The 72,089-nt window shown below is 38.2% G+C and overlaps 1 protein-coding gene across 1 annotated transcript; it reads right to left on the minus strand.

Moving 5' to 3' along the window:
- Positions 1-9,255: 9,255 nt before the first annotated feature.
- On the minus strand, positions 9,256-31,048 carry ltv1 (LTV1 ribosome biogenesis factor). Its single transcript, XM_041252819.1, has 11 exons — positions 30,813-31,048; positions 30,021-30,149; positions 29,728-29,919; positions 28,948-29,035; positions 28,380-28,521; positions 20,769-21,019; positions 20,316-20,445; positions 12,160-12,296; positions 11,790-11,842; positions 9,654-9,854; positions 9,256-9,401 (listed from the first exon to the last, which is right to left on the minus strand). Exons 1-11 carry the CDS (start codon positions 30,813-30,815, stop codon positions 9,288-9,290), a joined length of 1,440 nt encoding a protein of 479 aa, XP_041108753.1. The 5' UTR covers positions 30,816-31,048; the 3' UTR covers positions 9,256-9,287.
- Between the last annotated feature and the right edge of the window lie 41,041 nt (positions 31,049-72,089).

The following is a 72,089-nucleotide window of genomic DNA, read 5'->3' on the forward strand; positions in this document are numbered from 1 at the left end:
GCCATAACTTTGCACAATCACTTTTTAACACATATGGTACAGCTATGGCCAAAAATGTTGCATCACCCTATAGAATTAACTAACTAATTTTGCTTCATAGAGTCTAATGAAGCCTGCTGAATAATGTTACATTTAACATATTGAATTACATACTGTTTGTGGTTTTCCATTTACCTAACAAAAACCTGACAAAAATTTAAAAATCTGACATTTCAAAATCTAACATGAAATATTGTACTACTATTATGGCTTCCAGTAGACTTCATGATGTTAAATAAGTTATCTAAATTATGTTCATATCATTTTCTAGGTGATGCAAAATGTTTGGCCATAGCTGCATAGCTACCTCTACAAAAAGCAAATCTTATTAAGCTGAGGCATCCAGGGCTTATAAAATTATAAGCCTGACAAAATTACGTTTCTTTCCACAGTATAGATTAGACACACCTTCCCTGTTAAACATGGTTTACACAAACAAAAACATGTAATTTATCAGTCATCATAGATTGCTTTGTTCCTTCTTGATGAAGAGATGAAGGAAAGAGGCATTCCCTATGGATAGTTAATTCAGCCATCCACGATCTGAACGGGGTACCTGGAGCTCTACATCCCTGGGCAATGTTACACTCTTGTCTGCAGAGTTCTATGTCCTAAAAGCCTATAACTTCCATAAACTTGCAATAGGGTGCTATCTTTCTTTTATATTAGTGGAAAGTCATTGGTTTATATTATTAGGAATTTTTAAGGCAATTGGCATGTTCTTTATGATAGTGCGCAGAAGAACTCTACTGTTTTGATTTATTGCGACATCCTGAGAACGGGTTAAAGCAAAATGCTTTGTATATCACTCAAAGTTTGTTTCATTGCTGTGCTGTTCTTCTATAATTTGGTTAACATCTCCATTATTATTTAGCTGGCTATACCACAAACAAGCCAGTGCAGAGAAAAACTAGGGCAAAGGTTTACTAAGTACACCTTAGGTAAACAAAAAGAAAAAAAAAAACAATAACTAAAGTACATCTTTCACTCCAGCTTTGCAAGGCTTAGTTACTCACAAAGGTCCATTATGGTAATGCACGACATACAATTAGTCACTTCACCCGTCACTGCATTTCTTTCCCTGAAGGCAATGCCTTTGATACGATGGTCAGGTTCACTGATAAGGAGGTTTTGCGAAGGGGAGTAATTAAACCGTTCGCCCATCCAGATCATCATTAACGGACAAGCAGACCCAAACAAGGTCATCTGTCCATGACTTGTCCAACTTACTTGTCTAGTGTGATAAGGTAAAAATATTAGCTTTACATCCTGTTTTTTCCGACTGCATTAAATCAGCTGGACTCATATCCTGTCCACCATGTTGTCAAAAGATGCGTACAAAATAGATAGAAGTGCTACAACGGCCTCATTTTACGAGAAGGCACTAAACTTATGGTGTGAGATAATGTGTCGGTTAGGTTACCACTAACCCTGGTTCCCTTAAAAGAGAATGACAACCATTAGTGAATGGGAATAGCCCTCTCAGACTGTCATTCACTGAGCATATATAAAAAAGTTGCCTTATCAGGGCCCTGCTGTGAGGGGGAAGTCCCTCCCACCTACTGCTGAAGAAGGTATGTCATCACAGTAGCATATCACCATTTTCTTTCAAAAACAGAGGTCACCTGGGGACACAACCTCAAAGGGTAATGGTTGTCATTTTTTTTTCAGGGAACCAGGGTTATGGTAATAACCCAGCGTTCCCTTTCAATTCGAATGACAACCATTACCAAATGGGAAAGCTGTACCAAAGCTGTCGTGGCTCCAGATTACCGACAGAACAGCCCCCCCGGCGATAGCCTCAGAGCCTACATGACGCCTAAGGGCATGCCGCCTCCAACACTCTAGAGCCCAGAGAGGGTCTTGTTCGGTTTGTAACTTCAATGCGGTAAAAACACACAAATGTCTGATTACCTGTCCATGTAGCAGCATTGCATAACTCATCTAAGAAGGAGCCATGATGGAAAGCCCACGAAGTTGCCTGGCCCCTGGTAGAATGGGCCGTAATGTCCCCTGGTAACAGGGTGTCCGTCTGTTCATACGCCAAGCGTATCGCATCTGTCACACAGTGCGCTAGATCCACAGGGGGCAATGAGTGGACTCGGCTGTGGCAAAGAGGTCGACTCGTGCAGGTCGAAACCTCTCCCCAAATCTGTTTCACCACTTGAGGATGCAGCCTCCACTCTGAGCTGTCTGGAGCTCCTCTGGACAGGAGGTCTGCTGCCTTGTTGTCCACACCAAGGAGGTGAACTGCCCTGATGGAACGCAACTTTCTGTGCATCCAGGCTGTGCGCTGTGTGGTGAAGGCCCGGCGAGCGCAGGTTGCCTTGGTGGTTTATGTAGGCTACCAATGTGGTATTGTCCGTCCGGACCAGCACATGTTTGTGCGCTAATTGCTGGTGAAAATGTGATAACGCCATCCTCAATGCTTGCAGCTCTTGCGCATTTATGTGCACTTGCTGCTAATGTACCTTCCACTGACCTCTTACTCCTCTCCCATTCCAGACCACTCCCCAGCCCATGCTGGAGGCATCTGTAGTGACCACTTCCCTCCTGTGAATGCATCAGACTGCCTAAAAACCTGCAGGATTCTTACATGCTCTTTCTAGAGAGAGTGGACAGAGCCATACAACATGAAGAATAACTGCCCTCAGCACTACTGTTCAAATTTGTCCTCACCTCTCCAGCCTCAGGTACAGTTGTTGCTGTCTCCACCTCTCCAACCTCAGGTACAGTGGTTGCTGTTCCCATCTATCCATTCTCAGGGGCAGGGATTAACATATTTCACATTAGATTTGGCTTCAATAAATCTGTCTTTTAAAAAATACTTTACATACTTGGTGCGTGTCTCTTTCTTCTGTGCTATTTAGTGTCTCAAGTTGTGTTTTCACCACTACATTATGTGGCAGATGTGGTTGTTTGATTTTCCAGGTTGCCTTCTTCAAAACAATGGGAAAAACTAAAGTAACGGTAAGGTTTGGTTGCAAGAGTCAAAAAGGCTAGGAAATTGCCAGTTAAGAAAGCCACACAACCTTAACTCTGCAGCCTTTTATGTGTTTCCTGTCACACTTGACCTCACGTGACATCATCAATCACATCACTAAGCACATGACAAATTCCCCGAAGACTGGCCATACAGACATAACACTGGAAAATTATAGTCCTTGTGATTGGTAACATGTTCAGTAACTGCATTAGCCTTCCCACAATGTTTGCTGTCAATCTAATTATTTCATTAGTGTTCTAAGTAAAACCAATCAACTCAGAATACAGCAGTGTTATAGAATTAATTAGGGACCTTCCATGTATTACTGGTACTAATGTTAAACAATTGGCTTTCTTCTATTAAGTGCACTGTTACATGTGGCAAAATGAGTCACTGCATATTCTGCAGTATGTGTCTGTTTGCACTGTGATTAACCATTCTTCTTTCAAACTTTACAGATGACTATGAGTGCTTGCTAACACACTGTTGTGGTGGAAGCCAATTATGATATAAAAATGTTTAGGTACAATTGCAGATTTCTGCAGTTCACCATTGTGAAAATGTTTACCAAGTTGACACTGAGTTACCGAAACAAGGTGGATTTGTAATGCTCCCATGTAACATGCTTGAACGAGACATAAGCACTGCTCTCTGAATTTTCCAGTGCACTGTATCTACAGGATACCAGTATCCAGTATAGAACTGTCAATGGCATAGTGTTAACGCAACTGTAGGGTTTACATATTGCTTACATCCCTTTGTTGATAAGGCACTCTTTCCACAAAGTCCGTAACGAGTCATCCTACTAGCCTGTAAGTGTGATGTAGGAAGAATTGACTCAAGTACAGGAGATTCATGTTGCCTTGTTACAGCACAATTTCATTGTAACAGCACCATTGGTAACACCGGACATGCTGAACATGTTACCAATCACAAGGACTATGATTTCCCACTATTATGTCCGTATGGTCTGTCTTCGGAGAGAATTTCTCATGTGCTTTGTAATGTCATTGCTTATGTCATTGATGATGTCACATATAATGTCGAGTGTGACGGGAAACACACACATAATGCAGAGTTAAGGTTGCGTGGCTACATTAACTTGCAATTTCCAAACCTTAACGTTACTTTATTCCTAGTCAATAAGAATGCAGACACGATTTCAATCAATTAATCAACGTATTACTCGATGCATTTTACAGTACAGAAATAAGCAGATTTTATTTCAAACACAACAATCTCAAACACACACACACAAAAAAAATGGCAGTGCTATGTCTCAATATTTAATTTATATTCCAAAATATAATGTTTTTAACAGCACTGAAAAAAGATACTGACAAGCTGTGAAAATGTAAAATAGTAAATAGTACCACTTTGAAATGTACCTTTTTATGACTCCTGCCTGGACACCTGGCACTTCTTTTCTCGCACACTTGATAAAAATGCTCATTACGTGTTCTAATTTTGCAACTTTTCAGCAAACCTTTCGTTGACTCAAAGTACGTTGATTTGTGCAGCGTGTCAGTGACGTTGTAAATTATAATCGTTCATAACTGCAACCGTTACACGCAAATCAGACATACTGTCTTGCCGTCACAATTACTTGAACACATGGCTAAAGATTTTGGAAACTTCTGTGTCATTCCTCCACTTTTTGCTTCTGTGACATCTCCAACTAAGTTTTGGCTACTGATTTTACACAAACTAAAATAAATTGTTTAAACAAGCTCTCCTAATCAAAATTATGCGTGCTATTACACGTGTGTGAGGAAACAGATCATGTGTGCTATTTGATCAGCTAGTTTACTATCTCTGCGAGCTGTGATTGGCTTAATGGGACTGTCACTCATACAATGCAGACTGCACATGTTGAATACACGTGTTATATTAAAGAGGCGGGTTGTTTTAAAGAATTCCAAAACAATACAGTACATCAATGCAATTTTAGAAACTAATGGGTCGTATGTTTGACACCGCTGCTTTAGAGAGTAGTAATCTCATAATTTTAAAACAAAATTTCCTTCAGGAAGCCGAATGCGACGCTTATTTATATAACCTGCAATTTCCCAAAAAAAAAAAAAAGAGTCAGCTAACGCCTCCCAGTACTTAAGCCTCACAGGTAATTATAAATTAAATTTCCCCAGAGAGGACAGGTTTACAGGATGTGTGCTACTGATTGTACACATATAACACTATCACTCCGATCCATGGAAGAGAATGGAGGTTACGTCTCATCAATCAAGCAATATTTCTCGAGTAAGCAGAACAGAAAGAAAAATATGCCATTGCACTACATGACTTCTTGTATACGCGTTCACTAGACAGTCAGGTATAGGTTTTGTTTTGGTTATTTCGACGACACCGTACCTGCAGTTTTTACTGTCTTGGTCCAAACTCTAAATGTGCTAGATTGAACTTTCAGTGTGTTAATTTGACTTTGGCCAGTTTATCTACATTTTGTAAGCAATCCTAGCTAGCAACATGTTATTTATTACAGTAACGCAAAAGTGCCTTTAACAAGTGTAACTGCGTTTCAATAATACAGGGTGACCAGGTGGCTACTTGTTCACTTGGACAGGTTGAGACAGTTCATGTTTTACAGACTCCTGTCATCACAATACTTGGTAACTAAACAGCATTTTTTAATTGCATTGGGGTGATGGAAGCCTGTAAAGTCTAGAATGTTCCTAACTGTCCCGGTGAACTTGGAACCGCCCGCTCACCCTATACAATACATGCAAGTCAAGCAGATTGATATGATTGCAGATTAAAAGCACTTTTATAAGGCATTACTAGTGAGACCAAACCGTGACATGAAAGGTATACTGTAATAACATTAGTAATATTTCAATAATCCATCATGTATCTGCCTGTCACATCCACCCTAACCAGTTAACCATTCAGCAACGTCAGCCACTTGTACAGAGCTAATCCAAAATAGATACAGGAAAGCGAAAGAGTTGTGCTTACAAACTAAGTTTTTTTGTTTGTTTTTTCTTTTCTCCCCTTAAACCTTTGCATTTTGCTAATGTGTAAATTACCCAACACTAATGTATACTATGTCACCAATGTCGTTAGGGCAGGAGCCCTGCGTATGCAAGAGCTTGACCTGTTGTGTTGTCACTGTGGTCATCAAAAAATTTTTTTTTTTTTTTGGTCCGGGGTAGTAATCAAAAGATGACTACAAAGATATATGAAGTTGGCGAGTTTTTTTTCGAGATTTACGAATATACTGTAAATTTACAGTATAATCGTAAATCTCAAAAAACTACTCACTTCTAAATCTTTTGTAGCCATTTTTGTATTACTTTAGTATAAATACATGTTAATTTGGATTCATATGTTGTTTTTTTCTGGCTTTATGTGAACGAAAAGACACACATTTGCCCGTTTTCCCATTGGAAAGTGATATTTTGAAATATCACTGTCCTGGTCACAAAAGCAAAGTTTGTGGGGAATAGACATTTTCTATACTTTTGAGGCATAAGCAATTAGGAAATAACACTTACTACCCAGGAACAAAAATTGTGTTACATAGTGCTATCTGGTCTGCAATCCAATCAACAGGTAGTTGTATTCCAGCCAGGCGTCAGGTATCAAAATGTTCCATGTATTTACCTCAGGGCTGCTGCAAAACCAAGGCCAACTGGGCTAAATATACGGAAACTCGCCAACGTGTGTGCGTGTGCGTGTGCCAGAACCAGAACCAGGGTTGGCTACAGAAGAGTGAGTAAGCAGGTCGAAACCGCAGACAGTCGAGCTTGTTTATTATTGAATGAAGATTAGTATAGAGATTGTAGACCCCACCAAAGTTTGTTCACCTGCGGGGTGTATCAACATCAACCTCCATCTCAATCTCCTGCCTGTCATGCAGCAGCAAATGCATGCACCCACACAGGTACCCTGTCACAAGCATCAATACCCTGTATCTTACTAAACAAGGGATTTAGGGGAGCTCCAAAAAACAATAATTGTGTGAATATAGTAATTGTTACAGCTGTGTATAATGGTTTTTAAAACAGGATTAATTTATCTGACTTAACATTTTGGCCTTACTGTGGTCCCACCACAGTTGGATACACAACGGACTACTGTAGTAGTAAAATCAGTTTAAATTTACAGGGTTTTGCTATGAAACAACTAAACAGGCTTTTAAATCATCCAAGTACTTAATCATTTAAAAGCAGAATGAAGAATGAAAACGCATTTGAATAAGTGACTAGTCTTTCTTAATGTTAATACTATTATGAATAGTGATTGTAATAGTGTGCCTAGCATTAATACTTCCTTACATTAGAACTTAAAATGCTGCACCCTCGTTTGCATGCAGTTTCTATGTTCTGCATGTAGCAAACCCTGTAAATTAACCAATTTTCCTACAGTACTAACAAGTTTCTCAGTTGTAATCGAGATACACAAATGGCTTAACAGGGATCAATTTCATTAAAAGGAGAAAAAAAAAAGTTGTGGGGGGAAAAAACAAAAAACAGCAACTCCAAATATAATAAAAAATACAAATGTGAACCTTCTTGGCCAGACATTACTGCAAATGATAATTTGTTCTCAAATGTACTGAATGCTTAAATAAAGGGAATGATTGATTAGTATTTCAGGCAAGTGTTTATTAATCAAGCACACAAAAACACCATTACAAAAAAAAAAAAAAAAAAGTACTACATTGCAAAATAGTGTACCTTGTAGTGGATTTGTTAACATTGGGGAATTTTAAGAAAACATGCATTATATTATGCTGGACTGAAAATGCTAAATTCTCAGGCAGCATGCATTTGAGAGCAAAAACAGTGTGAGATTTTTAACTTGCATAAATAAGTTAAGCCCTGGCAAGCCTTGAGGTACCGTAAAAATTAAAGAGTTTACACTAATCTTTCAGAAATGGGAATTTTCACGGGGAACTACATAACACAGAAATTGTTACGTTTGCGATAACCTTGAAAAAAATACAGCCTTGTTAATGGCCTGCATCGGTGCAGCTCTCTTGGCAATAAGGATCATATTTTAAAAGCTGTCCTTTCATTTTTAATGAAACACTCCCTTCATCCCTTGTTGTCAACCTACTACCTGAAATTGGAAAAATAATCCATTTGCTTTTAGTTTTATTACAGTTGGCAAAAGCTGTCTTCCAAACTGCAGACAAAGCAAAATTAACTCAAATGATAATTTCCATTGTTCTGCCATAACTTGGCTGGTGCACGTTACTAGGAAAAAAAGAAAAAGGGTCCGTAACAATTCTGCCTCTTTTGAAGCAGAAATCCTTTTTGTATCAACGTGCCGAGCCAGTAAAATCTACTTACCATACAAGAATTTAAGGTCACACTTTGAGACCTGGCAACCTGATTTGAACCACCCCGATTCCCATATTCTGGCACTCAATAACTTTGCTAAACTGTACAAAATTGAAGAATGTTGATTCCAAATTTCATAAAAATAGGACGAGAGTTCATGATAACAAATGTAGAAAATGTGACACTGATACAGTACTCAAGTACAGACAGACAGGAGTCTTCATATACTTCCAAGATTCTTGGTTAGGGTGTCTTTCTACATATTTAATACAGAGACAAACGATGTATTGTTATAACCAAATATTTTTAAGTTTAACTGCTCTTAGTCAAAATTGTTCAAATATAATTTACTGTTTTTTTTTTTTTCTCTCATTTGAATTTGCTCTTATTTCTACTGAATTTATTGTATCTTATAACTGCTCTGTGATGTTTATAACTGTAATGTGAAACTTTGTAATAACTGTCAGGTCACCCTGGATAACATCTGCTAAGAAATAAACAATAATAAAAAAAAGCAAACTAAATCTATTCAGACCTTTGTAAAATCAATAGACATAGGCTACCATAATTTCTCATGTGTACCATAATTTCCAATGTTATTATAAATATCTACAACAAGAGTATTTATTTCCCTGGTTTCTTAAGTATTATTGGGGTATTATTGGGGTAGTTCAGTACACTATTAAATCACGACATGTCAAGCTTCCAAAAGATCAAATTAAGAGGTGCAGATTGACTTGTCTAGAATTCAAAATCTTCGAAACTGAACAAAAGATTTTCTCCAACAGTGAAATGAGGACACAATACTGTTATGATTTACATTACAGCCAACCAAACTGCAATTAGTTCAAGGTCATTTATAAAGTTATTTTTTCCTCCTTTGAATAACATCCACAATAAATATCTTCATACTGTGTGAATGGCAATATGTCAAAAGTATGCTTTATTGTTGAGGTTTATGACAGTTTTAGACCCCGGACATTTAATCTGAGGTTCATAATTTCTTTCTCTTGTCTTGCTTTCTCTTCTTTAAAGGCCACTTTATTTGCTTTCTTCTCTGATCTTCTTTCCTGATAAGACAAGGCGAGGGAATACGAAAAACATTAGGGAACACTGAAGTGAACATCCAGGTCAAGTTTATTATATCTTCCATTTCAAAAACATTAGGTGATGTTCTAAAGGGAATAGTTTTTGTCAGTATTTCACTATAAAGGGTTTTCAATATGTCTGATTTAATTTCAAAGCTGCCATTGCCCCACTCTCCCTTCAGTACAATAGAGAATGTGTAAATCATAATAAAATTGAATTTATGCAAAACATACCTTTCGTTCTTCCTTTATTGTCTGCTTTCTTGTTTTCCTTTCTTCCTTTGACTCGTCTTTGGCACGTTTCTGTGTAGAAACTCTGGGCAGGTCACTGCCATTGATCATCTGCATGCGCTCAACCTGTTTTGCAGTGAGTCCTTTTTCAGGCAAGACATTCAGCGGTATTCCGGTTTTACTTGATACTTTGATGGGCTTCAGCTGAAATATAAATCAGAACATTATATATATATATATATATATATATATATATAAATATGCATAAACATGCACTGAAACACAGAACAGATTGTGATAATTTCCCAGTTGAAAATGTATCAGATGAGAAGACCACAACGTATTATTTTAGTCAGCATTCTGTTCATTTTCTTAGGGCACATCAAGGTACGAAAGGGTTGCACACACTCATCTAAAGAGTTCATTCTATAGAACTGCGTAAAATGCTTAATATGGCCGTTTAGTCAAACATTGCAGTAAAAAAAAAAAAAATAAAAAAAAAAATAAAAACAGGTCACAGTATCTGGGCTATTGTTTGCTCTTAAATTGGCATTTTGAAACTCAAATTAATAATTTGATGAAGTTTTTAAAATAAGGCATTTTATATCGCAGCAAAACATGCATGACACATCAAGTTTAAAAGAAGGGTGTTGCACAGTTAATATTTTGCAGGTATCAGGAGATGACTGCATTATCATGGAACTGTGCATGTAATGCACCATCTGGTGGTCACTGAATGGATTCCACCAGTAAAAATAAATAAATAAAAAACACCAAGAATCCCATGCCATCAGTTAAAAATAAATGAGTTTTTTTGGTCATACTTTCAGAAATCCTGTTTGACTCAATTCCTTGGTCAAAGTGTTGTTACTGGCTGCACAGGATTTCAGTCAATAATGGAAGCATATGATCGGTTAATAAAAAGAAAAATAAACATTTAAGCGGTATGGCAATTTTCACTAAGGAATGACAACTTGAAAATAAGGCAACACCTGATAACATTTTGTAAAATGAAAATACATAAGAGGTATTTGCTTTAAAATGTGTTTCTTGCAAAACCACTTATTTGAGACCAATACGGGTAACGGAAGTGCACAACAGGCAAGATTCATGGAATTATTTTACTATCCAAATGTTAGTGTCTCCCTCTAGTTGGATCCATTTATGGGGAAAATATATTTCAATTTCAGAGCCTCCAGGAATGGAATGGCTTGCCTGGCACCTAGAATAGACTATTTATTAAACTTAATTCACTGATACAAGCAGCTTATAACAGACCATGATGACCCAATATGAACTAAGTTGGTAGTCCAAGATTTGTGCCAATAGGGGTCTATGAAACAAGCCGATGGCGCCTGCTTTTAATTGTTAACCCTTTGCGGTCCTATGTCAGACTAGGTCCAACATTGCAATTTTCCCTTTCCAGTCCGATGTCAGACCCTGTCCAACATCATCAAAAAGACGGAGAGCACAGGTCTCGTCTTCAGAAAAAAGCTGAGAAAACCGTTCAATGGCCGAGTGAGACCGACAGGAACTGAATGACACCGAAAGAAAAAAAAAACCCAACCACAATGCATTGCAGAGATAACACGGACATAAACGAAGGAGACAGCTGCTTCTGCATCCAGTGCTGAAAGAATATCATAGACATTTGCAGAACTTTTTCAGATGTTATAGTAATAAAATAATGACTTGGATCGAATTACTGAGGAGTTTGGTGAAAAAACAAGTGATCAGGAGAGGATTTATCAGTATGCACGTTTATAAAGAAGTACGTGAAAAATACAGCGAACAAGGGGTGGTGCTTGGCTGGAGATACAGTACTGTGTCCTTTTGTGATTCAATGCCTTTTAAACCTGTTTTATGCTGAAAAAAAAAAGTTAGTGCATGCAAAATAAACTGGACCCGACGTGCCTCACAAGCACTGAATAAATGGACTTCAGAAGGGTTAATAATAAATAAGTCAATTTGTAAATTACAAATTACTTTGTAAATTACTTTCACATGAATGATATGCTGCCCTCTATTTGTTATCCATCTGGGACTTTTTCTTGGTTAAAATAGATAAAGGGATTTTCCCCTGAGCTACTCAAACAACGCATAAGCAATACATTCTATAATTAAATCATATCGTTTTACCTTTGGTGGATCCTTTATGATTTTTGGGTGATTGTACAAATTTGAATATGTACCTAAAAAAAGAAAATAAAAAAAGGTTTAGACAAATAGTTATGACCACTTAGAAGTCTTTGCCAGGCAGCAGCTCCAAATCAACTTGAAGCTGCTCAAGTTCCATCTCGAACAGGAAAGTTTTGGTACTCAAGTTCAATTTATTAATCCTGGATAAAAAATTTAAAAAAAAAAAAAGACTCCAGAGATCAAAAATCTCATTTACAACTGCATGCTGGATTTGTGCACTGCTGTTTGGGAAGTCTTATAATGATATGTTGTATACATCTGAAAACATTATTGTTCTGTGTGATAAATCAACAAAAAGTGAGGAACTTACTCAATATGGAATCACAGTCCCACTTTTCTTTGGACTCTTCAATGACTAAAGTTTCCATCTCCTCTTTCTCATCTTCCTCATCCTCCTCATTTAATACCGGGAGCTCTTTTGGTCCAAGATCATCAGGTTTCTGGTACCTGGAAGAAACACATCCAGATGTATCCAGTTGTTCGTAGGTATATAGTTTTAAGTTTCTTTTCCAGTGGTAAGTTACAACTATCGATATGAACGACTAAACATAAATTGGATGTTAAATTTGAATCAGATGTCACCCCGAAGGAGAACACACCAGTATATCAAGAAAAGATATGCATGAATTTATACTTTTCCTTTACACTGCTTTATTAAGTTTGGTAAATGTATTAATGCACGGGAGACTTAGAAGCATCAGGCATAACAGTGTACGAAATAACTTTACAAAGGCACCTGAACATAGAACAATGTACGCACATAAGCCTCGCTGCAAACCACTTTTAAAAGAATTCATAAAACAGTCAAATTTATAAATAAATATGAACAGGAATCTGAAGCATTCAACAAAATTCTCTGGTTCAATGAGACTAAAATATAACTTGGACCAAAAATGGACCATGTTTGGAAAAATAAAGGGAAAGTCTTCAGTGAAGAAAACTTTGTACCTACAGTTAAACAAGGAGGTGGTTCGATCACTATTGGGGTGTTTTAGCAGTTCACAGACTGCATATATTCATGTGATTTGATGACTGAATGAATGCAGCCATGTATCAAAAAACATTCTACAAACTACAACAATAGTATCTGATCATTCACTAATTGGCAGTCAGTTTACCTTCAAACATAACAACCTAAATTATGCGGCTAACTCCAGAAGATCTGGAGACCATTTGCAATCACCAGATTTCAATCCAATACAAATGCTTTGAACGGTCCAAGAAAAAGGCCAATGAGAATTCTACTAGGTAACAATAACATAGGGTTCCATTTTAAGGCTCGTCCATTTGCCTGGGACAGTTAAAAATGCCTAAGGACAAGTGCTTCCAAAGAAGTCGGTGGTCTGTGCGTCAAGTGCTTCATAAATAAATTTCAACAATGTCTTGAATAATGAAGTTATACATATGTAAGAATGCTGATGCTTCCTGTATTGGTGTGTGCTGGTACCTATGCAGTGGTAGTAGCTAAAGATCATACAGACGCTGGCAACCAGTGAGAACGCCTCTTCTGCAATGTACACGTCTTCCCAATGAAATTGCAGTTTCAGTCAGTGACACGCTGTACTATTATGGGATGTAGAGCGTGTCCTGGAGGAAACTGTACATCTAGAGTTTTATTATTTTGTTGTGGGCTGAACTGTAATATTTCAGTATGCTTTACATTTATTTGGCTCTCTTAATTCCAATACGCCGCCCCGCCTCAGTAGGCTATGTGCAGCTCAAATCCATAGTTTATACAGATTAATAAAACACCATAATCTGTAATCTGCATTTTACTGTCCGTATCGCCCATTATTATTATTGAAAAGCTCAGGTCTTAAATGGGTTCTGTTACACTTTAAAGTTCAACATGAAGGTCAAAGATTTCATTTCCAATCCAAGCTCGACAAATTGCCATCCTGTTCCTGCTGGTCTCCCCATCAATCAAGCAAACGAGCAAGATCCTCTTGTTTCTTATGTTCAAACTTGGCATTGGTTAGAGCACACTGTTGGGGGTGTGACGGCTCATGGTAGCAAGTGCAATCTTATTTATAACTTTGTCTTGCTGCAAACTGTTAGCCATGTTAATGCTGTATCATAATATATTTTCAGTTTATGCTTAACCACTGTTTGTATTCTTGGGGATTTCCAATTTTGTTCATGCAGTTTATCATATGCGTTTCTTGGACCTTTGGTTCAGGTACTGCTAATAATAACTATGTATGCAGACATGTGATAGAGTATTAGCCTATAAGCTTTTACATTTTGAACTGCAGTTCTAACAAAATTCTACATAAGGATCTTGGGAAGAAATGATTTCAAATAGTTAACATGGTGCGTTTTTATTTTCAGTTTGTCTGTGTCTGACAAGTATGTTTGATGCGCATTACTATTTACCGTTTTGCCTTAGTCTTACTGAAGTTAGGGATGTCACTGTATACCAGTTCTACTGTAAACCATGTTACTGCCACGGTTTTGAAAACGCAACCATTTTTCTATACCATGATTACGGAGTTCACGGTATCTACGCGTTTTTGTATTCACTGTTTGTCCAACGGTGAGCCAAACTATCATTTTGGAGTTTTGTATGTTTGTTTCCCGTTAATTTTAGTTTATAAATGAGCAAGACAGTGGTGCAGCAACTGTTTTACCCAATAGCTGTGCGGGTGCTGGCATTTAGCATTTCAACCAATTGGCACTAAGCAATACTATGCAAGGGCGGGCGTTCATGGTTTCAACCTATTGTTGGTCGTATCAGCACCTGCTGTGAGAGACGACATTTACTGTATTATGCTTTCGCTAACTGTGATGTCGGACAGCAAACCTTAAAAATAAATCTTTAACTTATAGAATGCCACATTTAAAACAATCGAGAAAAAAAAAAATGTTACTATATTTTTGTAGCAGTAGTAGATGAGACTCCGGGGCTCTGGCAGCATGTGCAGAAACACTAGGATTACAGCATAAACTGCGGGTAAGATTTTGTGCAAACAGCAAATCCCTGCAAGAAAATAGTTTGAATACCAATTTGAATAAAGTATAATAATGCTTGTTTTTATTTATTTCACATCTTATTAACCCTGAGCGGTCCATTTATTCAGTGTTTGTCAGGCGCGTCAGGTCCAATTTATTTTGACACTCGCTGTTTATTTTACACACGCTGTTTAAAATATCCCCCCTAGAGTAATACAGGTTTTAAAAGCACTGAATCGCAAAAGTACACTCACTACTGCATCTCCAGCCCCACGCGTTTGCTGTATTTTTCAAATACCTCTTTATATAGCAGACTTTAATTCCTCTCCTGATCACTCGTTTTATCACCAAACTCCTCAATAATACAATCCAAGTCATTACTTTATTACTATAATATCTCATAAAGCTCTGCAAATGTCTGTGATATTCTTTGAGCGCTGGATGCAAAAGAAAAAACGACTAGAGACCTGTGCTTTACATCTTTTCCGACCTGGTCCGACACAGAACCGCAATGGGTTAATGAAGTGGTTTCATTTGCATGGTAGTTTCTATACTGTCATTTATAAATTCTGTGACGTGTATACGTTTTAATTGAAACTGTGTAATTTGTGCCACTGCTAAACAAAACAATTGACTTGCATGTTCAGTTTTGCCAAGATCATACCGTATTGCTACTGCATCATAAAGAAAATACAGCTGCATAAGGATTATACCTTTCGACCACAGAATATATTCTTAAAAATTGCGCAAGAGAAGTGGCTTATGAACAGTAACTACACAACTTTATTATTATGTATATTATTTAAGTAAGCTGCCACATGCCCTGGGAAAATAAAAATCAAATTCCTTTTTTATGTAGCATGTGTAAACGCTACTGTATTACTGTAGATATTTGCAACCTAGTTTTTATTTTGCCTCTTGAAAGTCAAGGCTGTTAGCACACACAGCGTGTTTACACCTTTTAAAAATTTTAATTTAGTGGTAACCAATTATATTTTTATTGTTTTCTCCCCAATTTAGTAATGTCCCATTATTTTTAGGCTCAGCCCACTGCTACCACTCCTGCGCTGACTCGGGAGGTGCAAAGACGAACACAAGCTGTCCTCCGAAGTGTGTGCCATCTACCGCCCTCTTCTTTACACACTGCAGACTCACCATGCATCCATCCAGAGCTACAGCGTCACAAGACAACACAGCCCTGGGCAGCTTACAGGCAAGCCCACAGGTGCCCGACCAGACCACAGGGGTCGCTGGTGCGCGGCGAGCAGAGGACACCCTGGCAGACCTAGCCTTCCTTCCTCCCGGGCGGCGCTCAGCCAATTTTAGCGCCGCCTCCCGAGAGCTCCCGTCCTCGATCGGCAAAGGAATAGCCTGTACTTGAACCAGCCACATCCAGACTATAGGGCGCATCCTGCACTCCACGCGGAGCGCCTTTATTGGATGCGCCACTTGGGAGCCCACGTTTTGTTTTTCTAACTTGTTTTTAGTGGAATCACTATAATCTTTACAAAGTAGAACATACAGTATGCATTGTGATTAAATACCCCCACAAGAGGAAATTTGAATTGTGAATTTTCTTTTATGCAGATCTAGACAATGCCTGACTGCCTAATAAACATTGCTGATTTAAAATGTAAATCTTCATATCTGCAACATGTCTGCCTTACTGTTCCGTTTAACTCAGATACTGTAATAAAGTAAGTATGCAGTTGTGTTGTTGTTAACAGTACACTGACTAGCAAACTTCCTTCTTGTTAAAATAACTTGCTGTAAATGCATGAACATATTTTTCTAATTTATTTCCATGTTCAATATTCTATTATGTATGTTAGGTGTGTGCACATTTATTAAAACAACCCCGTCTTTGTAATTTGATTTGTTTTACAATGTATAGCACCTTTTTAATTTGCAAATGGACATTTTAAAGCCAGACCAGTTATTAGTATGGTATAATTAAATACAGGCATTCTGCTGTAATATTTTGCTTTTCAAATTGATGGAAACTTTATTTCCTCAACAAGTTTTGTAGCAAAAATGTAACTAAAGCAATTTAACATTAAGATTAGTTTTAAAACTTTAAAAGTAGTTATTTTTGTGTTAAAAAGTGACTTGACCACAGTCTATTTCTATAAAATGACATTACACCGTGGTATATTTTTTGACGGTTACCACGCAGTCAATTTTATACCGTGACATCCCTAATTGCAGCATACTGATGTATGGTTTTCTATGCTGGTCTTTCTTATTTCTAGTAGTACATGTGTTTATCATGGTAACTATGTTGGATTTTATGTTTGCAATAAATGTTTGAAATGCAACACAAATAATTTGCACAAATCATGCTTCAAAACGCAGATTTATACAATGCAGATTTTAGTATTGAGCAACCTCTAATACCACCATTTAGTAAATCCACCCATCAGTGAATGAATGTGTGTGCAATTGTGTAATTATTATATATATAGTTCAGTAAATATGTGACAGGCTATTGATCAACCAGTGTTTTGGCAAATTCACTTTTGGCAGAATGATAATCTATCAAAATAAATACAAAAAATGAAAATCTGATGTGTATCTTTTAAAGCCCAAATACATTACACCGTGTAACAAATTCTTTTTTTTTTTTTTTTGGTTCCTGGGTAGTAAGTGTTATTTCCTAATTGCTTATGCCTCAAAAGTAAAGAAAATGGCTATTATTCCGGATAGATTCAGTGCTGAGTAAACTTGGAGTAACTTCTAGAACTTTCCAGTAATGTAAATAGTAGTATAAATACAGGGGCCTTAAGCCCACCAGTTCAGTTTAGTTCCAGCTGCCTAAGTGGATACATATCTGCATTTTTCTGAGATGGCATCAAGAGGCTGCAAGCATTCGGCAGGCGTATTTTGCTACGTCTGCGGCCAATTTATCAAGACAAGAGCGTGGAAGCATCTGCTAAGATGTGTGAGGCCTACAAGGCATATTTCGGCATGTCTGTGGGGGATCAAGAAAAACCCTGGGCACCTCATTTCACCTGCGAGCACTGCAAAAAAACTCTGGAAGGTAAGATGGACAATTGTTGCTCGGAATTTTATGTTATAAAATGTGTTAAAATTTTTAAAATTGTAAACGATTTTAATTTTAAAATGTTTTACAATTTTCAATGTTATTGAAAAAATATATCATATATGAAAAATGTTGCGAGAATCTCTTACACATTAGTCATGGGTGAAATAAATGTATTGTTGTAGGATGGTACAGAGGGGAAAAGAGAGCCATGAAGTTCGCTATCTCAAGAATTTGGCGGGAACCCACTGACCACTCAAGCAACTGCTACTTCTGCATGGTGGACCCTTCCAAACGTCAGACTGGCAAGAATGCACCTGCTATCACGTATCCGGACCTTCCTTTATCCATCGCCCCGGTGCCACACTGCCATGAGCTCCCCGTACCCACTCCTCCGGAGAGAGAGCAGCCGTCTTTAGAAGAGAGCAGCAAGTCAGAGAGCGAGGAAGACGTTGTAGATCCAGATGACAATTTCAGAGGTGGAGCTGAGGAGAGAAACCCATACTACCCCAACCAAAAAGACCTCAACGACTTGATTAGAGATCTTGGTCTCACCAAGTCCAATGCCGAGCTTTTGACGTCTAGGCTCAAGCAGTGGAACTTGTTGGATGAAAGTGTGCAAGTCGCAGATCAGAGGAAGCGTCACCAACCTTTTTCCAGCTTCTTCACCCGTCAAGATGGGCTCTGCTTCTGCCACAATGTGACCAGTCTGTTCGAGGCAATCGGAATCGCCTGTAACCAGAATGAGTGGCGCCTCTTCATTGACAGCTCATCCAGGAGCCTCAAAGCCGTGCTGCTCCATGATGATAACAAGTACCCGTCTCTTCCCCTGGCTCACTCGGTGCACCTCAAAGAGGATTACAACCGCATCAAGACCTTGCTGGACGCCTTGAAGTATGATGAGTATGGCTGGGAGGTCATAGGAGACTTCAAAATGGTGGCATTCCTGATGGGTCTCCAAGGCGGTTTTACCAAGTTTCCCTGCTATCTTTGCCTTTGGGACAGCAGGGACACCAAGGCGCACTACCACAGGCGGGACTGGCCACAGCGGACCGAGTTCTCTGTGGGGAGGAACAACGTCAAGTGGGAGCCACTGGTGGACCCCCGGAAGGTGCTGATGCCACCACTGCACATCAAATTGGGCCTTATGAAACAATTTGTCAGAGCTCTAGATAAGGAGTCGGCAGCCTTCAAGTACCTTCAAGACTTCTTCCCTAAGCTGTCTGAGGCAAAGGTCAAAGCCGGTGTCTTCGTCGGACCACAGATAAAGAAGATCCTGGAGTGCAATGAATTCCCCAAGAAGCTCACTAGTAAGGAGAAAGTGGCTTGGAACAGCTTTGTCGCAGTGGTTCGGGGCTTCCTGGGCAATCACAAGGCCGAAAACTATGTGGAGCTGGTTGAGACTCTGGTGAAGAACTACGGCACAATGGGCTGTAGGATGTCCCTCAAAATCCATATCCTTGATGCTCATCTTGATAAATTCAAGGAGAACATGGGAGCGTACTTGGAGGAGCAAGGCGAGCGCTTCCACCAGGATATACTGGACTTTGAACGCCGCTACCAAGGACAGTATAACGAGAACATGATGGGAGACTACATTTGGGGGCTGATTCATGAAAGTGATTTACAGTATAATTGTAAATCTCGAAAAACTACTCACTTCTAAATCTTTTGTAGTCATTTTTATATTACTTTAGTATAAAAATACATGTTAATTTGGATTCACATGTTGTTTTTTTCTGACTTTGTGAACGAAAAGACACAAATTCGCCTGTTTTCTCATTGGAAATAGGTAAATTTCAAAATATCAGTGTCCTGGTCACAAAAGCAAAGTTTGTGGGGAATACTAGCCATTTTCTATACTTTTGAGGCTTAAGTAATTAGGAAATAACACTTACTACCCAGGAACAAAAACTGTTACATAGTGTTATCATAGTGTCAAATTATAATTTCAGAATCGGTCTCTACCACTTATTGATATGGAATATCAGTTATCGGCCCCAGAAATCATAAATCACTGCATCCCTAATTAAAACTGACTGTCACCTTGATATTATTGTACATTTGCATATTCCACTTATATGTAACGTATTGACATGTGTATTTTTAGTTGTGGACAATCAGTTTTGTTTATGGACAATCAGTGATCTGCCTTGCACTTGTTTGTAGGACAATAAAAAAAATCCCTTAAACTCTAACCCTGCATTAGGAAGTAATGTCATTATTTTAAATTGTTTCCTTAAAACAGTTGTGAATTTCCTTTTTAGTTATTTTCCTCTTACACCATCCCTAAATTAAAAAAAAAAAAAAAAAAAAAAAAAAATGCATCCTGTCTATGGTTCTGCTGAAAGGATCAATGTGAAATTCTAGCATTTTTATTAAAGTCCTGCCTGCCAGTCCTGTCTGAAGAGCCCTGTAGAAAAAATAATTAACTGGACATTCCAAAATTAAAAGTAAAAAGCGTATCTTACTCCTTTGCTTTTTGCTTGAAGTAATCATCTATTACTTGGTGCAGCCGAGAACTGCCTGCATCTATGAAACCTTCCAACTCTGCATTATCCAAAGCACCAATTTCATCCTCATCAAATTGTTCAGTTAGAACTGTGGGGGGGGGGAGAGAGAAGCTTAGCCAAATCAATTAAACAAAACAGAAATGCAGCATTCATTTAAAAGGAGCAGTAACCCATTGTTTAAAAAAAAAAATGCTCACTTGCAAGAAACTGACAATATTTTTACAATTTGTCATTGACGATGATAGAAGTTATCAAAATGTTCATGAATAAATCTATTAAGCATATATTGGTTACACAAAGGTTTGCAAAACAGTTGTAGTGGAATAAACACATTGATGAAGTTTACTTGGAATTGACAAGTAATTTATATCGAATTATTATTTTCAGCTGTAAATTGAAATTTCTTTAGACTTACCTTGTCAAATCTGTCATCCAAGAGTGTCAGTTGTTCATTCCTTCTCATCACGGAGGAGGTGATCGAGTACTCTGTGAAACGACTTTTAGTCTCCTCATTCATGAACATAAATTCTTTCATCTTCCCGTCTCTACTATCAAACTGTGAGCCTTCGTCATCTGACAGAAGGTCATCTGAATTAGCATTTTCCCCTTCATCATCACTCAGCTCTTCATCTGTATCTTCCCACTCATCTTCAGCAGAGTCCCTATAATTTGAAAGTCAGAAATGACATACACTAATTACAGAAAAGGGTTGTGGTGTTTGTACCCATTACATTAATGTCATGTACAGATGACCATGTCTCTTTGTCTTTATGCAAGCATTTTGGAGTTCAGTCACCAAAAGTAAGCACAAGAAGATATACAGTTGCAGGCAAAAGTATTGGCACCCTCCGCTTATTATACAATAATTAAAAGGTAATAGATCAGGATATGCATTTAGAAACAAAAGTAAACACAATTTCTAGACAATCTATCAAAAAACAAACTTATTTAAAGTATTTATTCATGACAAAAGTATCAGCACTCCTGCTTTAGAATTTCGTGTATCCACATTTTGCTTTTATTACCACTTTGATGTTTATGATCATTCCTAGCCAGTATATTAAATCTTGTTTGTGAATTCTGAGCCCATTCTGTCTTGCATATTTCCTTTTAGCTCAGACAGATCAGCTGCACAATGTTTGGCTACATTTTTTTCCCACATCAGTCCAAAGCATGTTTATCGGATTGAGATCTAGTGGCTACGATGGTCATTCTACAACATTTACTTTAGTTTTCTTCAAGAATCCCAGATCTGACTTAGCCATATGCTTTGGGTTGTTGTCATGTTGAAAATAAACTGTCTGCCAACCAGGATACGAGCAGATTGTATCATTGTATGTTGTAGAATGTTTGGATAAATGGCTGCATTCATTCAAGCTTTAATCACATGAATGTCTCCAGTCCCTAAACTGCTAAAACACCCCAATATCATGATCAAACCATCTCCATGTTTAACTGTAGGTACAATGTTTTATTCACTGAAGGCTTTCCTTTTTTTCTCCAAATATACTATGGTCCATTTTAGGGGAAAAGTTCTATTTTAGTCTCATTGGACCACAGAATATTGCTGAATAATGCTTTGTATTCCTGTTCATATTTCATTGCATATTTGACAGTTTGTTTTATGAATGTACTTTAAAAGTGGTTTGCAGCGAGGTCTATGTGCACACAAAGATATTTTGTGCACGGTTATACCTGATGCTTCCAAATCTTTCTTTAATCTTTAGATGTTAATCTAGATTCGACTTTTTTCGGACAATTCTCGTATCTGCTGTACCTGTAATTTTCTTTGGACGTCCACTTCTTTCAAGTGTTTCAGTTGATTGTGTTCTGTGATTCTTCTTGATTAATGATTTTGGCACAGTCCTCGAAGAAACTAATGACAATACTCCGTACGGGCGTTAGAAGCATCGACTGCTGCAGCCGGTTTTGGTTTGAAGTTGTCTAAACTTTTAGGATGAAAAAAGACTAATAACTGGAAATAATTACTGTCTAATTAATGACACATTACCAAATGTTGGTATTTATATGCATGAAATAATCAAGACATTGTAAAAAAAATTGCATTACACTTTTCCACGTACTATGAAAACAGTATTTTATTTGTAATTTACTATGCTTTATATATATATAATATATATACATATATATATATATATATATATATAATATATATATATATATATACCTGATATTTGATAGTTAAACTACCTGAAATTGTGTTCTTTTCATATTAGTAGCTAATGTTCTCTAAATGCTTGTATTTAACATGTTATTTTCTTGAATTACCTTATAAAGGTATTTTTGTCTGCGACTACCATAAAAATATTGTCAACTGTAAATATTAAGTACTGAGAACTCAGTTATACATGTATTTTTGGTCTGCGACTACCATGTCAACTGTAAATATTAAGTACTGGAAACGTTTACATGTATTTTAAAGAGGCTGACTCCTGATCCCACAAACAATATTACAGGATGCTTAACCACCCAACTGCCCATTTATTTAGGCAATTTCCATTTGTAACTGTTTCCATACACTTTTTTTGCAAAAAACGTCATTCTTATGCCCCCAAAGAATCGGGGGTTTATTGTAGAAGTTTTTCAAAAGTTTTTTTAACTGTACATAGAAAAAAAAATTTTTTTAAAATAATAACACTATTACTATTTACCTTTATTTCATAAAGTATTTCATTATAATACAGATCACAACATATCACCCCCCCCCCCACCCCCCCCCCCCCCCCCCCCACCCCAGTGGCAGCATTACACAAGTATAAACAACATAATTGTTGTGCAATATCAGCATTATAATACTTGTGCAGGAATATCACTTTTTAGAAATTATTTTTTGTGATAAATTTCAAAGCAAACGCACTTCAAACCCTCATCAATATCAACATCTTTACCTAGCACATACACATCAGAAAACTTGCGCCGCAAATTTTCAAATCACATACAGTGCCTTCCCCAGTTTCAGGCACGAGTGTATAGCGCTGTTATATGAATTATTTGTGAAGAGTAGGTACAATAAATAAATAGGTTGTTTTGACCAGTACCAAACCTTGAGGCACCTTTAGCAAGAATAAGCTCTTTTAAATGATTAGGATATTTGTCAATCAGCCTTTGGCATAATTCTTTAGTGATGCTTGAGCATTCTTCAATTGTTCCAGTTCATGCAAATTGCAAGGACTTTTCTTGTGCACAGCCTTCTTCAACTCATACCAAAGATTGTCAAATTAGATTTAGATCGGGACTTTAACAAGGCCATTCCAGAACCTTGATTTTATTGTTCTTTAACCATTCTGAAGTAGATTTTGTTGTGTGTGCTTTGGATCGTTGTTATGTTGGAACGTCCAGTTGCACTTTAAACCAAGTTTTGTAGCGGGGGTTTCAGATGATTGCCCAATGTCTTTTGCTAAGCTATGGAATCTCGGTTTGTTATTAACCTTCCTCACAATTCTTCTACTTTAATCTTTCTTACAGACCAAGGGAGCGTTGTGACAGTACCATGAGTCTTGTACTTCTTGATAATAGAAACAATAGTTGAAATTGAGATAAAAAATAAATAAATACTTGGACATCTTCTCCAGCTCTATGTGCAATAAATTATTTTCTGCCCAAGTCTTCAGATAGCTCTTTACTTCTTGTAACATTTTTGTCCTCCTCCATAAAAGCAAAACTTTTGCTACAAAAGATTTTTCCTATAATTCTTTATTTGAGAAATGTTTAGAAGTTATAAATTTCGATTGGGGTGTGTAAACTTTGGACTACAACTGTGTGTATGTATACATGTATGTACAAGGTTGGCATGGGTACCCAAAAACCCAGGAAAATGTCAGTTTTTAAATTACCAGATGCTACCCGGTTCTCTTTTTACTACCCGGGTATTGATTTATTAATTTGAAAATTTCAAGAAAACTTAGAAAATATGACAAGCAGCTCAACTTACTGCTACCACCCCTGCGCTGACTCGGGAGCGGCGAAGACGAACACACGCTGTGCTCCGAAGCGTGTGCCATGAGTGGACCCCTTCTTTTCACACTGTAGAATCACCATGCAGTCACCTCAGAGCTACATCTTTGGAGGACAATGCAGCTCTGGGCAGCTTACAGGCACCCGCAGGCTCCAGGCCAGACTACAGGGGTCGCTGGTGCGTCCAGCATATAGTGCACAATCTGCACTCCACACGAAGAGCCTTTACCCGATGTGCCACTCGGGAGTCTGCACTATGCCTTTTCTTAATTGACAGGATGTCAATGTTTTACAGATAATAATAATAACTGCATCAACTATGCTTCTCAGGAACTAAATCGGAAAGACATAACATCCTGTTGGTTTATGTCAGTGATAATTCTGTGATCCATTAATAACCGTGTGGCTTCCGATACGGAATGCTTGATCTACAGTTATTGTGCAGATAGTTTCTTACCAAAAAGATGGCCTTTATTTAAAAGTAAATAAGCAAATAAAATAATATGGAGCACATTTAAGTGTGCTTCCTCCTTTGAAATTTTTCCTTGGCAGAGTTTGCAAATTCAATTTTCTCCTGCTTGGTAAAGAAATTCCACCCAATGCTTTGCTTGGATGCCACTGTTATGTATTCACAAGACAGAATTTAATGATCAGGAATGGCACTTTATCGTTACAGTACAACCAAAATAGACGCACATGTCTCTTCTGCAACTGCCGTCAAAACCCAGCTGGCTCAATTTATGGTAGCTTTTGCGACAGTCCATAACTTAACAGCGGTGCTGTACTACTGCATTGGTTTTAACACTGAACATAACAGCCATGTCAACAACAACAACAGAAACAGAATATGGCCAATATTTATATATATAAATCAATCTCCAAAAAAACAGATGCATCGATTCATAAATGTTATGAAAGGGTAAAAAACAAAATGGAGTAATACATGTGAAGCTGTGGATTACTGTGTAACATTGCTAGCAACGCTTTAAAAACTATTACGCACATTAAATTGATTACGTCAGTTTATGCATATAGCAGGTTAGAAACTCACGCTCGCCCACGTCAAATTAACTCTTTGGAGTCCATTTTTTCTGCGGCTGTCAGGCTGGTCCGGTTACATAATTTTTTGTGAACAAAATAAAATTTCAGACCATGTGCTGTTCAAATTGAAATAACGAGTCTATTTGCTTAAAACAAGTAACAAAGCAGTGCAAGTCCAAAGGGTACAAAGACAACAGTACCAAAATTTTGAAGAAAAAACTTCATATATATCAGGTAAACATTGAAAAAAAAAAAAAAACACAACAAAATGTCCAGCTCTTCAATTGCTCCTCTCTTGATAGTGCGCTGTACCTTCTATATATATATATATATATATATATATATATATATATAAAAATAAATAAATTAGGACACACACGCCACCTGTGTGGTTTTGTACAGTGCTGTGGCACAGCAACTATATACAGAAATGAAAGTCCTGATTCAGGAAATGCAGTGCTCTGACTGGCTTGTTTTACACAACATCATATACATCTGATTTTACATGTAGTTTTCAAATCTTTGTGACCACTGCCATCAAATTTCAGCAAAATGTTTGTACTGGAGAGATCAATCTCATCTGTGACAGTGCAGCAAGACCACAAAACCAACCTTCACACTGACTTAGTGTCAATCTTCATGATGTCTTATTTAAATCTTCTCGTTTCACTTTTTAATAAAAACATTTACAAAAGGCTAGTACATTTGTCAAAGAAAATGCAAAAAACAAACTCTAGATATAATTTAAATACCAATATTAAATTGAAATAGACAGTACTAAACACATAAAATCAAAGCAACTGTCTTTATAAATTACCTGCCACTCACAAAAGGAGGGAAGTCGGGGCTATACAGAGACTCCACATAAGTAAATACACAATAACGAGCTGCACACTGCTTGACTCAACATGAAGTGACCATTTAAACACATATTCAACAGCGTATCGATGGCCTATTCAAGAAGACCAATGTTTGTGTCTCGGGACTCAGCTGTGGCAACATCTTTATAATAATATCAACATATTTACCTAAAATAACATCACAATATTCACAACCTGGGTCCTCTAAACTACAGTCAGAATTACTTAACTATTGTTATAATTTGCATAAACTGGGTCTACTAAATTGCAGTTTACAAGCCACTTACTTCCATTAGCGGTTTATTTGGAAATTAATAAGCTGGGTTCGCTAAACTGTGGGCTACCAAGGGAATTTATTATTATTTGGCCGATATATACTTTTTTAAAATCAACATTATTACTTTGTCTCACCTTGTAAAAAAAAGTCGCTAATAATCCTTGAAGCCAATCAAACATGTTTAAAAGCTATAGTAGTATGGTAGCGCTGTAGTCTGCAACCACAGTAAAAGATTTTTGAAGAGCAGAGGCTAGATATCAACTAGCCTTTTAATGCAGGCATACAAGGGATGAAATAAAAAAAACAATTTGCGGCAAAGCAACGTGTAAGAGTCTAAATAAAATATTAGTATGATTTTAACCGAGGCCCGTGCCGAAGGTGGCTCATAGCTGGTTACGGCCTTCCTTAATTATGTGCTTGAGAACAAAGCATTTTCAGGCTTGAAAATGCCTAACATAGGTACTTATCTATCGGTACCTACAGCCAAAAGTCAGCACTGTTGTTGCTGGATTTGTAGCACTGTTGCAAAGAAAGATTATTTTGATGCTCGAGCAACTAATGACGGAGGTGCCTTATCTGAATAAAACAGTTTAAACCTAGAAACCAATTCCCTCACATTTTGTTGGAAAGGAACATCCAAAAATGTGAAATCTGACTCAAAATGGAAAATGACTGAAGAAACTTTCAAAAGTATCTTCCAGCTCTGAGATATGGTTTGTGTACACATTGGTAGGGAACTGCTCAGTTAAGTGCAGATTTTCACATGTACACAGCTGGGAAAAATGCCTAGTCTTTGCGTTTACATCATCTTTAAAAACACAACATAATTTTGCTTTGCTGAAAGCCAAACAGGCTTTAAGCTCTGCTATTTCTTTCTTTCTGGCACTGCTGTCCAACGGGTGCATGTCTTTGTATTCTGGATACTCTGTACTGTGATGCCACAACTGTACAAGTTGTGTTAGCGATGACTCGGACAAATTATACTTCACTTGCAACTGCAAAACAGTCATGTTCCAACTGTGGTAAAAATGTGTGCGTCTGCCTGGGTAAATTCAAGTATTTTTTGGGGTGCTGAGCACTCTTGTGTGAGCTCCATGCTTGATCCTGCAGCTGTCCTAGCACTTGAACCTGATTCCGGCCCCGCAGTTGATTCCAATGTTGCTCTTGTAGAAGAAATCTAATGGCCACGTTTATTTAGTTTCTCTAAACCTGTGTCAGTTTTACCTCTAATGTCACCAGACCCGTTTAATTTTGGTGTTTTAATCAGCCACTTATATTTAAATTTCTTTCAATAATACTCTGTACAATTTAAATCTGGCTACAAATCTCACAATCTTATGAGGTCTCATCAAATCACAAGGATGTATGGGCTCTTTAAAATATCTTTTGTGAAACTAAAGAATCTCGGTTACGTGATTAAAACAAAAATAAGATGACTGACCAGCTGTTCAAAACAAATGTTTTATATCACAGTAGTTTGTAAAGACTTTGCATTCCCCACCTAAAATATTAGTGCTGTCCATATATACAGTATATCCGAGTACAAGGACAGCTGCCGCAAGCACTATGGTCTGGCTTAGCAGGCACGTCTGAGGACCTGTGTACTAGAGCATGCTCTCTGTACAAAATTGAAATCCTGATAATTTTCAGGGGAGAGCTGCCTATTATATGTAGAGTAAATAATAATGGGACGAGAGTGCCCCCTAAAGGCCACATAGTAATATAACTAGCCCTTTCTCTCAATCCTCATTTTGTTATTGGTAATGAAACAGTCCTATAACTTCCGCACAACTCATTTCTATTTTTATATAGCATAATACTTATTATGTATAGTTCACGGTGGGTTGTGCTGGTAGAATTTACACTTACACAAAGTCATTGTTTCCATCTTTGCCAGCTGCTTCATTCGCCTTCATGATAAAGTCATCTTCAAGGATGTTATCTGGATCATCAAAGTTGAAATCCTCATCAAGAGCGGCAACAATATCAGGATCCATGTCCAGTCTTGGACCTTAAAGAATATAGATGAGAGATTATTAGATTTAATTTAAAACTGGACAAAATAAGAAACACTTAGTGATCATGAAAAAGTACAAATTCAACAAACTGAAACCAAAGTGAGAAAAATCTAAGCAAATTTGTAACAATCACTAATAATTAACTATGGATGCTGATTTTGTTGTTACAGGTTAAGGGAACAGTGACAATAATGAGGTGGTTTACTCTAGGAAAAACTTCACAATTTCGTATTCATCTTGTTCTGATTCATATCACCACCAGTAACTTTTCTGGGGAAAAAAAGTGGTAGATTTCAGTTTTCTGAAAATTGTATTTGGTTGGCCAGTGTTTGCAAAGCTATCTAAATAATTGTGGGTAATCAAGTTTTTTCCAGGACATGAACATAACACAGCACACATACAGATTCAAAAGACTTTACCTGATCTAGGAGCTGCTTTATTCAACATGCCAACCTCCTCTTCAAACTCTGAAGCAAATACCGAGGAAGGCAAATTGATAGAAGGAGCCTTTAAAAATAAATGGTACATGTTTAAAGTTGAAGATTGACATAACAAGTATTCGTAATAGAGGATTGCAAAAAGTATACTCTTAAATCTAAATGTGCTGCCAAAAAGTACTTTAATTAAAAGATTGATATGGAGCATATTAAATGAAAAAATATTCTAACCATACACATAAAAATCTTTGCACTGTGAACTGCTGCTAGTGTCACGTGAGCTGTTCAGTGTGTTGATATGTAAATAAATCCTGTTCACCTGCGGGACATATCAACTTCAACCTCCATCTCTATCTCCTGCCCGTCACTTAGCTGTGAATGCACGCACCCACATGGCAGACAACTACTCTGTCACAAGCATTAATACTCTATCTTTCTAAACAAGGGATTTAGAGGAGCTCCCTAATAAAAGCTGAATCTCAAAACAATAATTGTGTGAATAGTCATTGTTACAGCTTTTACATATCTATCCTTGCTCTGGTCCCACTGCATTGGGATACGTAACAGACTAGTGTATACCAAAACCTAAATATGGCTCGCTGAATATAGTTTAAATGTAATTTCTAAACTTTGCGCCATACTGGTACTGTCCAAGATATTTAAAATCTCATGCCTGCAAATAGGTAAGGCTTTAAAATCAGAACATTTATAAACATCAGTTGGTGCAGGTATTATCATAACTCGTCATTTGTGAAGCCTTACAGCGATTGTTTCAGATTCCTCTTCCACCTCTCCATACTGGGTAATCACAATCCGACTTTCTTTCTGAGGCACTGTGGACGATACAAGTTCAGCAGGACGAGAGGGTTCTTTGAGGTGTTGCAGGTAGTTATAGTCATCATCGTAGAACACACCAAAGTCCCTCTGTACTTCCTTTCTCTTTTCAGCCGCTGCCTTTATTTAAAAAAAAAAAAAAAAAGTTTTTTTTTTTTTGGTTTTTGGGGCAGGACAGAGCATCAAAAACCACATAATTAATTTGTTACAGGCCAGCTTACATTATTGACAGGTAAAAGAACATGCTGTGGGGCAGTTTCATCTGCTGCCAGGGGGTCTCTTTGACTTCTGTGAACCAGGTGAAACGTTACTGCTTTCTTCTTATCAATGAAAGGCTTCTTCTTCGGAGGCTTTTAGAATAAAACAATTATAATTTTAGTAAGTATATACATTGCCCTAAAGAAAATACAGCATTATTCTAAAATAGATATGCTATACACTGTCACACAACAGCATCCTACACGGTTTACGAACATTACACAATATTTAAATGTTCTATTACCTACGTCGGGTATTTATAGTTATTTTGTGGCAGCATCTAGATTTCCCTGCATTAGAAATATAACGTAATACACACTATTAATACTCAATTGACTGACTATCAATTCGTCTAGCATTATCATGTTCTTAAAGGTGTAGAGCAATCCTTGGCGTACACAGATAAAAAACATTAATCAAAGCACAAGCACACAAATCACCACTAAAACTTTTAAAAATTGAGACAAAACGCCATAGGCTTAAACTTTCGATTTATTCTTTTACCGGCACATTGTTATATACAATTTAACATATGCATTTAAATTACTTATTTTTAAAGATAAATGCGATCGTAGTAGAAGGAATTTGCATACAGGATCCAGCAAGCCTCAAGTCAGAAGCATTCGAATAAATGACCAAAATAACACGTTTAAACAAAATAAAAAAAGTTCATGCGTTTTCCAGCATTAACAACAGACAATATTAAAGACAATACTATTTGTATTTGTTCATGAAATATTCCTTATTCAACTTACCATGTCTCACGTGTTTTGTTTTTTGTAAAACGAGGCTTTAAAAGGAGCGCTAGTTATGTTGTTTAGGTGGATCGTATTTAAACGACAACTTAACAATACAGTTACAAAAATAAATATATATTAAACTTTTGCTTTAACTGTTATTGTTAATAATTGATAAGTTTAGTCTGTTACTGAAAACGAAAACAATGTTTATAGCGCTTGACCGATTCTTGCTACTCTCCACGTTGCCAACGCCATGTCAGAAAGAACCATCTAGCCGTCGGGGGGGGGGTTAACACTGCTACTTCAGTATTTTATTATTTTTTTAGCATTGATAAACTAATTTGGAAAAACATATTTTTCATACATTTTGTAGATTCATATATATATATGATATTAATATACATATAAATTCTTGATTAGCTATACAAAAGGAAATGTCAAAGCGTTACGTGGTGTATCCCACAAGGTATTTGGTTCCTTCCAACAGGCTAGAGTAGTTGAAAAGGAGCTCATTGATGAGTGGTTGAACTCAACAGGCACTGCGAAGAGGAAGTAGAATGAAGATTTAAAAAATAAATAAATAAATAAAAAAAAAACATGACAATCCATTAGTAGTTACAGCCATAACTCATGAAAATTATTATTATTATTATTATTATTATTATTATTATTATTATTATATTATTATTTATTTTGTATATGCAAAAAAAAAAACATTACAATGTGAAACAAACAAACATGAGGAATCCATTACCTCAAATACAATCATATCAACTACAATAGAAAGGCAATACCAGGGGTACCAGTACTAATTAGAAAATAAATCAAATAAACTTAAAGATATCACGTTTATTTTATTAAAATATTTTTTGTTTTTAAGCATCTTGACAGTGTTGATGTAATTCTCCACTTCTTTTTTAAATAAGGTAAAGTTTGTTTACATTTTAACTAATTAATTTTATGAATATGGTATCTCTTCAACATAATCAAACTATTAATTAATAATTAGCCATTCAGTCATTATCCAAAGTGACTTACAGAAACTATGGGGGTGAACTATGCATCAACAACTGCACAGTCCCTTACAATAGGACCTTGGTTTTACATCTCAAAGGACAGAGCACAAAGAGGCTAAGTGACTTGTTCAGGGTCACACAGTTAGTTAGTGGATGAGCACAGTTTAGAACTAGGAACCTCCTGGTAAGAAATCATTTTCTTTAACCACTGGACCACCAAGCCTATTAATCATATATGTAATATTAATCGCATATGTCATGTGCCTTTGAAAAAAAAAAAAAATCAACACCATCAAATCTCATTTTTACCAAACATTTTCAATAAATAATGCTGCATATCATTCCAAAAAAACACTTTCTGTAAACACATTGGTCAAATAGAAGAACAGTTTCTCTTTCAGTATTACAGAATACATAATTGTAATCATGTCAATTTTAACCCTCTTATAGGTTTTGGGTAAAGTAACAGTAGTCTCAAATTATTAGAGAATTCCAAAACCCAGATAAACCCTTGGGCTGAGATCAAAAGTTATTTGAAAATTTACGACCCCAAAGAACAATACTTTTTCAAGAAAAAAACCTTTGGATTCAACCCCACTAATATAAGTGTCTTTTTTTTTCTTTTGGAAACAAACAAAACAAGGCCTGTATATAATATATATTTTATTCTACAAAGCCCAGTGACAGATTCATAGTATCTATATAGATTTGTGTGCAGGAATAAAACAAACTTCTTCAATTTGTTATTTTATTATTATTATATTTGTGTTATTATCTATGGAAATTGTTGCACCTGTCTGGAGATATTTATAAACAAACTATATATATATATATATATATATATATATATATATATATATATATATATATATATATATATATATATATATATATATATATATATATATATATATATATATATATACACACACACACACACACACACACACTGGGCAGAGCCTAATTTTCACTGCAACAGCATCTCACTGGTAAAGACCCTCCAAAATGAGAAGCTCCCAGGTTGGCAGTCAAAGAAGTTTTATCACAGCTCCAGGCCTAAAAAAGCATAAAAGAGTAAAACCTTTGCAAATAAAAACAGTTAATCAATTTAAGGTGGTTTAAATAAGTTTAAATAACAGATGTACCTAAATTCTGGACATAATAGGAGGGTTAAACCTAGCCAAAACACTTTTTGTAAAGAAGATCCTATGAACATTATTTATTTATTTATTTATTTTTATTTATTTATTTATTTATTAGCAGACACCCTTGTCCAGGGCAACTGAAAATTGTTACAAAATATCACAGTACAAAATACCACCTTACAAAATATCACATTATAAAATATTACACTACTGAGTATTCAAACATTCTTCCAATCTAGTGTGGATGAGTGACTGATGGCCAAGGCAGACAACTGCAGAGAAAGATGACACAAATGCAGTAATTGCAGTTCAGCGCGATTGCACAATTATTCACAAACACAAATCAAAACAAGCACAAACAAAAACCTAACTCCACACAGGAGAACTACACTAAACTTGTTTAAATTAATCTCTAACTAAAACAGCTAAGCTGTTTCCCTGTACAAATAGTTCTTCTTCTTCTTCTTCTTCTTCTTCTTCTTCTTCTTCTTCTTCTTCTTCTTCTTCTTCTTCTTCTTCTTCTTCTTCCAACTCCCCACATACCACCTAAACTTAGACCTGAGATAATTAAACTTAATTGCAAACACTCAACAATTATTGAATTATCAGGTATTCTGAGACCTTCAGTCCTAGAAGCTGTTGGGAAATGTAGTTTTTTCTTTTGTGGCTATTCCCCTGGCCTACATTTTACACTGGAAACAGTGCTCTTTTCATGCTGAAACTTACATATTTGTTGCATGTGACTCTGTTACACTAGATAACCAAATAATGAATTCCAGTAAGAACTTGCAGAAGGAACTGTAGCACCACTACATACAGCTGTTATGTGCTTACTGTCACATTTATGATGCAGTATGTGTAAATCACCTAAATATATATTTTTGAATTTCATCATTAGGTAATTGACTCACCAACAAAATGTTATTATCATACCATCTTTGGAAAAAATAAGATCTATTTTTATATCTTACAGGATATCTTTGTTATTACAAAGTATTATATCCTTTTTTAAATAATGAGGTTTATTTCTCCAAAATTAAATACAATGTTGTCAAACTCTGCAGTTACAGACTGGGGCAGACCTAAAAAAAACGATGCATAAACTGAACAGAACACATCAATATAAACTGCTGCAGATTGTCCTTCTGTCTTTACAACCGAACACATCCATATAAACTTCTCCAGACAGTCCTTCTGTCATTACAACAGAACACATCCATATAAACCGCTCTAGATAGTCCTTCTGTCTGGGAGTAACTTACCCTCTAATTTTAACACTGAGAGAGTAAAATGTATTTTCATGGGCTAAAATGCAACATTACCTTGAATTCATGAGTAATTGGTAGCTTATTTTTTAATGGTAAAGACTAACACCCAACCACCAGTAACGGTGCCAACGTGCATCTATATCTACTATTGTGCTGACAATACCATTACTTAGTCCTTGAATCCCAGCACGTGAATGATTCTTGGTAGTAAATCTCCCTCCCAACCAGTGAGGGCACTAAGCACTCTTTTCCTTTGCTTTGGTTTGTCTTTTGAACTTGTAAAGACTGTGAGAGACCCCATGAGAAATAACAGTATTGTGTTTTGTTTGTTTCTTTGTAATTTGTCTTGTTTGTAAATTACTAGATGGATAACATGATTCCGGAGCTGTCTCCAAGAGCCAGTTCAAAGCCAGAACAGCACTGCACTACCATCACTAATAAACTGTATCACCCACCATGAGCACTACTGCAAGTATCCAGGACTGGTGACCGTGTTGGTATTATTGTGGTGCGGATATTTTGTGTTTATTGCATGGGACTGCAACCCATTGTTATTTACTCCCTGCAATACACATTGTTGTGTATTGCAGGGGTCCTGTTATTTGGTCACCAGACCTGGATATAATAAAATCTATTTTCCAACTAGAAATAACATTCTTGTCTGTTTAATCACGGACTGCATCACTCCTGCACCTGCATCCACTTAACCACTTGCCACACGTGGTGTCAGAAACGGGACTATGGACCACAGCTCATGCATTGGCAGAGCTGCTGGAGGTGGCGGAGGCAGAGTTCTCTCCTGCTGCTCTCCCCCTCTGGAAAACAGATGGGATGACACAGAGGAGAGAAGGAGGGAGGAGCGATACACCACGCTCATTGAGAGGGTAGGGTTGGCAATGACAACGCCAAACCCTACAGGAACACTGGCGATGTCAGCACCGAAGGCTTGGGAAATGAAAATATCAGTGGAGGATGACACAGAAGCGTACCTGATCGCATCTGATCGGCTAGCCACCACTGCGTCATGGCCACGGGAGTTCTGGGCGAGCCATCTGGGACCATGCCTGATCAGGGAGGCTCAGGCAGCCTAAAATCTATTTCCAATAGAACTAACATTCTGTCTGTTAATCACGGACTGTCATCCTCCTGCACCCTGCATCCACTTCCCACTGCACACGTGGTGTCAGAAACGGGACATTGGACCACATGCATTGGCAGAGCTCTGGAGGCGTTGGATAACGAAGGATTCAGAGGAGAGAAGGGGGAGGACGATACACCACGCTCATTGAGAGGGTAGGGTTCCACTGAAACGCAAACCCTACAGGCACTGGCGATGGCAGCCCCGAAGCTTGGGAAATGAAACAATATCAGTGGAGGATACCACAGACGCTTACCTGTCGCATCTCACTTCTAGCCACCACCAGACTATGAGGATACCAATGCTGCCAGCTATGACCTGGTTAAGCTGGCCATCCTCTGTCGCCTCAACATTACGGTAGAGACTCACTGGGTATGGTTCAGGGAGTACCGAAGGTCCCCGGAGACACGGCCTAGGGTGGACGCAGAACAGTTGTGTGACCACATCGTACACTGGCTGACCCCAGAGAAGAAAAACAACCTGCAAACGGGGGAGGCGGTGGTGGTGGAGCAATTCTGCCATGTGGTCGGCACCGATGCCTAAGCTTGGATAAAGCACGACAACCCAGACACCCTGGAGGAGGCCATGAAACTGGCCTAGGATTTTGAGGACTCCCTAGTCTCCTCCTAGACAGGGACACTGTTAATTCCCATCCTTCGGAGCAGCCGAGTACCTCCCCTCTCTCCTCCATAACCACCACCATCAGCCCCGGGACCCAGACCTCCAAGACCGCCGACCCCAATGGCCTCTTCTTGGAGAACAAGGTTGGCCTCCAGCTGGGGTAGAGGTGCTGCCCCTGCCCCGTTGCCATACCAGCAATGGGCTAGATATATAACCAATGCTCCCTCTGTCCCCCCAACTTGTTTTAGGTGCAACCAACCGGGACATCTGGCCAGGTCATGCCCCGCTGCAATGGAGTGTGACATGCCATAATTAGGCACCTGAAAAAGCGAGGGGAAAATGGTCGGGATGGGCCTTGTATGATTGATGTGATTTTAGGGAATGTGAAAACTCACGCATTAGTGAACATAGGGTGTGAGCAGACTTTAATTACAATAGCTCTCATGGGCAATGTGTTGTGGTGGCCACAAGGTGGCCATCTGCTGTTTTCATTGAGACACGGCAGCAAACACAACACTAAAAGTATACCCTATCGGTAGGACCGATAAAACATCACCTGGTAGTAGGGGTGGCGGAAAAGTTGCCACACCCAGTTATTCTGGGCCAAGACTGGCCAAAATTTAAAGAATTAATGCAAATAATGGCAGTCTCAGCCACACAAGTAAACGTGGCAGAAAAGAGGAAAAAGGAAAGAATTGGTAATGTGTTTCCTTTTCAAGCTGAAATGTTTTCTCCTATTTTCTGTCCTAGAAAAACAAATAAAGAGAGAAGGACCACAAAATGGGAGAGAGCATCACTAAGACAAGGCTGAGGTCTAGTGGAAGAGCACTCGGGTGGGAACAAACACTAATCAAAGGGAGTTGGAAGGCAGTGTGACCGTCAAGGTGAGGTTACTGGGCCATCTAGGGCAGATGCTAGTCAAGCGCTACTCATGTGTGAACATAGTGTGGGGCCAACATAATGACCCATAATTAGTGCATGCTTGGGGGCAGGTCCGGTCTATTGAAGGTAAGGATGTTGATGACAATGGGGCTCTAGTATTTCCGCACTTCAGTATCAAGGGGCAATTACTGTATAGGCTAAACCTAGCTGCAGGCAGAGGACAGCCTGTAACACAATTATTGGTTCCCCCGTCTTGTCGGACCGAGGTCATGAGGCTGGCGCATGATATCTCTTTTGTGGGGCACCTCGGAGCTGACAAGACAATGGAATGGATACTGGCTCAATTCTATTGGGTAGGACTTCCTACTGATGTGTCAAACTATGTAGCCACATGTCCAGACTCCCAGCGAGTAGCTCCGGGTCAAGTGCGCTCCACCCCTTTGGTTCCACTGCCGATTATTTCCACCCCCTTTTTATGCATTGCAATGGGCATAGTGGGCCCTTTGCTACCTTCTGATTCCGGGTATACTCATATATTAGTGGTGGTAGATTATGCAACGTGATACCCGGAGGCAGGTCCATTTAGGTCCACTAGTGCTGCTGCAATAGCCACAGAGTTAGTGCAGATTATAGATAGAGTAGGGATCCCCAAGGAGATTTTGACTAATCATGGAACCAACTTTTTGTCTAAAACATTACAGCAAGTGTTTAAATTATTAAAAATACGTCCCATCAGGACATCTGTTTATCATCCACTAATGGATAGTTTGATGGAGCAATTTAATCAGACCTTGAAGCAGATTCTGAGAGATTTTGTAACTTAAGAGAAAAAACATTGGGCATCTCTTCTTCCCTACCACCTTTTTGCAGTGAGTGATGTGCTGCAGAGTTTGACAGGGTTCTCTCCCTTGTATGGCTGATAGCCTCGCGGTATCCTCGATCTGTTGAGAGAAGGGTGGGAGAAGCACAAAGGCTCGTTTCAAAAAATGTAGTGAAGCATGTGCTCCTATTAAGAGATCACCTGGATTTTGTCAATTGTTTAGCCCAAGACAACCTCAAATTGCCTCAGCAACAAATGCGTGCACCCAGCTACTTTACGCAGACATTGTGATGGATCTTGCTGACGCAAATGCCTGCTTTATTGCCTTATACACAGAACTGTGTTTTGATAGTATTTCATCACAGCACTGCCATTTCAAACTAAACATCTTCCCGTTTGCAGCTGGCTTACCTGTAAAGTAGCTGCATACTCTTTTGTTTGTACAGTTTGTACTGTTCTTGGCTTCATATCCTCTTCATCATCATCGCTGAGTGATAAGTCAGTATCACTGTCGCTGGTATCGAAATCCTCCCATCCAACTTCACTCCTGTCGTCGCTTGCCACTTACTTTGCCATGTTTAGCTTTTGCTAAAAACTCTATAAACTATAACTAAACAAGTAAAACTAATAATAAAATTAAGAAAAAAAAACAAAAAACACTATAGATGTACTTTTAAAAGTTGAATGGTTTCCAGCTTTCTTCTAAATGCCCACAGGTAGATTGGAATCTCTACATGACACACAACTGGATACAAATGTTACCTGACCCTCCCCCGACTTTCATTGTACATTCCACAGTGCTAGTATTGCCTTTGAGAATGACACCTGAAATCCTAGACTGAGAAACTACTCATAGAATAGAATGGGAAACTTGACGTACGCACGTACGGCATGGTACTGTAAGTGGGTTTTCAATGGACGTAGGTGCATACATCATGGTGCTGAAGTGGTTAATTACTGTCTAGATTGATACTTTGTAGCAGTTCATAATTCTAATAGTCCTCAGATGGAAATGCTATACATAATGTTTAAACAGTTGGAGTATGGAAATGCAATGGAAACAAATTAATGCATTGTAAAATACTAATGATTAAATCTAGTGAGAGATTACATACATTGTTTTTGACATACATTCCTAACAAAACTACTTACCTTCAAATGTCATTTAAAAAAAAAAAAATCATATCAATAGCAAAATTGACTGAATGAACCTTTCTCTTCACTCCAGCAAATGATGCACAGCACAAAAGGCAGTGCACTAATTGACTAGTTTGGCACTGTAACAGGTTCATTGTTTTGTGTCACCAGATTTAATTAGCACTTTTTTCATTCAAAAACAAATGGAGGATGTGAAAAAAAGGGCATTCCATTGCTTATCAGTGCCCACTTTGGGATGGTAAAGGGTTTCCCAACCCTGGTCATGGGGACTAATTGTGTCTGCTGGTTTTCATTCCAACTGAGCTCTCAATTACTGAACTAGACCATTAAATGAACTTATAATGAGCTTAATTATACATTAAGTTACTTATAGATGTTATAGCTAACTTGAACATTATTAAAAAGGTCTAATTAAGCAAATCATCAGTTCAAGTAAGGGTTTAATTAAGTACCTGAGAAGTGGAATGAAAACCAGCAGACACAGTGGGTCACTAGGACCAAGATTGGGAAACTCTGTGATAGAGGACACAGGAAGTTTGTTGTTGTTATTTTTATTTATTTTATTGTTATTTAGCACATTCTTACCTCAAACCCAGCTGTCGGGAACACAAACTGCAAGACAGGTTGTTTATAATTAGACTTGCTACTCCCTGTAATTAACATTGTTAAACATTTCAGTTTCTTAATCACATCATGGATATCTGACAATAATGAATTAAGCTGAAATATTTTTCTAGCTGTACATTCCTTGGACAAAACTGATGGCTTTACTCTCACTAAAAGGAAAGTAAAGCTTAGCACTGTTTTTAAGCTTAGCAAAGGAATATGAAGGATTGTGATAGGATGATGGGTGATTCTTTGGGATAGCAGTGAACCCAGCCTACTGCAAGGATTGCAGCACTACTGCTACTTTACACAGATGACTTGGTGAATCCTCTCTGTGGATAACCAAGTCATCTGTGTAAGCAGTGGCGTACTGCTGATGGGGCCGCAAGATGCGATCCATCATAAGCTGGAAAGTGGCTGGAGCGCCATGCAACCCAAATGGCATGGTCCTAAATTGGTATAACCCAAAGGGAATCAAAAACACTGTCCTCTCTCTGGATACCCGGGTCAGGGGTATCTGCCAGTGAGCCTTCGCCTGAAGTCAATGTAAAACCAATTTGATCCATCTGGCTTATCTACTAAAACAACAGGACTGTTCCAGTCACTTTGGGACCCTTCTATTACCCCCAGTCTAAGCAGTTCATCAATTTCCATTTTTATTACCTGTCTTTTGCCTTCAGGTATACAGTATGGTTCCCGGCTCAATTTCAATGTGATGATGAGCTACTCGAGTCTGCCCCAGGATGGGAGAAAACACATCAGGAAATTCCGTCACCAGAGCCCGAGCCTGACATTTCTGTGTTGGTGTCGGATTCTCTTCAATCTGTACCGAGCCTTTTACCCCCAACACAGAAAGATCAGGTCCCAGGTCTGTGATGTAATCTGCTTGTGCTGCTAACAATGGCTCGTGTTGCAACCAGGGCTTCAAGAGGTTTATATGATAAATGTGCTTCTCTCTCCATTGCTCCAGCTGGCAGATCTCATAGTCCACCATCCCAATCCACTGTGTAACCTCAAAGGGTCCTTGCCACTTAGCCAGAAGTTTCGACTCTGAACTAGGTAATAATAGTTTGGTGCCGAGCCTGCTGCAAATTGTCATGCGTCTATTTTTCTACAGACTCAAAACATTTGCGCAGGTCCAACACATACTGGATGGTATTGGTCAAATTGTCCTGCTGTTCCTCCCACATCAATTTGACCAAATCAAGCACACCCCAGGGTCTCCGCCCATACAACAGCTCGAATGATGAAAATCCCATAGAAGCCTGGGGTACCTCTCTTATCGTACAGAGAAAGGGAGGACTCAGCTGGTCCCAGTAATGCACATTATTACTAATACATCTGCTCAACAAGCTCTTAAGGGTCTTATTAAAGTGCTCCACAACATCATCGGTTTGAAGATGAAACACTGTTGTCCTAATGGTCTTAATTCGCAAAAGCTTACATGTTCTGCAGATTAGTCAGGACATAAAGTTGGTGCTTTGGTCGGTCAGTATTTCCTTGGGGATCCCCACCCCAGAGAAAACCTTCGCAAGCTCATTGGCATCAGACTTAGCGGATGTAGATAGGAGGGGAATGGTCTCTGGATGACACGTAGCATAATCCAAAATGACCAATAGGTGTGTGTATCCCACCACACTCCTTTCTAGTGGTCCTACTATATCCACCCCAATACGCTCAGACAGAGCTTCCACTAGTGGCAACAGCACCAATGGAGCTTGTGGGACGGCTCTAGGGCATGAGCAAGCTACAACAAATCCTCCTGAAAGGCCTAAGGAATGAACAACTGGTGACGCACTTCCCCGGCCTGGGTAATTTTTCAACATGGTACAAAAGGTCTCGATTAATTTCAAAGTGAGGGTACATGGCGGTGCGTCTGGGCTCGACCACCCGACCACTAACCACAGATGCTTGGTCAGAGAGCCTGCCCAGCATGTTGTCACGCCCTTGCAAGAGTCGGAAATCATGGGAGCGAGCTAAAAAATCCCATGGCCCGTTTATTTTTTTGGAGTTTAACCCTTTGCGGTGCTATGTCGGACCAGGTCCGACATTACAATTTTCCCTTTCCAGTCCAATGTCGGACCCTGTCCGACATCATCAAAAAGACATAAAGCACAGGTCTCTAGTCATTTTTTCTCTGGAAAAAGCTGAGAAAACCTTTCAATGGCCGAATGAGACCAGTAGGAACCGAATGAAACCGAAAAGAAAAAAAAAGGACGTTTCTCACAGAGATAACATGGTCATAACAAAGGAGGTAGCCGCTTCTGCATCCAGGGTTCAAAGAATATCATAGACATTTGCAGAGCTTTTTGAGATGTTATAGTAATGAAATAATGACTTGGATCACATTATTCAGGAGTTTCGTGATAAAACGAGTGATCAGGAGAGGATTTATCAGTAAGCACGTCTATGAAGAGGTATGTGAAAAATACAGTGAACAAGGGATGGGGCTTGGCTGTAGATACAGTACTGAGTGTTTTATTGCGATTCAGTGCCTTTTGAACCTGTTTTACTCTGAAAAAAAATATTTTAAACAGCGTGTGTAAAATAAACAGCGCGTGTGAAAATAAATTGGACCTGACGTGCCTGATAGGAGCTGAATAAATGGACCGCAAAGGGTTAAATCTATGGCAATATAGGAATATCTCTCCAATTACTTCCTCCTTCTTAGCCACAAGGGAGGATGGGGCTGTCAGGGCAGTAACCAGTATGAACTGCCCACAGTCCCATCCCAGAACTACTGGCACTGGCAATCGAGGACACAATCCTACTTGTACTCCCGTCACCTGCTGGCCAATTGTTATATTTATACTAATCTTGGGATAAGAGTGTACATCCCCATGAACACATTTAATATTCACCCGCCCCAATATTTGTTTATGCCCTGGTGAGATTAGGCCCTCCTGTATTTAGGGACTGACCACACCCTGAATCCAAGAGAGCCTGGGTTTTTGTACCAACCACTGTCACAGGAATAACAAAACCTATCTGCTGAAGTGTCTAAGGTAATTGAACATGCTTACCTTGTCTGCTGAGTTCACAATCCCGAGTGATGTGGCCCAATATGTCCTATATATCCTATATGTCCCTATATGTCCAACACCGCAGTGGACTAGTTTCTCACCCTGGAGCCTCAGCAAGTGGTAGAAATACAGGAGCCATTAAAGAGGCTCAATGGTAAGGTGACCGCATGAGAACCTGGTCAAACACCGCTGTAGCCCATGGGTAACCCCACCCCGCCCCAGTTCCCGGGCCAAGAGCTTCCACCTCCACTCCCCATCCAGAAACCTGTGTACCCTTTCCCCCCAGTCCATTCACCCTGTCAGGGGCCAGTAGAGGGGAGTGATCCGGTAGTGCTTCTCCCAGGCAGCCTAGCTGGCGTAGATTCCGCTGCCTGGTACTGCTCTGCCAGTGCGACCGTCCAATCCAGAGTGGGAGGTGCCTGCCGCTGCACCCACAGCCGCAGTCCTGGAGCCAAGCACTCCAGAAATTGCTCGACCACGATGATCTCCACCAGCCTGGCTTTGGTGATCGTGTCCGTGTTCAGCCACCCCATGGCGTACTAATTCAAATGATGGGTGATGGTTCTGGGGTGCTCCTCCAGCGAGAAGCGCTCCTCCCAGAACTTTCGGCGGTATCCTGCCAGAGTGCCCTCACACAATTAAAGATGGCTGCTTTCAGCATGGAGTCATCCATCATCCGTTCACGCACCTCCCCTGTTATCTAGGGGAAGAGATAACTAGCCCATTGGGCTGGAGCCCAACTGGCAGAGGTTGCCAGGGCCTCAATCACAACCAGGTAAGCTTTGGGTCGATATTCTGCCGTAATTTTGGTTGGTCTCTGTAACCTGGATCTGGGCCCATCGGCCTAGCAGCCCCTTGCACCGCAGCAGTCAGGGACTAGCACAGGAGATCCATCATCTCTGCAAACTGGATTGCATCCATTTTTGCTCCTTGTCTCTGGTGCATTGCTTGAATTGGGCAGTGCCAGTGAATCCCACGTGTAGAATGGTGGTGGGTAATTCACTGACACACAGGAAACAGAAGGGTGTACTTGACACACTGCACAGGTGCCCAGTTTAATTTATTTATTTTTTTGTATTTGTGAGGATTTATTTTAGCATGCAGAGGGCGCTGTTGCCTGTGGCCTGAATACCAGAGATGGTAAACAGGTCCACAGGAATACCCACAGGTAAACAGATACTCTTTCACAAGTGCTCTGAAATAATAATAATAACAAAAGGCGAAATCAGAAAGAGAAAATAAAACACAGTAATCAAAAACTACAAAGAAAAGGTACTGCACTCAGCAGCGTTACCCCGACCATTGCTACCTGCATGGCCCGGGTCCCCATCCTACCCGTTACTGTTCCCTCAGCCTGCTGTCTATACACTTATGGGGTATGCCCAAGGTTTCCCCACTACCAATATTTTTGTTTTCTTCTCTTTGGATTTCTTTCGTTTTTGTCTTTCTTTTGGCCATTCTCAGTCCTGGAGAAGAGCTTCCGCTAGCTCGTTGCTTCTTAGAGGGGCAGACCTGAGGGAACAGCAGAACATTATTTTATAGGGCCAGCAATCCCCCCAAGGCCCTCTTCTCAGCCACTCAGAGAGAGGGAAAGCCCACACACCCTCTCTCCCACCTCTCATAGTCACTGCCATGACTGACAGACAGATATTGCGTACGTATATTGCGTAAGTGAAGTGCTGTCCTGGGTTTGTGCTGGCCTCTGGCGACAGCTCTGGAACGTGTTAGCCGTCTAGTGATTTACAAACACAGACGATTACTAACAGACACAAACAAACAAAGCACTCATAAATATTCTTAAAACACAGGTTTATTTCAGCAGTGGTTACTGCGTCTCACACGGACCTTCAAGATCAAGTTCACAAACCAAGTGAAGAAACAGATTACGATTCTCCGCCTCCCTTATATGCTAACACACATGACCCTTTGGTAAACGAATGCACAGTTGCCTTTACAGTCTGCAGCTGCTACATTGTTTCCCTTCCAGGTCGATACGTTCTTACAACAGAGTCTCACCTTTTTCCAGACTGACCGACTTCCCGACCCGGGGAAAGAACTGTCCAAAGAATTCTGCCCTTGTTTAGCGCCCTCACAGTCATGCCTTAAAAACTAAATTAGTTTACACATTGGTGGAAATTCTAGATTCCTTGTTGTTAAACTCAGAGTGTGCACACACTGAAATTAGACAAATAGTTTGTTAAATTATTAAATTTAGTGACAATTAATAATGGAGGATTTTGTAACAAAATACATAACAAAACATAGTGATAATTGTGAATTTATACAGAACTTGGAGCTAATGACACTACCCTTTCTGCTGTTTTGTTACAGGAAGTAAATACCAAGCTGCGTCCCATTGCTTACGCACCCAGACTGCTCACTCCGGTTGAATAAACTTTTGACCCATGTACCTGACACCTACAGGTTTTGCTCATATTACTGTACACACTGAACACACACCCATACACATGCAGAATGCAATTTTTATCAGAACGCATTTTTTCATGCAAAAACTCTACCCTACCATACACTGGCACCCCACATGATTGCACACAACTTCCACCTACACACCCACACTCTCCCTTCACAATTGCACCAGACACAAAGGCTACCTCAACTTATGTTGATGGATCACGCTTCTGGGCCCAAGGTCAACATCACACTGGGTTTGCTATACATTCCCAGGAACAAGACTCGCTATATCAATGCCCACCTTGCTATTCAGCACAACAGGCTGAAGTAGAAGCAGTCTTACAGACCCTGATCACCTATAGCAGCCCTGTAAACATACATTCTGATTCAGCATTTGTGGTTAACTCCCTCACTGAGTACCTATCTCCCTATTTGGAAACAGAGGGGATGGATTAAAGCAGATATGCACCCACACTACAGCACATATGCCAACTAGCAGACAGTCGGTCAGTAGTACTCATTAAAATCAAAGCTCACCAAAAACCCGGCTCATCAAAAGAAGCTGACGTTAATATCAGGGTTGATGTGCTGGCCAGAGAAGCTGCCTTATCTGGAACACCCTACTCTTCCCCAGCCTCCATTTATCCCAATGCGGCCCTACAGCAAAATGATCCCCTTTCCTTTGCACTCACACAACAGATGATACAACAATGTATTACAGCCCTTCCCAGAGCAACCGCACTTCCTCCCCCTTATTCTAACCACTCCACTTCCCTACACATACATGACTCCATTCTCTTCTACAATGGCTTGCTTGTTTTGCCTCAGGAGTTGCGCAAAGATATCTTGCATCACATGCACAACCAGGGGGGACACTTTGGTTATTCTAAAACTTTTGAAAGACTAAGCAATGTGGTATGGTGGTCCAATATGGACAAAGACATACAGGAATATTGCTTAGTATGCATACAGATGAACCCAGTCACCTACACAAGGAAAGGCCCAATTAAAACCATCAGAAGTTCCATAGACTAATTTACAAATTTATTACATAGGCCCACTACCTACCGCAAGAGGCAGATATAAACACCTCTTAGTGATAATTGACACATTCTCCTACTGGGTAGAAGCATTTCAAATTAAGGCCAAAGCCACAGCAAGGGTCTTATAAACCAAGGAAAAAAACCCAGACTCAAAGAGAAAGAAAAATATGACACAAGGGGAACTGGATAAATGGTATCACATTGATAAAAAGTATCAACAGAAGTTAACAACAAAAAATAAATACTACATTTTCTTTCCAGATCAATAAAGCCGACAACAGGGCATCCAGGGGGACGTCTCCTCATCCTCCTGCTCATCTACTATGTGACAACAGCAACATGTAGCTAGAACAATGGAACTTGGGAGGCATACCAGAGTGAAACAGGAAAAACGAATAACATTGGTAACAACATAACCTATTCAATGGACGCTGAATGTAGCACTATGCAATAACACCCAAGATTGTGTAAATACATTTGGGGGACATGAATGTCAATGTCATTTTGGATGGAAAATGAACAAAATGACATTGATATTGATGTAAAATGTGGCCCATGCCACCTAATGGAATAGTAATGGCACCTGCTCCATCTACCTACATTAATAATAAAAAATGGGAATTTGTAACAGTGGTGTTAAATGTATCAGAGCAAGTACTCAATTGATAGATGCTTGTAGAAATATTTCTGCTATAACTAAACCATATGAGGATATAATACAAAGAGAATGGGAAGAGGTAGCCCTGAGAGACACGCCCAGTAAATGGAAAAAGAGAAGTATATTTGGAGATCTGGGAGGAATGTTTGGTTCAGGGAATTCCATGTACAATGGGCATCAGATAGATGTGATAAAGGGATACATGAACAGTATAAAAACTAAATTGGGTAGTTTGTTACAGGAAAAGGCTAAATTAGCTAACCAAGTAAATGAAATTATAATTAAGCACATGCAAGCACAGATGGAATTAAACAGATGTTATGGAAGGACTATTTAAACTGTCCTGACAAAAAAAAAATTCTTGGCTGCTGCAGAACATATGAAAACGCTGATATAGGATTTTGCAACTGATTTAATAGCTAACAGGTTCCCTAGACATTTTTATTAAAAAAAGAAGACCTGGAAGATATTTGGAAATACTGTACAAAAGGTAACGAGAAATGTTAGGGAGTGATTTAGGAGTATGTACATGGTCTGATGTAAATTGGTACAATACTGACTTAGTGCAAACCCTATGGGACCAAAACAAAACATCAGTAAATTTACAAAAACAGGAATGTTTTTTGTGAGCAATTGGGGGGAAAAACTTTATTCCATGGCCACTAGAAACAAGACCCATTGGAGTGGCAACATAACATGTGTCCATGGAAGTAGAATTGAAGTGTCTATTGATAATACAACCATTTGTGGAAATTGTACACAAAATAATATCAAAGAAGGAATCAGTTCATGTAAAAAGCATGACAGTGTGAATTATCTGTTAAATTTGAACACATAGTCAAAAATGTTATAACCATTCCATTGAAATATAATAATATCAGTAAGAAATTAGCCTTTGTTATGTCATTCCTGTTTATCTACAGAGGGATGTATATGTAAATACTACTAACATCATTAACATGAGGATATTGCATAATGATACAATAATTAAAGTTCACAGAGGACACGGCACGATAATACATAACGAGACACAAGAATTAGAAGTTGAAAGCTTAGAGGCGTTTAATATGGGGATTACTGTAATTATGTGTCCAGGTGATAGATTAAAGTCATACCTGGGATGTGGGTGGAAGAATGTAAATGCTACTAATCAAACTAATTATGAATGTCTTTATTCAATCGAGCCAGTAAAACATGGATATAATTATATAAGCTTTACTGGAAATAATACTTACTGCTAATTATACAATGACTATTGGGGATAGACAGTTATATTACACAAAAGAAAAGATCAATTTGGATTTGCATGATAAATATGCAGAAAAATTGCAACCCGACCCCTTACCAGAATTGGCCGATATCAAAAGACTAATAGAAGAAGATCAGTTAATATTGCAACTAGTTAAGGTAAAAGAACAATAGAAAATGTTAATACAGCAAGTATGCAACTACCTCAACAGACCATACAATTAACTTGTGTCCACGAGTTAACTGGGCATTGCTATCCTTCACTGTGCTTAACCACTTGAGTTGAGCGTGGTTTATGACAAACTCAAATGAATGCCCCAGCCTGTATATCGTAAAGAGTGAGTAGCCCATTTGATGGCCAAACACCCCTGAGGTAGCATCTTTTTGCTGAGATACGGTATCAGGTGTTCTACTCCGTCTGCCTTTTGGGACAAGACTGCACCAAAATCCACGTCTGACGCATCGGTGTGGAGGATGAATCTCTTGGAGAAATCCGATGTGATAAGTGTGGGAGTTTACGCTTAACAGTATCAAATGCCCCCTGACACTCAGCTGACCATTTAATCAAATTTGGAGCACTCATTTTGGTGAGTTCAACTAAAGGGTTAACGACTGTGACATACTCGGGAATAAAGCGGTGGTAATAACCAGCTAATCCCAGCAGTGACCTCACCTGAGTCTTGGTTTTGGGGATCGCTGAGTCGACCAAAGCCTGGATTTTAGTGAAAACAGGTCTCATCCTTCCATTCACCATTAAAAATCCCAAATATTGAGTCTCTGTTTTGGCAAATGCGCATTTTCTCAAGTTGGCTGTTAGCCAGGCTGCCCTTAGAGACTGAAGACTGGATGTAATCTTAGCCAAATGCTCTCACCAGGTGGAGCTGTAAATCACCATGTAGCCCAAACGGCATGGTTTTGAAAAGAAACAGACCTTCTGGTGTTGAAAATGTGGTTTTCTCTCTAGAGCTGCAGGTTAAGGGGATCTGCCAGTATCTCTTTATCAGGTCCAGAGTGTATATCCAGCAATATACATATTTAAAAACAAACAAACATGAAATGTACTCAAGTTTAAGGTGTCCCTAAATCCAAATTCAGGAAAACGGTAGATAATTAAGAAGAAATTATCTACCGTTTTATATTTATTTATTAACCGATTTTCTTAAACAGACAGTAGTGGCAGAAAAGACTGATGATCTAATATAAAAAAGTCTAGAAAAATAAAGAATAAAAACCTTACACGGATCAACAGGATTTAAAAAATATATAAAATATTATAAAAATAAAACACACATGTAGTGTACTCTATATTTAATAACTGATTATCCTAAACAGGGAGTGGTCAGTGTCCTCTTTTTTGGCCTTCCGATCTCTGTCACATTATACACATTATATAGGCTTATATATTATATACATATTTTTTAAACTTGTATTGCCATGTAACACTTATAAGTCGCCTTGGGTAAAGGTGTCTGCTAGATAAATAAATAAACGGGAATTATTTCAATCAGTTGCCCTACACAAATAAATCAAAGAGATTTGCATAACAAAATCACTACCGGTACGTATTGTGTTGACAAATTGCACTTTTAACAGCGGAGGCTTGAGACCTTCCAATTTTCTAAAGCGAGTGTGGCATAATGTAAATTTTAATAGGAGGTATGAGAATTCCCCTTAAATATATTTCTGGAAGCATAAGGTTTAAATACGTAAGATAAATACCGTTTGCTATTAAAATGCTACCAGTACTATATTGGTATTTAAGAAAAAGGTATTTAAAAATACTTTGAAAGTTTCAGTTTCCACCACTTAAAATACGTAGATGTTGCTTGAATGTCACACTGCAGCATGGCACAGACGATAATGTAAACAACACTGAGCCACAGTGTGTTCCAAATTTAAAATGTTTTCTTGTTTAGGTAAGTGCTTTGCAATCTTGCAATCTCAAGAAATGTGTGGAAGGTTGTAAAAGTGATGACAAGTTCAAGAACTTGCTAGCACTCCAAAAATAGGCCAAATATTTTAACAGGTCTAAAAACATTGAATGTCATTCAGCACTGTTACATATACTGTATTGCACAGTTCTTTGTGGTTCCTTCTCACAATGCAAATGTAGAGCGAGTGGACAAAGGAAAGGAACAACTTGACTGTTGAGTCTCTGAAAGGGTTGTGCAGCACAACTTCAGGCACACATCTTGCAAAGACTTTTAGAGCTACTTCAACCACCACTGAGAAAGATACGCTCTGCAGAGAAATATGCATGGATGTTTGGTGCACAGATTTGACAGTTATCTTGCAAATACTTTTTTGATTGCTAATCATTAAAGTACTGACTGTAAAAAGTTATGTGTATGTTTGATGCAGACCATTATACTTTATACATTATACTTTTACTTTTTTTTTTTATCATTTCTGGCTGTTCAAAGTATTTAGTATAAATTTAGTTTTTCCGTGTTCATTTTGCACAATAAAAGGTTTATCTTAAAAAAAAAATTGGTCGTCCATCTGCAACACCCCTGGGTAGTGTCCTCTTTTTGAGGATCTGTAATATGGTAACCCTAGGTAAATTAACAACAAAACTGCCAAACGTGTTTTGTCATTTTACAAAGTAACACTCTGCAAGACTGAGAGACAAAGTTTTGTGCAGTTTGTATTTAGCCTTGGTTATCTTGACACATGTGCACTGATCGCCGGATCGCTGTGTTCGCTACCAGGCTGCGCTCCATCCAGACCTTTTTAAACCAATCATAACCAGTCCTGGCAGACGGCTGGTTGCTACTGCGCATGTGCACAGGGGGTTTAGGTGCTCACATTTCTGAATGAACACAGCCCGTCTTCAGTCTATTAAACAGATGGGATAAGCTGCATTGTTGATGTGCCAGTGTCACGTGAGTGGGGGAAATGAAACACATGTTACCCAGACGATGCAATTCATTTACAAAAATGCTGGGGGTTCGGTGAACATGAAAACACTCTTAACCAACCGCCACTGCATGTAACACTAAACAAGACATGACAAAACAAACCAATAAGACAAACAATGTTCCAGCACGATGCCATCGCCAGGGTCGTTACAGTTTTTTATGCTGACGTAGAACTGTAGAACTAGTGTTTGTTTATATTATAACATTTCACAGGAGGCAGAAAACGAGAGAAGACATGCTTTGTTCCTGGTTCCAAAAACGATTTATTCTCTTCTCTGGATGCTCTCTCAGCACCCAATCACAGTGATCAACTCTCAGACACTATTTCAGTGCCCGCTAGAGTCCACTGTTCTGTCTGATTCACAGCATACACTTTTCACACAGGAACACAGCAACTTGAACAACAACAATAATGGCGGCGCAGCACCTTTTTATAACCATAGCTCTATTCCTTTACTCGAATAGGGTACCGGAGCTTACACATGTTCCATGTGTTCACCTTATGCAGGAGTGTGCAGCTGAGGACCAATGGGAATACACGGAACATGTGCACACACAGTGACTCAGAGACAGGACCAATCACAGGGGAGACACAGACCATGGGTACCAAGACTGATACAGAGACAGACAGGAACAATCACAGGGAGGACCAAGAACATGCCCACGCACAGGCTAGGGTCACACAAACAAGCGACGGGAAATACAGAGTGGGAAGGGAACACAATTACAGTGGGAATTACAGTATAGGAATTAGAGTACAACAACAGGAATGACAGTACAACACAAATGTACAGATTGTTACAATATGTATGTAAGATCCCCTCCCTCCCCCCTTCCCCTCTCACACTTTGACATACAGATATGTTTATATAAGTAGTTTGATTCACAATACCCGATTACAATGATAGATAACTGGTTCAGACCTGATTCCAAAAATCTCCTGAAATGCACATCATTAAAAATAATATTACTCCATACCACAGTTTTCATATCACACTACTAAAGCCTTCTCTCATTGATCAAGATCTGATACAAACCAAAATGAAATCTTATCAGAATGCTTGGCCAATCAACTCAACCAATCAGCTCACTTGTTCCTGTATTATGGTGTGTTGCCAAAAAAACTCTTTTGTTGTTAGGTGACACAAGTGCCCCGTAGATATCGGAGAAGAACATAAGAACTGAAGAACAGAGCCTGAAGCATTTCCTTTGTGTTCTGAGTAATGGCTTGCCATTCTGACACAAGTACTCACTACTTCACAGACGGCACTAGGAATTTGATCTAGTTTCTTAAAGTATGACAATTGTATTACTATATTCAAGGTTTACTACATACAACAAATTACTTTTTGTATTTATCCCACTCCCTGCTCCTATAAGTGACTAGCATCAATCAATGTTGCTCTAAAATAATATGAGAATCAGTGAGGCCAAATCAAAAAAATAAACTGGGTTGTGAAATCCTATAAATGCTCATGTGGCCTTTGTTCCATGTGTTCCAAGTTTCATCATAACACAGGTACGTTGGAAACAACACAAACGGGTGGATAATACTGGCTTTAACCCAATTACATTTATTTAGGTTACCTTTGAGAGCAACCTTCTCTTATTCACTGTTAGTATTTATGTGTTAATCAGATAGTGAGAAGGAGAATGAGATGTTCTCAAGCAAAGTTTTAAAATCCATTCTTCTACTCTTTATTATACCCAATAATAGGGATACAAGGGTGCAAATCATTTTGAAAATTGGTGCTAAACTGTTTTGAAAGTTTGGCACCAGAGAGCATACTGGTGCTAAATCAAACTCTGCCCTAATCAACCCCACTTGCAGCTTCCTGCATGACACAAACATGGGTCATGAGAGTAGTCTAGACCCAATGTGAAACTGTCATCATCTACGGTTAGGGTTGCCGCCTGGCTCCATAATTCTGGAACACTTTGGGACGGGACAGGGTTTTTAAGTTGCCCTTAAACTGAAAGCAATAAACACGTGAATTGAGCACCAAGCACTTGCTTAATTTATACTGCTTCTTAATTATCCGAATCATTGTGATAATACAAATCTTACAAAATAAAAAAAAGCATCTTGAATAAACAGGTGTGTAGGTTTATTCAATATATTTATTTTTATTTTGTACAAAATGATATTTCAGTTCTCAATATTTAAAAGATGCTATTTATATCCTGTTAATTAGTAATATATAGCCCTAATTTACATTGACTCTCCCAATTAAATAACAACACTGATCCAGTGTTCACGCTGTCTGGTGTCAGGAATAGTAAACAGCTGCTCAGTATTATTGATTTCAGTGGGAGAAGATGATATACTATTAGAAACTATAAAGTAAAAATAAAAAAAAACTTTAAAATATATATTTTTAAAAACTATTAATAAAATAAATAAATATTGATGATGTACTTATTTATTTATTTCATTTGTTAAAAGTCATTATTGTATTGTCATGCTGCCTGAAGATAATTAATCACCAGAATCAATTTAGCAAAGGTTTAGGGCTCAATTCACATGTTGATTTCCTTCAGTTTAAAGGCAACTTCAAAATCCTGTTCTGTCTCATGGTGTTCCGTAATTATGGGGCCAGGTGGCAACCCTAACTATGGTTGATAAGGAATAAAAAACTAACAATTTAAACAGAATTGAATGATGCTGGCACTTTATGAGGTACCCTGGCATAGAATCTAGCTCCATCGTGCCAAATTTGGGGATATAATGGGGGCACCCAAATATAGTTCTTTAACATGATGTATTGCAAATATTAGAATATAACCAGATCTGTCCATCCATCTGTACTCATCATCATTTTCTGAAGGCAGTAATATGCCAAAAAGTTGATCTTTATGCACACCATACCCACAACTTTGTAATGGGTTTACATTGTGCCTAATTAGGTTTAGAACTTGTTTAAATTGCGCTGTTTTGTGCCACTAGATGGCACACTTACATTCTTCTTCAACTTTTGGTGAAGTTATTTGAATTCAGTTTGAGTGCAGACATGTAAAAATAGAATAGGTATTTGTTTTATAAAACTACTAAAAATAAATTACATTTTAATAAGATAGTATGTACAGCTGTATTTGCTGTGGGCAGGTTAGTCTGCTGTGAAACATGGATTTCTTTATAACATGCTTCACACTTGCAAACCAACTGTGTTGCTTTGAAGTTGAGGCCAAGTCCAGTGTTCACATAATTTCCCATATCAAGTTGACACTCACTTTTCTCTATTTGGCATTTTCACTATGATGTGCGCTTACCTAGGGCCATGAAATAAGGAAAAGAACTTGAAATGGAATATACTGTCTTAACAAACTGAAGTTTGTCGCCAAAAGGCTGAGTGAATTACTGTTCGTGTACTATTAACCCCAGGAGACTGAATATGTGGTGGGAAATACAAGGACATTTTAAACTTCTGAGGTTTTTTTATTAAATAAACCTACAAAAAACGTGGCTGTAAATATCACAGATGTCACTGTCATGGTAAACTCTATAAATTGTCATTGCACTCTGTATTGTTTGAAGATTAAACACAATATACCATGGGACATTCATAATAATCAAGTGCAATGATATATATTATTGGAGACAGATTATTTACTTTACCCTATATATTGCACCATGCAGTGCCAATCTTTTAAAGCCTGGGATTCAGAAAAGTAAATGACAAAAATATGCCAAAGCAATAACAACAGCAGGACATGGGTTGTGCTGGAAAAACACCACATCTCAGGTGGCCTTTGTTGTGTTATTGAGATTATAACATGGCTCTGTGTTTATCCTTTCACCAGGATTTTGCAGATATTGAAATATTTACTTTTTTTTTTATTGTATATTGCAGTTTGAAGTTCTTTTTTTCATAGGAACAAATCAGCATGGCTTTCTTGCATGTTCTGTTCACAAAGATGATTACTTTCTATTTAAGCACAAGAATCACACACTGCACTTTTTCCAAAAGCATCTCTTTGTCTACAGCCGCTCAAAAGGGTTGCAACCACTTACTTGTTCAACCACTACTTATCAGTTGCAAAAAACTGCCCATTTATGCAAAATAGTATTGTTCCTTGTATATTTAAATTTTAAAGTGAATCTTTATAGGTATAAAAGTTTACTTTTAAGTGTGCGCATGTTTGTTTTGTGCACTGTGATACTGTTTTGTGCTGGCTATTGGGCCCATACATGATCTGCAGGGTAGGTCGGAAGCCCTGTTTTGACCCTCCTGCCAATTATGGTAGTTACATAAAGTGGTTGAGTGAGGGTGTGTCGTGTCGACCTCTTTAATTGGTTGGTGATTTTTTTTTGGGACAGACGGACGATCGATCGCACAAACATGACACGCTCTTATTCTTTTGGTTAGCCCTTGCAGGATAGAACACGATACAACCCAACGGAAACTCTGGCCACAGGACTGAAATAAGACCAAGAGTGTACAGAGAACTGGAATAAGAAAGAGACCAAGTGTACAGAAGGTATACAAATCGGATGCCTGGTCTCGCTACAGCAACAGGTGGCAACAAAGAACAAGAAAAGGCAACGGAGGTAGTTGAAGAAGACAGCCGCTATATTTGTTTTAGCTATGTATCCATACTGGGCAAATACAGCCCCTGGGATGTTCTGTAGGTTAGCTATGGGTGATCTGGGCAACTCCATAATAGTAAGTGAGGAATAGGAGAGCGTACTTTTAATCTCACGCCTCGCAGACTAGCGGAGGTAGCGATACCCTACGTCTCGCAGCACTTTTCTTTGTAGTTTTGTTTATAATGTTTTTTTCTTTTGTTCTTTCATTGTTTGGTTTAGGAGATTCTGTTTATCATTCGAGCACTTGCATGTGCTTAAAGAACTGTGTCAAAAGAAAACACACCAAACAAACAAAATACCATTGTTGACGGCGAAAGACGGTGTGGCATTTCAAAGAACAGCTCTGACTCTGCAACTATCAATGACTCAGCCACGCACATTTCTCCCTATCACATGCATGTTTTGCCTTTTCTCAAATTTAATGTTTAGTTACATTTTACTTGCTGTTTGAACATCAAAATCATTAAACATCTTCTTTGCATCCAAACACACTAGTTTTCTTTACTGGACTTTGCAGTAAACTAAAGTTGTTTGCTCTGGTGCATCAAAAAGGTCCCCTGAAGAAACTGAGGCCCAAATTTATAAAGGAAAAAAAACGACCGCAGAAAGCCACGTAACGTGCGTGTTCAGTACGGCCGCACTCAGCGTCAAAATAATGACCTATTTTATAAAACTAATTAGGTAAAGCAGGCGATTCTGCAATTAAACAATTTAAATAACCCTCACCGCTCTTCTCACAATAAATAGTGGGTTTGGGTCAACCCTGCATGTGTAGGCTACACATTCCAAAAGAAAATGAGTGGCACACAAAGACTTCAGCCTGGGACTAGCCATGGTGATGAGGATGCTGGGAAGCGAAAACTGAAATTTACCAATATAGAAGTGGAGATTTTGGAACAAGCAATACTTATAACACATGAAGATGTGTTACAAACTCGAAATACATCACCAGGACAAAGAAATAAAATATGGAATGTGTGGTGGCTTCTAATAAACAAATGTACACTTCAGAGTTTGTAGTCTAGGTTGCTTATACATTATGACACATCATCCAGTTACTGTGCTTCACATATTAGTTCAGCTTCTTATTTCGGATAGAATAATTCCAGGAGTTTAGACTTTTCAAACTTTTTAGGTGCTTTAAATAACCTTTTTTTACATGGATTCTATATTCTCCATTTGTAGCCTTTCTTTTTTGTCACGTAAGCTATGAAGCATGTATTGAAAATTGGAGTTTGCAAAACAATACAGTATTATAAACTGCAAATTACAAACTGACTTGATCAGAAGGTTTAAAAATTAGCTCTTTGCAAAATGTTATTAACTGTTTCTTTGTCCTTGAAAATTATTTCTCAAGTTTGCCTTTTATATAGCCTATAGCCATAGTCTGGTTGCGGCAAATTAATGTCTGCTTTTCAGAGTTCTTAAAATAATCAAACAAATGTGAGGCCTGCAAGCTTTAATAAATTAGACAGAATATTAAATAAATGTAATTTGCAAAATCTCCTCCCAATTTTAGTGGTTTTGTTCAGAAATGCTCCAGATACATATATGCATATACAGAATTACACACGAATTACACACGCATCAAGGGCTAAAGCGCACAGAGACATTGCCAAATTACATGTTTATGGCATTGTGTGTGTTCTATAAATCCCAGCCAAGAATTCAGAACCCTCAGCGATCCTTTCATAAATCTGAGCCTGAGTTTTTGTCACAGCAGAGTGCATTCTATCCAGAACAGAGTGGCGTGCAGAGGTCTACAAGAACACACCCAGACTGACAAGAAATACAAGCACTGATTCATCACTATTGTAGAATAATTTGTTTCAATTTTTATTTTAAATAATACTCTGATATAGTCCTTTTTTCCATGTACATTGTGCAATTTTAAGGTAACTGTTATGGAGATTATTAGCTAGACATGCAAGTAGATTTTATTTATATTTTATAAGATTGTAGTGTTTTTGTTCTTCACATACAAGCTAAAAGTGTTTCAATTTATTTGTAAACTACATTGTGGTCTGTGATTTTATGTAGCTTACACCTTATTTTAGAAACAAAAAAAAAAAAATCCTATTTCTTCAAGGGGCTTATTGTGTGAATGTTTTCTTTTAAAATTAATAAATTTGCGGTTTACAAAATCATATGCACACACAAATCTTATAGACTATAGAGATGAAGTAATCATGTGCTATAGTTTTCAAGACATTTTGTTTTGGTCTGGCTTTCATCCACTCCCTCTTGTAAAAACCTTATAACCAGTGGGCACGCATAATTGCAAAAGTAAAAGTGTGAAAGAGTGCATGTACTGGATTAAATATATAAATGTATCGCATTATAGCTAAATCAATTTGAAACATCTAGATGAGGCTAGGACAGTATGATAAATGTTTGGTGAAGATTTGTGCAAAATTAAGCCAGTTGTCGTGTTCACCATGTTGAGTATGACAGGCAGAGATTGATGAATGGACTGACATGATTGGAGAAAGGCTAAAACAGAAAGGCTGATTGCCAGTTCAGGTATGTTTCAGTCAAAAAGAAACGTTAGTTACAGTTAGCAGCTCAAGATATGCAGATATACCTTCCTGTTGGGCATATCTGCTTTTTAGGCATAACTGTCTCACTGTAACATATACAATTTTAATATTGTATAATGGCAAGTTACTGCAGAAGCATATGTACAATAGTAGAAACGTTTATTTTCTTGATACCAGTATTTCAGGCCATGCATTTACATAATCTTTACACAACATGATATTAAACTACGTGCATTTTTTTTACATCACAGGATGACCTTACAGTTAGTTTCTATTATGGTCCATATAGTTGGAGGAATACAGCTGTGGTAATTCGTGTTGGCCCCACCCAGTCCTCCAAGGTTCTGAGGCTGAATGTGTTTACTTTGCAAGAACAGGGTGATGCATTTTTGCTTTGATGTTCAAACTGCATGTAAAATGTAATGCAGTGCATCAGAGTTAGAGAAAACTGACACACAGTGATGGTAAACTTTTCTTTTTGTTAAACTATCATGCATATAAATATTCCATTTAATATAACAACAACCAAACACTGCTCTCCCATTGTTTTCTATGGAAGTCAGCCATTCTGTTTTTACTCAATATAGGAAAATAAAGGAACCACAAATAGAAGGCTTGTTGGTCCAGTGCTTAAAGAAAGGAGCTTGATACCAGGTTCCAGGTTCAAATCCCAGCTCAGCTACTTACTCACTGTGAGAGTGACCCTGAATAAGTCACTTAACCTCCTTGTGTTCCATCCAGCGGATGAGACATAAAACCGAGGTCCCATTGGAAGTGACTGCAGCAGCAGTTGTTGATGCATGGTTCACATCTAATCTCTAAGTCACAGCTGAAAAGATTAAACTAATTAACAACATCTGTCACATGGACGCCCAAGCCCTGATCTCAAAAAGTTAACCCTTTCAGTGGACTACAATGAATGGGAGAGAGTCAAGATCGGAAGGTTGGTGGTTTTATTTACATATAGAAAGAAACTCACATGACGCTACCAGCAACGGGAGCTCATGAAGGACTTACAGCCAGGCATACAAACAGGCAAATAAAACACTGTACACAAAAAACTACAAAATAAAGTGTGACTGAAACTAACTCCCAACTCCTAGGGCAGTTCGCAAAACCCCAACCCAATCACACTAGTGACTGCGGCTTCCTTCTCCAGGACCAAATCCCAACCCCATATATTACCACTGTCGTCACAGGTGTGTGGCAAAGTGCCCGCCCCTGTGTGTATTTTGTGTTATATGTTGTATGCTAATGTTGGTGTATTGTCCATTGGTACATGGGATATAAATAGGTCTGTGTAACGCTAATGTTTAAAATGTATATTTGTATTTAGGCACAAGGATTGCACAGCACTTCACATGCAAGTAAAAAGTAATAATATGTGAGCACAGGGAATTGCACTTTATTAATTCACGTGCAGTTGTACTGTGACTCCAATTGAATGATTGATTAGCAATCGAGTCTCGGTACAGCTGCATAAAAGCAGCATGTTTTCACTCACTCGGGGTTGTGTGTTCGGTGAGTGGAGAACGGGATTGGAGACGGAGGTAATAATACAAATAATAATGTAAAGTAAAAAAGAAGCTCACCGTGTTTGTCTCTGTAGTTTGTTTTTGTTTGTCTCTTTGTTTTGGTTGCCAGTGCAGTGCAGTGCCATGTCCTGTTTTTGTCCTGTTTTATTTTATAATAATAAACCGCGCAGCAGCACATTCATTCATTATTTTACTCATAGTGCTGTGTATTCATTTCTGGTCTGACGTCACCCACTACAGCCGTCTTTGTGACAAGGTGTTAATCACTTCGTTCCATGAAACCTTGACCCCAAATATACATACTGTCGTCACAGGCTTTAGTCACTTCGTTCCATGAAACCTTAACCCCAGATATACACACAGTTATCGGTGGTTTCACCTTCTTCCCAAGCCCTTTGGCAGCATAAATTGGGAAAGAAGGTCCTATGTGCCTTGCAGCAGCCATGTGTGCATCTTATGGCTTTATCGCAGCAGCTCTGAGGTGTATTAGCCGGACGCTTTTATACATGACACTCTACTGGAAAATGGCCACCTTCTGGTTAAGACTTGGCCACTGGCAATCCCCAGCTGCTCTTTCCCGCAATCAAACACAGCAGGTAAGATGTCCCACGTGGAGCATCAGGGTCTCCGTTAAACATTTATCCACATAATCAATCATACATACCAACACAAAACCCCACTTTTCATGTGCAGGGCTTCAGCCCTGCTGCAGTCCCTTTCAGAGTAGCTAATGAAAAGTGCTTTGATCTTTATAGGTGATGTGCCCACAGGACCCTTACCTGTGGTGTGATGAGACAACACCATGGCCCTGAACTCTATGTACCCAATCAGAAGATATTAATTTTAAAGGCCATGTTACAATAACTGATAGGGAGATGGTTGACTCAGATTCCTTCTCTCTCTGTCACACAGGTATAACGTTTGAGCCACTTTCAAGCAGTGTTGCCAACTCCACAAAGCAGGAAGTCGCTATAGAAACCACACAACGTCACTAGATGTCGCTATTTAGACATTCTAAAGTTGCCAGAAATGTCGCTAGTCAATTTACCACTCATCTTGGAATCGTTTAACCAGGGTAAACACCAATATGAACAATATTAAATGTATTAATGATGGTTGATCATTTTTAAACGTCCTATTTGTCTGGATTATATACCTTGCATTAAGATTAGCAGGTCACTCACAATCCCTTTAGTTTACAGCTGCAACCAAAGACTTTTCAAAGCTGCGCTGTGCTGACTAGGATTTCTGCGGGTGGAGTTGAGCGACATCACACAGTAGCCCTTGAAGAACGCACATCTCTGCGATTCTGCCCAGAACTGCGGAAATCTACACTGCGTGAAGAACACCACCACTGTACTACTTCAGGATAAGAGAAGCATAGTGTATTGAGCTGCTTATGACTTATGCTTATGTCACTAGATTTGTTGACAGTTGCTTTGATAAGGTTTTTGTTACTAGGAAAATCCACATGTAGCTAGATCTAGCGACAAAATCGCTAAGCTGGACACAATGCTTTTAAGTCACCTTCACACACAAATTCAAGTACTGAGCTACCTGAGAGAGTATCAAATAATTTTAAAGACCTATTCGCTCAGCACAAAATTGCACCATCTATGACGGTATATTACCATCATAATGCTTTCACACAACCAACTTTAAAACCATTCTCAGTCCTCTCTAGTCATATCTTTATAAATTAAATGTATATATGTGGACAAATACAATAATTAGGAAGCAATCATTAAGTGGGGAAGCATTATTATTATTATTATTATTATTATTATTATTATTATTATTATTAATAAACCATCTGCTACCAACTGTACTGGCCCAGACTGTACTGAGTTGTAGGCTTGCTGACCATAAAAAACAATGTTCCGATTGCAATTCTGATGTGCGTTGCTGCTTTAGCATTCGGCTATGCCCCATGGCCTTGATGCTTCATGACGGCGCACTGGATATGCGTCTCTGGTTTTTTGCACAAGTGAGGTGTCGCTGTCCTGAATTTGTTGTTTACCCAATTCAAGCAGAAGTAACACTATGACTACATTTTATGTCCTACCTGCGGATTTTGAGCATGAAGATTACTGGAACGAGAAATGTTTGACGAAGGAGTAGCTGAAATTAAGTTGTGGTGATAAAAAGTTTTAAGTCTAGAGTGTATAGTCTACCACATTAATATGTAATATTCTTGAATTAATTGTATTATCAATACATTAAAATAAAAAATGTTCTTAACATGCTAAATGCTAAAATTATATTTTATTTATACTTTCTGGATATTTTTTAGATAGTTCTTAGTTCTTAATAAAACTACTAAAAATATTCTTTCATTTATAAATTCAAGGTTCATTCAAAGTACTTAACCAGTGCAATTCACAAACAAAAAAAAAAGGACAGATTCAATTAATTCAATGTTCATAAATGTACATAGTTATAACATTGTTCAGAAAAAATGTACTAGTTAAAATAACTCTACAGTATCAAGTTTCATTTAACCATGTAGTCATAGAACAAAGTTATACCAGGTTAAGAAAAAAGTTCATAAAAACTACTGTATCAAAGTAATCTATAGTGTCTTTCATTTTTATGATAAATACCCAACAAGTTTTACTTAGTTAAAATCATTCAGATTATAGAAATCTTAGAAGTAATTTAAACATTTAATTTGCACAGCATATTTTATCATGAAATGTCTTAAAACAAGCTAAATAAATGTAATAATTGTATCATCACAATTTCATTATTTAACAGATTTGATCAAGCATTTAACATTTTGAATACATTTGCAAATAGTATTACTATAGAGGCACCATCAAGAATTTATGAACAATATATTTATATATTTACCACGACAGAATATGTGTACTTAGTTAAAGTCAGAGTTGCAGAGAAACTTGTATTTGCAAAACGATTTCTTGTAATGCAATATGTCCACTTGATTGAAGAAAAAGTTTCTTTACAAAGCATTCAGACAAGCGCTTTTGAGTTCACTCCAGCATAGAAAAACATGAATCAGGAATCACGAATCAGGAAGTCTTGATGTTTTTCTGAGAGATCCCAGGAGAATCAAATAGAATAGAAAATAATAGAATCCTCCTTCATGTCTTGTATTTGGATTTTTAGAATAGGTGTCTCTTAGATCATTGTCTTTCAATTGGTCGACTTTCCTAGTGATTCCATTGGCGAAGCCTCAATCAGTCCAACTTATTGGTTGTTTTGAATGTAAGCATGTAAGCATGATATCGTAACTTCATTACAAAGTTACCTCATTTTCTTCACCCAGACAAAATATCATAAATCACAGAAGTGCATTCAGTTAAAAATACTCTTTTGTGAAATAACTTTTCCTAAGGTATTCTTTTTTACTTAATAGGAAAATTGTAGTACAATGCAGTACTAATAATAAGTCCAATAATTATCATTCTAATTAATTCATTTGATTTTAACTAATTTCCTGATTGATAAATTACTTCATTTTTAGATATTTAAGTAAGAATCTGGGTGGTTAGATCATTTAAAAAAAACAAAAACACCGATGGCATTCTGGAATATAGAAGTTAGACCCTTATTGAAAGGAATTGTATTAACAATTATATATTGTCTTCACAAAGTGCTTGCTGCAATGAAACATTATAACGTTTGTCAGGATGTTTTCCTCCCAATTCCTGGACTGGATGGTGATATGCAGCATTTTTGCGAACGCTGCAGGGAGTAACAGAAAGCCAGCCCTAGAGCTGTTCCACAGGCTCCACTGGTGCCGTTGCCACTAGTGGAAGCTCAGTTTGAAAGTATTGGAGTGGATATAGTTGGACACTAGAGAGGCATGCGGTGAGATACATGCACCTATTGGTAATTTTGGATTACCCTACACGTTATCCAGAGGCCATTCCCCTTTGCTCTGCGTCTGCTATGGGGATCCCTCCCTCTGCTAGGGATCCCCAAGGAAATGCTGACTGACCAAGGTATCAATGGCTGGTCTGCAGGACATGTAAACTTTTGGGGATTAAGACCATCAGAACCTCGGTTTACCACCCTCAGACTGATGATCTTGTGGTGCATTTTAATAAAACCCTAAAAAGCATGTTGCATAGATTTATTGCAAGTGACATACACTACTGGGACCAGCTGATTCCTCCCCTTCTTTTTGCAATCAGAGAGGTGTCCCAGGTTTCCACAGGGTTTTCTCCATTCAAGCTGTTGTATGAGTGGAGACCCAGTATAATGTGCATGTTTCAGCCGGGGGATAAAGTGCTTCTATTGTTGCCCAGCTCTGAGTCTAAACTTCTGGTGAAGTGGCAAGGACCTTTTGAGGTTACACGCCAGATTGGGATGGTGGACTATGAGATCTGCCAGCTGGAGCGATGGAGAGAAAAGAACATTTATCATGTAAACCTCTTGAAGCTGTGGTTACAACATGAGGCATTGTTAGTGGTGCAAGCAGATGACGCCACAGGGCTGGGACCTGATCTCTCTGTTTTGATGAAAATGGTCAGTGCAGATTGAAGACAATCTGACACCAAAACAGAAATGTCAGGCTTGGGGCACTGGTGGCTGAATTTCCTGATTTGTTCTCTCGTCCAGGAGCAGACTCAAGTAGCCCACCATCACACTGGAGTTGAGCCAGGTGTGCAAGTGCTCCAGAGGTCATACAACATACCTGAACGCAAAAGACAGATAATAAAGGCGGAAGTTCACAAAATGATCAGGCTGGGGGTAATAGAGGAGTCCCAAAATAACTAGAATGGTCCAATTGTTTTAGTGGATAATTGTTTTAGTCCAATCGGTTTTGTATTGACTTCAGACGGGTCAATGAAAAATTGGGTTATACCAGTTTAATATCATGCCCTTTGGGTTGCATGGAGTGTCAGCCACTTTCCAGTGGATGATGGATCGCGTTTTGAAGCCCCATCAGCAGTATGCCTCTGCTTACATTGATGATGTAGTTATCCACAGTGAGGATTGGGCTAGTCATCTGTGTAAAGTAGCGGTAGTACTGCAATCCGTGCAGGAGACTGGGCTCACTGCTAACCCAAAGAAGTGTGCAATTGGAAAGAGTGAGTTGGAGTATTTGGGGTATCAAGTAGGGAGCGGCCAGATCAGACCGCTGATTTCTTCTTTTTTTTTTTTTTTGCCTGCACCACCCACTCTCCAACCTCTGATAAGCCATCTTCTCACAAGGTTCTGGAAGTTTATTGTATGACAGCTACCCAACACAACAAAGGGTGCAGGAGAAATACACTTTCAACTTGATTCGAAGTAGCCAGCGAACACTTATGAATATAGTACATATATAATTTACTTTCATCCACCACCATAACTTAAGCAAATTTGTACAGTATATTAAGAAATTGTGAAATAACAAGGGAGCACTTTACCGTGTAGGGCATCTTAATACAGAGCCCTTTTTGGCTGTTATTATTGGATTGCTAGGAATTGTATTAATATATTTTCATTGTACACAGAAGTCACACCACAGGGTGGAAACAGTTTAAAATAAAACATGTATACCTTGCAAAATGCAGTTAGGCTCAAGAATCAGTGTGACATTTGGCATGCTTTATTGAAATTTATTGAAATTTGGATTACAGTAAAGTTGGACATGAACATACAAGAACAACTCTAAAATGTGTAAATTATAGCAGATTCACACATATAGGTGTAAATTAAAATTAAAAATACGACTAGAGGAACTTTGGATACATCTTGCATACATGTATTCAATACAGCCATCACCAGTGTGCTACCATATCAGGACCACTGTGCAGTATTTGTTTTAAATCTATGAAGTTGGTATTATTGGTAATGCTGTGTTCTGTCAATGGTTCTGGTAGGGTTTATTCATGCTAATACACTGATATTTGACTGGTATCCCAATGGTATTTTTCAAACATATCTTCAAGAGTGCTTATAGGGTACTTAAACCCCTAAAGACCTAAATGAGCACATTCAAAACAATATAATATATATATATATATATATATATATATATATATATATATATATATATATATATATATATATATATATATATATATATATATACACACACACACACACACACACACACACACAAAACGCTAGTACATATAAAATTATATATATATATATACAGGTAGGAAGCACCAACGTTTACGAAAAAAAAAAAAAAAGTTTTTGAACCTAAACAAGAGGGACTTTAAATTAAACTGAGTCACATATTTCTGCTGCAAGTATTTTTTGAACATATCAAGCTCATTCTATTGCCACTGAATGAGTCCAAAAATTGAGCCATAGATTTTAAAAAATGTAGTGTTCAACCTGTTATTGATTTGAAATTTCATCCATAATTGCTTTTTTTTTTTTTACAATTGTGTGCTTTACAGTATGGCTTTTCTACAAAATTGCCCATTTTACACACTTTATGAAATAGTGAATTGGTTGCTATAATTGCAATTTGAGTTTTCAATCTGCATGCTGATTTCCTTTTAAGTGCTGCAAAGTAGATCCATTAGTGTCACAATTACATTATGTTGCTGCCATAACATGAATTTGTTGATTAAGCCTAGATACTGTTAACAAAATATGAAATTCAAATTGCTTATTGAAGTATTTTTTGTTAAATATTATGTATGTTTTTTACATGTATTTCCAGACTATTCATAGTGAAAATATTTATTATGTGGCACTATTCTTTAAACTGTAGCCAATAAATACTGCAAAAAATATTATGAAAAAATGCCATTATGTACTGTACAGTACATGTATATAGTATATATTATGCTATATATAATATAATATATAATATATATATATATATATATATGTCTTACTGTTTGTATCAAATATATTAAAGAGAGTAATGCTGTTATTTGACTTTTTAAACAGGAGCAGTGTACCTTCTATAACCTAATCAGGATTTCACACATGATCCACAGCTCAAAAAGCTCTGGTCAGTCTTAAAAATAAAATTCAGTTGGCAATACATTCGATCAAAGTTCTTTATCGATCTCAACAAAGCAATTAAAGGGATACACAGTATCTGAAGAAATTGGGATTTTGAACAGAGATCCATTCTTTTAAATAGTGGTACATTTTTTAAATAAATGTCACCCCCCCCCCCCCCCCCCCCACCATATTTGTAAATACAAAATTAGAACTATCAATAACAAGAAAAAGTATGATCTGCATCCTTTGTATGCATATGTAAATATGTAAGTTTGACATACAGATAGACAGAGTGATGCGTCCATATACCCCAGATTTATTACTTCATTGCTTTTGTTGTCCAACCATTACAATTAGATAAGCAAGTCTAGGTATATGTAAAAGTAGTCGCTACAAAAAGTCATGTATGTAAAAATAAAGTGTGACATACAGACAGACTGCCTTCATGTATACCCAGAAACTTCTAAGCGTGTTCTCTTTGCGCATAGACCTGCCTCCACAATTTCCCTGTCGCTAATAATGCATCCACAGTTATCCCAGTTAACAATCTAAAAAAATGCATTTTAACTGTAGATACAAAACTTAACAGAGACTGAGGAAGCCACTACTGTCATGTAATCCACAATTAAATGATTCAGGACATGTCCTGAGTAACAGTTACCTGATAAGGTCAGCAAGTGCTTCATTACTGAAATAGATGAAGCTAGTTTTATTTAAATGTATTCCCCAATGAATACCATTGCTCTGTAAGGCTTGCTTCATTAGTATTTATAGCAACGAGGGATTTACATGTTTAACCTTTCTAAATTGGTACTTGCATAGAAATATTGCTATCTATATTTCAGTTCCCTGCATGCTCTCTATTTTATTGATTAATTTATACAATGCTGTACTGGATTGTTAACCCATGAATTATACTTTCTGTGGTAAAGCCCCCAGGTCAACGCTGGTCTGCACCCTTGAATTAGTACATCAAGAATCGCAGTTTAAGAGCTTTTGCACATTTTTATTTAACAAACAAATAAAAAACAAACACAGGATCAAATAAAAACTTTAAGGAAAAAAAAAAGAAAAAACTTCAAATATATTTAAAAGTATCTACCCAAATGAGGGGAGCTAATCTACTTTCCCCAACATACAAAACAACAAAATATATTCTCTTTTCTCACTCTTCACTCTCTCTTTACTCCCTGTTCATGCTAAGCAATCTTCCTCCAAACAAACATTTCCTGTCTTTTATGCAATATGGCCAGGGGTTGATTGACACTTAATCATTCAATCAGCACCTGGCTACATTCCACACTTTTCAATTAACTCATTTACATTGTGTGGCTGTGCAAAGGTGGGCATCTTGCCCCCAGGCTGTTCTTCTATGTGTAAGCCAAGATAGCTGCCAGCCACAAAACAAACACTCACACACCCACATGTGCAGAGCCTCTGCTCTGCCACATTTCTTTGTCTAATCTGAAACAAAAACACATTGGCTTGTGTTTTTCATGCAAGTTAAATCCACAAGCCAAGTTAGTAGAAACAATTGGGGCAACCTTGACCCCCACCACTTCACAGTTGTGCCTATCTGCTTGGTGATGGCCATATATATATATATATATATATATATAATATATATATATATATATATATATATATATATATATATATATATATATATACTGTGCTCCCTCGCTCCCTCAGTCTTGGGGGAAACACAATATGAGTGTTATAACCTCTCTCTTAGAAGCCGTTCAGTCGAGTACGACTCTCGGCCACTCTATGGATCAATGTTCTCCATGTCTTCCGATCTCTCACGGCTTCTTTCAATTCTGCTATGTTTAGTCCAGTATCTTTCTTGATGGTATCTAGCCAGCGAGTTTTTGGGTGACCTCTTCCTCTTTTGCCACCGATCATTCCAAGCATGACATCCTTCTCAAGCAATTTGCCTCGCATGATGTGACCAAAGTAGGAGAGCTTTTGCTTTGTTATCTTGGCCTCCAGTGAGATTTTCGGTTTGATCCGTTCCAGAACTGCTTGGTTCGTTATTCTGGCTGTCCACGGGATGTGTAGCAGACGTCTCCAGCACCACAGTTCAAATGCATCGATTTTTCGCCTGTCTGCCTTTTTCAGCGTCCAGTTTTCGCAGCCATATGTTGCCATTGGGAAAACTATCACACTGACCAATCTGCATTTGTTTGCATTATAACCAAAGAGTGTTATAAACGGGGGAGTGGGGGGGTGCCATGGTTCACATAACAACACGCATCTGACTAAAATACAAAATAAAATAACTCCCTTTCTATAAGCACATATAGTGAAGCAAAATTGTAACTTTCCATGAAATAACCATGCGTAAACCACCATGTAATCAATGCTATAGTTTTAACAAAAAAAAAAAAAAAAAAAAAAAAAGTTACATTTCCACTCATGGATCACTTTAATGAGCAGTTTTTAAACTATAAATAGCCTGGCTAAATGACGATTGGGAATTCAGTTCGAAGCGACAGACAAGCACACCAAGTGCGAGGAGAGCGGGTTGGGAGGGGGGAAGAGGGAATGAGCTTGCACCCTAGGTAAGTATAGGCCTAATATTTATTTAGTTATAAAACAAATGCTGAATAAGATGTCTATGCTATGTTAGCAGCTTTTCTTCAGTTCAGACACTGTATCAGACGGGAGAGACAAAAACAGATGTTAGACTGAGAAGTTGTTTACAGTTTGAACAACACCAGTACTGTATTTACTGTAGAAATATTGCATGAATCACTAGCATAGGGAATTGGGGGAGAATATTCTCTCCGGTCACAGTTCACACGCTTGCTCAGTCGCACCCACAGTTTCTCATTCAAGTTCAGTGCTGGACTGTTTCCAGTCCTAAGGCTCATGCACCCCCTTATTATATAACCTCCCGTTGTTTCCCGCCGCTGTTCAGCTCATCAACCCCTGAAATACTAAGTAATGGCGTGACCCGTTCCCCTTAAAATACACATGTAACATAAAAGACAGACAAGACAAATCGAACAATCAACAAGTCCTGCACCAAAACAATTGTAATTGTCATTACAACACTTTTTTTTTTAATTTGAAAGTACAAATATATGAAAGCATGGCAACCTTTATGTACAAACACCTTCACTAATATACAGTTGAACAAGAACTGTTAATTTCATACAGTATTAAATGGCAGTGTTTATATGATAGCGAAAAATAAATAAATACCTTATTACTTCAAATGAACGCCGCCCTTGAATTAACGCTGCCCTGCAATTAACAGCTCACTTAGTGATCAGTTTTTCAATAGATGCCACCCTCTAATATACGCCGCTCTCAATACTTCGTCATCAGCTTGGATGGTGAAAACTTTGCAGGTCACTCTTAGCGCTATCCGAAAGCTGGCTGAAGATATATTCTTGTAGGGGGTTTAGTTATTTTGTTTTTTATTTAATTGGAATTTTACTCAGTCATGTACAAATTGCACCTGGGCAAATTTAGGCTTGCAATTACAAAGGGTATGAATACTTTTTTAATCTGATCATTTCTGTTTTTCATTTTTAGTAAATTGTTGAAAGCTTTTGGAATTTTTCTTTTGATTTGATATGATGCTCAAGGCTTTATAGATCAGTGGGAAAAAATCCTAATTTAATCTATTTCAAATTCTGAATCTGAGACTCTTAAATGTGAAAAAATGGATGGGGGCTGAATACTTTTTCAAGGCACTATATATATAAAACTTGCTTACTATCTATGAGAAGATTTACTTTCGGTTTCTCTTACAGAGAAATTACAAACAAGCAGGTAAATAATAACCGAGTAGGATTGTGGCCAAGTGCCCGCCCGTGTGCGTATTTATATGTTCTGTGTTGTGTGTGGAGTTGTAATGTTGGTGTATAGATATTGTAGCATGGGATATAAATGGGTCTGTGTAGCATGAGTGACTTAAAATATATAGTTGTATTTAACCAATGGGATTGCGCAAACACTTCACATGCATTTAAAGTATGTAATAATATGTGAGCATGGGGTTGCACAAATTAGTTAATGTGCTAGGATTCAAGTGAATAATTAATTAGTAATTGAATCCCGGCACAACAGTATATATTGATACACATTTCACTCACTTGGGGTTGTGTGTTTGGTGAGTGGAGAACGGGTGTGTTAAAAAACTAAAATAACAATTGCTAAAACATGCTGGCTTATAAACCACTGTGAGGCGTGTGAGTAAAAATGGATTTTCCAGACAGCAATTTACGTGTAAAAAAAATTAAAATTTTATTTAATATTACATGGAAAAGAAAAAAAAAACAATAAAGAAGGATGTGAGGGAGGGAGTGCTGGAGTAATCAAAAATAAAGGAACGGAAGCCTCTTAATCCTCTTCGTGATCTGCTCAATCCAAAAATGAAACAAAAAGGAATAAAAATAGAAAAGATCAAAGTTAGTAACGCCTCCGTCCGTAATTAAAAGTAAATAACACAGTCCACCCCGCACGTACTTCCCTCCAGCCTTTTTTTCCCCACCTCTATTCCTCGGGACCAACCCCGAACACAGTAGCACGTTCCCTTTAGTATGCAAGCCCCGCCCCGGTAGTCAGTGGATCACCAATCCCAGACTGACAGGTATCCTTAACTTCACTTGACTCCAGTGGCTGGAATTTACATACTCGTACTTCCGCCCCTCACCAAGGTGCCGCCCCTCAAAAAGATGACTTTTGTCATGGTCACAAGACCTTGGTAAGGGAAATCCCGAGTTGGTTTGATGCCTTCTACTTTTGGGAGGCTGAATTGCAGACTGAAACCCCTTTGACTCATCACAACCACATTCACACTTCACCTTGCAGTACTGTGTGTTTCTTCCTGGTCTGATGTCACCACTACAGCCTACACTACAAGGATATATTTTAGTTTTAACATAAATCAAATCGATATTCAGAGGTAAGATTTTTCGTTAAGAAATACAACTGTGTTCCCAGGAGGCAGTGCTCAATTGGCTGAGCGTCGTGGGGGGGGGGTGCGGTTTAGTTCAGCCAGGGTGTTCTTGGCTCACCGCACACCGGTGACCCTTGTAGTCTGGTTGGGCGCCTGCGGGCTTGCCTGTAAGCTGCCTGGGAACTGCCTTGTCCTCCGACGCTGTAGCTCCTGGGTGGCTGCTTGGTGAATTCGCAGTGTGTAAAGAAGCAGTCGGCTGACGGCACACGCTTCGGAGGACAAGGTGTGTTCATCTTTGTGCTCTCGAGTTAGCATACGGATGGTAGTGATGAGCTGAGCCTAAATAATAATTGGGCATTTCAAATTGGGAGACAATAACAAAAAATAATTGGCAACGACTAAATAAAATAAATAAATAAATAAATAAATACAACTCCATCACACTCAAATACCGTTCTCTCTCTCCTCTTCTTGTCCTGACCCATAGCAACCAATACATACTCCTGATTCCCTGGTACAGTACTCTCCTCACCTCCCAACTCCCACCTAATAGGCTCTTGTTAACTGCCACTAAATGTACTGTATTCAAACCCCAAAAACACACAATATATTGCTAAAGATCGAAGCCTCTCACGGCGTCGCTTCTAAAATGCCTTAAATCATTGTGGCAAAGTGCCCCGCCCGTGTGTATTTTGTGTTGTATGTTGTGTGTTAATGTTGGTGTATAGTCACTGGTACACGGGATATAAATGGGTCTGTGTAGCATGAGTGTTTAAAATGTATATTTGTATTTAGGCACGAGAATGGCACAAGTAAAATGTAATA

Source organism: Polyodon spathula, chromosome 6 (genome assembly GCF_017654505.1).
Source record: "Polyodon spathula isolate WHYD16114869_AA chromosome 6, ASM1765450v1, whole genome shotgun sequence".
NCBI classification, from domain to species: Eukaryota; Metazoa; Chordata; class Actinopteri; order Acipenseriformes; family Polyodontidae; genus Polyodon; species Polyodon spathula.

Excerpts from the sequence above, each read along its gene's own strand:
- ltv1 (XM_041252819.1), bottom strand. Across the intron at positions 29,036-29,727 it reads AGGAATCTGAAACAATCGCT|GCTCCTTCTATCAATTTGCC; the intron begins GTAAGGCTTCAC and ends TTATTTTTAAAG. Across the intron at positions 12,297-20,315 it reads TTCAAGCAAAAAGCAAAGGA|GTACCAGAAACCTGATGATC; the intron begins GTAAGATACGCT and ends TGTTTCTTCCAG.